Below are 66,135 nucleotides of genomic sequence, written 5' to 3' on the forward strand. Positions count from 1 at the left end.
TGTTAATGGCATAAGATGCTAAAAAATAAAACTGGGTAGAGGTCATGGAGTGGTTGTAGATGAAATAAGGCATCAAAAAAAGAGGTGGATAAGGACAAACTTATTTTTAGAGACCTGCAAATGTGCCAATATCCACTTTATATCTGCAGATGTGGATGTTGATATACGTGGACCATTTTTGCAGGTCACGGAAGGATGCGGATCCAAATTTTATATCTAAAGCCCTGCAAGTCTGCGAATATTCATGGATCATTTTTGCTGACCGTGGATCAGATGTGGATACAAATTTTGGATCCATGTAGGGCTCTACTTATTTTATTAAGATGACCAGAAGCTTAAAGAAGTTCCCAGTTTCATCCAGTGGGATTTCAATAAACTTTAGTTTATTTTAACGTCTCATGATACGTATAGGTGCAAATCTCCACATACACATGCATACTGCATTTATTTCAATGTGTGATTGTTTAAATACATATAGATGTGACACTGCATGCATGCAGAGGCACCAACTTTCTAATGTGCTGGGGGTGCTCAACGACGGCTCTGCCACAGGCCCCATTCCCATTCCACCCCTTCACCCAAGCCCTCTCCCACCCCACCTCTTCCTGTCCCCACTACTCCATGCCCTGCCTCTTCCCACCCCACCTCTTCCCACCCCATTCTGTCCCCTCCCTCCCAAGAACACCCTGCCCCACTCCTTCCCCAGCACCTCCTGCACACTGCGGAACAGCTGATCATGGTGTGCAGGAGGTGTGGGGAGGGAGCGGGAGGTGCTGATCAGTGGGGCTGCCGGAAGTGCTGGGGGCGGGGGAGCCACTAAGCAGGGATGGGGAGGCTGCTAGTGAGTGGTCAGCACCCACCATTTTTTCCCCATGGGTGCTCCAGTCCTGGAGCACCCATAGAGTCGGCGCTTACGCACGCGTGAATATATAGCACCCGGAGTTCTGCCATCTGCATTTATTGCATAAGTCACACAGTGAACTAGGTGTAGTCAATGGGGTTCTCTTCCCCACCTCCCACCCATACTTTCAAAGTAATTCCAAGGGAAAGTCAGTGCAACAGAACATTGAGGTAGAAAATTTAAATACACAAGGATGAGTCAGTTTAGCACAGGAATCCTAATTTGACTGTTTTGTACACATATATAGCATTAGGGTGAAATTCACCAATATAGAGAAGGCCAAGCAGGGCTATGTATGACTTAAACCTTCAAAATGGGGCAAAAGTGGGACTTAAGTGACAGAGAATTGTGTTGGCTTCTGCATGGGGCAAATTTCACTCTTAGCAGGAACATAAATGTTCCAGTATCTATAATATTGTTGAATACCACATTCATGTATGGGGACAAATAATAGTTGCTGCAGATATAACTTTTGAATTTGCTGACTTTTGTGCACGTAAAAATCTCAATCACAGCATTGCAGTCATGCTGCTGGTTGCATAAAATATTAAACTGATAGTAAGACATTTAAATCCATGGCTTCCCATGTCCTTTTTCCAATGTCAAAAATGTAAAACAATTACAGGGTATAAACTGGGGACCAAATTTTGCATGTAATAGCTGTCTGCACAGAGACATGGTTGTGAAGGTTTCCTGCTCATAGAAGGCTTATAGCAGCAGCCCTTACTTGCCAGAGACAGAATACATAGTCCATTCTGATTCCTCTATCTGTTGCCTTTGATACTACTGATTGTGAAGGCTTTTATAGTCACAGCCCTAGTAGGAGTAGATGGGAGTTGTTTTAAAATGGCTCTGCTGCGTTCTTTGTCAAAGATTCCTGAGGGTACTTTGAGCAATTGCGCTTCTACCTCAAGGCGTCACAGGGGTTGTCGTTGCCTGTCTGCCTCATACAAGGCTCTGCAGTGGTCTGTTTGGTCTCACTTTCTGTTCAATGTACAGATAAAGCCATTGGGAGGGTTGGTGAGGGAAAATGGGCTATGGTGTGTTCAGTATGGCATTTACATGCAGTTTACAACTATGACGCATCTGACTCAGTGGGTGAAGAGGAATGTGTTTACATGAGACTCGGCCATGGATGAGAGTTAGCTGGCTGAGAAGCTGTTCAGGGAAGACTTGAGGTAATGTTGTTAGGAGGAGTTGGAAGAACAGATGAGAATGAGCTGGCTGGAAAACCAGCACCTGTGGCTGAGACACTGCATCTGCTATCTGTGACAGATTCACAAACTGTTGGTATTATTAGACTCAGGCCTGTTCCTAGGTGCCCAGGGAGCAGCTGTGCCCAAGAGCTTTTTGTTTCATCTGCACCTGTTGAGAAACATGTGACAGTTTTTGGGATGTGACTTTGCTATCATTATCTATACTTTTTCCACCTTGACACTAGACTATTGCAATCCCTTCTGCTTGGGGCTTCACCACCCAGAGGCAATCTGGAAGCTGAAATTAGTGCAGAATGTGGTGGTCCATTTATTGAGAAGCACAGCATGCTGAGAGCACATTGCTCTGAATTCTTTTAGCATTCAGGGGGAGTTCACAGTGACTGTTTTGGTATATATAGACCAGGCTACTTAAAAGACTGCTTCTTTCCATATTTGATACTGCCACAGCTGAAATCAGATGGAGGCCTTCTGCTTTTCATAGGAAAGGCTTTTTGACAACTTTTTCCCTGTCTCAGAGCTGAATCTTGCTAACCTTATGCGCCCACTGCAAAATCTGTGAGTGAAATTCTGGTGTGACTACTTGCCATTAACTTCAGTGGGGCCAGGACTTTGGCCCAGGCTGGTAATGGTTTGGGCTGAGGATTAGTAGTGGTGGTAGAACAGAGTTATTGTTATAATCAGAGGGGTGGGAGTTAATTTTTTTAGGTTGCATGGTCTTGGTTGGTCAGTTAAGTTATACTGGTGTATTTGGTATTTTGTATTTTAATTGTCTAGCATCTAGAGCTCTGCAGTGGTAGAAATGAAAAAGTTAAAATGTGGCACACATCTATGTCCTAGCTAAGGACAGACAAAAATATAGCATGACTTGCTGAAAAGTATGAGAGTTTTACTGAAAATAGGCCAGTTAGTCAAGATTATCCATTTTACACACAAGTGGCTCTGGGGCTTTCCTATTTCTATTTCATGGAATTTTTCAACATGAATTTCATTACTGAGAAGTAAATAGTCTGTGACTTCCAGCACTTTAGTATTATGTTTCCAGGATCTGCGAGGGTCAGACGAAACATGCTAATATCACATTTTTGTCTCATTTTTTTAGTTTAGATATGGCAGAATGTATTTTTGTTTTTTTAGCAATTAGAAGACTTGAATGTGTAGTTATACTGTGCAAAGTAACTTGGTAAAACTGGCATTGTAGACAGCTCCAAGTTTGTTGTCTCTCAGTGACTCCAGATTGAATGTACGCAGTGTTCGGAGTAAAAAGATGACTTTCTTAACTGCTAGCCCTGCAGGCAGAACCTCGGATCTGAAAGAAAAGCTGGGTTCCTGTACCTTCACCAGCGACAGATACTGTGTAGTCCAGTATAAACCTTCAGTGATGTCTGTGCACGCTCATTGCCTTCAGATTATGTCCTCCGTGACAACCACATTGTCTTCAGAAGGGCAAAATGGCTATCAATGAAGGTAGAATTTAGCCCTATAATTGGAAATTAGGCCATATTGTACCCTCCTTGGGAAAAGGCTGGGTAGAGAACAGGAAACTCAGTAAGGTTCCTCTATGGAGTTTCCGCCACATTGTTCCCTCAGGGCTTGCACACCTGCAGAAGAATCAGAGGATTCAGTCCACAACCACCATCTGGGTTGAAGTCCATTGCCTCTGCATTCCTTCCCAGCCCCATTGCCCCATTTCAGCTCACTGACATGTAGCTCCGCCCTCTTTTCAGATGCAGATCCCCAAACCATCCCCATGGAAGGGCTTCTAGGATGGTGGGGGAAAGGAAAGAATGATGGTGCAGAGGAAGCATTCGCTGGATTTCTGTCCCAGTCTTAATTAATCCTTCTTTTGATGATGCATGAGCCAGAAAAGAATCCAACTTGTTCTCACTTACCTGTGCAGGTTCTGCAGGGCTAATAGGACTAAACAGCAGTGAAAGCTTATTTTTGCCACCAAAAGGGGTAGATCTGGCTCTGAATACACACACACAGCAGGTTTGTTCAGCAAGAAAGTGCCATTTTTAGATAATTACTGTCCAATTTATTATTTTTAAAAATTGTTTATCTACAGAGTAAAACTGCGCTAGATATTTAAGACATAGACAAGGTGGCTAAATGTGTGTGAAAATTCATTCTCAGATGCCAAGAAGGGGTTTATTAATAACATCTATCTATCTATCTATCTATCTATCTATCTATCTATCTATCTATCTATCTATCTATAATTTAACCTTTTATATATTTTAAAAAAGTGTATCTCTTACCAGGCTAATGAAATAGAAATAGAAACATTCTGCCAAGAGATAAACTTAAATAAATAGAGATTAAAGTTGGCATTTTCTACCTACAGCAAACAACGTGATTCTCCTACATCAGTATCTTCCCAAAGCCCCTTTCCCTCTTGTACAGTATAGGCCTTATTCAGCTTTGTATTCTCCTAATGTGGGCAAATCTTCCATTGTTCTGAGGTTGATTTTCCAGAGTAAGGAATGCTGACCAAATTCCATATAGATTAGCATAATTAACATCCAGCTATGTCTGAGGATACACACTGCCCTGGCCAGTACCATATCTGGTTATTGATTTCTGTGTAATAGACTGAGAACTGAAGGGCCTATTTAACACAATAGCCAGCAGATGGCGCCGTTTATCATTTATTGACACTTCAACAGCTGTGTAAAAGGATTATGAAATAGCTTTCCCCTCTCTTTAATTTAGAAAGTATTATAACGAAAGTGTTTTCAACTTATTATTATGCATGAGTAAAAAATCCATGAATGTGTAACATTTTCTCCCGTATTTCCCTTTTTTATAACATCATTTAAATTCCTTATTAATAATTTAAAAATGTTCTGGATTTTAATCACTTTTCTCATCACTAAAATATCTGATGGAGAGATCTTCTTTTTTCCTGAAGGTGAGATAGAGGGAAACCATCAGGGAAGAAAAAAATAATAATGGAAAGTCACTTGTAACTCCAAAGTAGGTGTAGCCAACCCCATCTTGTTAGTCATTTGGTAATGGTATTTATTTAGTTAATAAAATCATTTCAAGTTCATGAAACCCAAGATTTGAATAATTTGCCGTTAATAAAAAAAAATTTTTTTCATCCAAGTTTAATTATGGTGGTGTTTGTTTGATAGCTTGTTACTGTAAATAAAAGAGATAAAAGCAGCCCTTCACTTGAGTAGCTCTAGAGCTGTGAAATATGTACCTAATTAAAACTATTGGTGTAAGAGGCTAATAAAGTACATGTGCCTACTAGATGTCTTATTCTAATGAATCTCGGCTAATTTGCTTTGAGTGATGAATTTTGGTGTTAGTAATAGGGGCTGAATAATTATGAAATTTATCACAAGATACAAGGACTCATTAAGGATTACTCAGGTTCAGTTAGAGGAATGTTTTCTTTGCCAAGAACACAGGCCTTGGCCACTGTAATTATGGCAGTGCCGAAGAGTAGCCAGCTTACCATCCAAACATGACTGAATTCTCAAAAACAGGGGACGGGAAGGAAGAAATCAGAGCGGGAGGAAGACACCTGTGTTTCATTATGAGACACCTGAATCTGCAGCCACATGCATTCAATGTGGAGGGCACTCAGGTTTTCCAGAATGGAATATTTATTACAATTGTTCTCTTCTAATCCACCCATCAGGGGAGTTTTTGATGTGTTAGGATGGTGAGATGCAACAAGGAGAACAAGACTCAACAAATGTTTCAATTTTAGCATTCTGCATCCCCAGCCAAAATTGTTTTTCTTTTCACAGTTTTTATAGGTCTCTGTTTTCTAATGTTTTAATCAATGTAAATTCCTTTGCCTCTGTACAGCATGCTTGGGGGGTAAATATAATTCTCTGCATGTATGCAAAATGCTTAGCATCAGCAAATAAAATTAAGGCCATTATTTTCATAAGCAAAACCAATATCGTCCACGTTGGCTTCATGCAGTATTAATAAAACACTATCAAAATTTGTTTCCCTGAATATTGTCCTATTTAATATCTCAAGTGTTTCAAATGCTATGGACAAAAATAGGGGACTGGCGATGACATACCAGAACAGAGCACTGAGTCCAGCCCAGGTTGATCATGACTGAAAGTTACTACCCTCCGATGGCTGCTGTTCTGGAGCCTTGACACTTCAGCTGTCGTGTAGGAGATGAATTGACCCTGCAGGACAGGATGAATAACATTGAGTTACTGTAAAAAAAAATAAAAATTGCCCTTCCAGGGGTGCTGGAACTACGGGTGCTGCAGGTGCAGGTGCAGCATCACCCCTGGCTTGACATGGATTCCATCATACACAGGGTTTACAATTTTGGTTCAATGACTTTCAGTGCTGTGCCCTCCTGCAGGGCTGGTGAAATGAAGGCTCCAGGGATGTATGTGAAATGAGTAAGGTGATCTCCATCCAGCTCAGAAAACCCCACCATGGTTGGTGCTGCTGTCAGCAGAGGACAAGCTCTGAATGGGCCATAGAACTAAACTACCCCTCTGACCCTTAGGATGCAGTCCAGCTGGAAGCGAGTCTGCCAGCCCAAGTATACAGACTATTGCCAGCAGTCAAGTTAGCATGCTAAAAATAGCAATGTGAGACATTCTGGTCTGGGTGGAAGCTTGGGCTCTCAAGCCCACCCAACCCCTAGGATTGAAAGTCTGGGCTCCAGTCTGAGCCAGAACGTCCCACATTGCAATTTTTAGAGTGCTAGTTTGAGCCCCTCTAGCACTAGCTCATGTGCTAGTGTGACTCTGTTGACCCAGGCTGGAAGGCTTGCTCCTAGCTGCAGCGTAGACCTATCTTTAGAAGCTGAGGGTGACGCAGAGTGTGGAAGCTAACACTGCAGCTGTCCATACTGTAGTAACTGTCTCCAGGGCTGTCAATTAGCTGTTGTTCTCAAACACTCCATTCACTAATCTATATTTACGCAACCCAACAGGTAGAGACATCTTAGGCCTGGTCTACACTACGCGTTTAAATCGATTTAAACAGCGTTAAATCGATTTAACACTGTACCCATCCACACTACAACGCTCTTTATATGATATAAAGAGCACTTTATATCGATTTCTGTACTCCTCCCAGACGAGAGGAGTGCTAAAATCGATATAAACATATCGGATTAGGGTTAGTGTGGACGGAAATCGACGTTATTGGCCTCCGGGCGGTATCCCACAGTGCACCACTGACCGCTCTGGACAGCAATCTGAACTCGGATGCAGCGGGCAGGTAAACAGGAAAAGCCCCGCGAACTTTTGAATTACATTTCCTGTTTGCCCAGCGTGGAGCTCTGATCTGCAGGGGTGGCGATGCAGTCCCAAATCCAAAAAGAGCTCCAGCATGGACCGTACGGGAGATACTGGATCGATCGCTGTATGGGAGACAAATCTGTTCTATCAAAGCTTGTTACAGAACATGAAATGCCAAAGCAGTTGAAAAAATCTCCAGGCTACACAGTGCTGCGTGGCAGTGACGGAAGCCCAGGAGACTCAAAATGCTCATGCAGGGGGAGAGGGTACTGTGAGGATCCAGGCGAGTCACAGGACCATAGCAGAGTTCGTCTGAATAGATGCGCTTGACTTGAGGCTCACTGTCTGAGTTCAAACCACAGGTGTCTGGTGTGAGTTCAGGAAATTAAAAGGGGCTCCTCAGTTTCTTTCCCTCCCCCACACGTGGAAGAAAAGGAAAAATCATTTTCTTGACTTCTTTCAATGTCACCCTATGTGGTTACTGAATGCGGCTGGTAGACGCATGCCTGCGCAGTAAGAGCAGTATTTCGCTTTTCTCCCCTCTCTGGTGGGCAGACGGGTCGAGTAGGACTGGGTAAACTGTCCTCATGACCCTGAGTCGCATCCCAATGACTTTTAACTGATATGGGGGCGCCCTGGGTTAAAACAGGAATGATTCCTGGTCACTCCCAGTAGATAGGAACGACATCTAGTAACCGTCTTCCATCATAGCAACTGGGGCTGAGCTTCAATTCAGCCCCCTCCCCTTTCCTGTGGAAGAAAAAATCTGTCTGCCTGGACTGTCATAGTAGCAGCATGCTGGGCTCCTCTCCCCCGCACCCGCTTATTGTCCTGCCTGGACTGTTCAATAGCCCGGCGAGCTGCCTCCCCCCTTCATTTTATCTCACTAACAAAGTTCTTGTTTCTTATCCTGCATTCTTATATAACTTCATGACACAAATGGGTGGTGGGGACATTGCCGACGGCTTACCCAGGAGGTGTTGGGGAGAGGGAGCACGTGGGCTTGTTGCGGGGCACCCGCCTGTTAATACTGACACGATGAGCAGCTTGCCTCTATACACTGGGCCTCTAGTACACTTGCCCCCTATTTAGGCAGGACTGACGTCATATTTTTAGACCTAAGGAAGGATTGACCGGGGAATCATCCAGTTTGTTTGCGCCCCGGGCAATCTCACCAGGGGCACTCATGGATAGCAGCGACAGACAGAAGGAGAGATAACCGTCATCTCATTGGCCAGTTGTATTCCCGCAGTAGACAGTACAGACAACTTGGTAACCATCTCTGCATCATGCAAAAGCAACATGAATGCTGCTGTGTGCGCTGGACGTATCTGCTCTTCTCGTGGCATCCAGTAAGCATACGGTGCCGGGAAAAAAAAAAAACGCTGAATGGGCTCATGTTGCCGTCTATGGCGTCTGCCGGGCATCAGGGGAAAAAGCAGCGCCGAAAGGAATTGTTCAGCTTGTTGTGTCCCGAGGAAGGACATGACGGCTGACATTTACCCGAACCACCCACGTACATGTTTCAACCAGAATTCCAGGGCGGGGGAGATGGCGGAACTATGGGATAGCTATGGAATAGCTACCCACAATGCAACGCTTCAGAAATCGACGCTAGCCTTGGACCATGGACGCACAACGCCGAATTACTGTGCCTAGTGTGGCCGCGTGAAATCGACTTTATAATATCAGTTTTAGGAAACCGATTTTAGCTAATTCGATGATATCACGTAGTGTAGACGTGGCCTTAGACAAGGCACGTATTCAAATGCACTTTTTCCCCCAAATTGGTTTTGGTGTGTTTTATGTAGAGATTGTCTCTTTTGAGCCGGAGGAAAGGTGATAAAGGGTTCTTCCTTGCTGAACTCCCTTATCCTTTTTTCACTTGGTAGTGATGAGAAGTGGGACCAGGACATGCTCTCCTAATACTCTCCTACCCTGAGCACAGAAGAGTTATTTAAAAGGGTGTCTGATGGAGTTTTGGTTTTGAGCCACCATCTACTCTAAATCCAGAGTTTGAAAAGCAAAAGAGGAGGTAGAGAACCTATCGCTCCCACTGACTTCAGCTGGAGTTGTGGATGCTTAGCACCTCTGAAAATCAAGCCTGGCATTTTGCAAATGCTTATACTATAGAAAGCCAGATTCTGATCCAATATTAGGTTTCATATAGGAGTGAAACTGCTAAAAAGTACTAGCTGTCCCAGAACACAGCACCTATCTACCAAGCAACATAGGCTACTGAGAGTGCATCACCCCGGTGTGCTGTGCACTTCGCAGGCTTTCTGCTGCGTACCGGTGTGATGCTGTACGTAAAGATGACCATTTATATCATTGATATTACCATCGTTATACAATTGCAACAAATCTTCCACAAAGTGTATCATGTAAGGTGTCAATGGAAAAGTTACAAGTGATTGAGTATAACATCCTGATTAAATCCATGTATCATCTTTGTATCTAAAGTTATGAATACTGGCCATGTATTTGTATCTATAACATGTGTTTTGTTCTTGAGTGACACTCTCCAGGTAGATTTATATCAGGGCTAGAAAGCTATGTGTCGATGGCCCATTAAGAACACTCAGGGACCATTGAAGAAATCCATCCCACCCAGGAAGCCTTGCCTGTGGACACCTCAGAAAGAATATGGGCAATGGCTGGCCCTGTGAGTCAGCAAAGCATGTAAGAACATGTTATAAGGACGTGACCCTGGACACTATCTTGAGCCAATAACTTTCCATGCAGCTGGGCTGTGGGCTTTGTTTAGGACAATAAATTTCCATGCATGTGGCAGAGGATATAAAAGATACTTGAGGTATCCCTGCTTTGCCTCTTTTCTGCTCTAATTCTATGGACTGTGGATTTACAACTAAAAGGAACATCTTGAACCATGGGCTGACGACCTTCCAATCTTTTGCCAGAGGCTGGGAATGGGCAACAGAATGGATCACTTGATGATAACTTGTTCTGTTCATTCCCTCTGGGCATGTGGCATTGGCCACTGTCGGGAGACAGGATACTAGGCTTGATGGACCTTTGGTCTGACCCAGTTACCAAGTTATTGAGAGAACTTTACAAGCCAGCAATCTATCCCATCACTCCTACAAACCTGATATAAGGATTTTGCCATCATTGTATGTATATGATCTATTAACCATTTATAACTCTCTTCTTTTCTTTTATTAATAAATCTTTAGTTAGTTTACTAAGGACTGGCTGACAGTGTGATATTTGCGTAAGATCAGAGATACATATTACTGGGAGTAAGTGTCAGATCCTTTGAGATCAGCAAGAACCTCACATATGTTAAAATGGGTTTTCAATAACCTCTCACTATATTTGATTTGGTTGTCTGGATGGGAGCCAGGGACTATGTTTTTGGATTCTGGTTAACTAGGGTGGAACTGCAGAAGCTCTTTTGTTACTAGATTGGTGAATCTAATTATAAAACAAACCACCAGTTTGGGGGAATTATCTACTCCATTCCTTGCAGTCTGCCCTGAGTGTGGGACTCTGTGTGGCCCATCCAGGCACCTGCTCACTATTGGGTCTAACTAAGTTTCAAGCTTCATCTTCAATGCCCTCCTCGGGGCTGGTCCAAGCTACTTCAGAGACCACTTCAGCCTGCATGATCATGATTTCCCAGGACTTCTATATTTAACTGGCACCATGGGACCGTCAACCTCAGAAGTGAAACTGTCTTCGGGGATCAGAGCTTTCTGAGCAACGGCCCCCTGCTGTGAACTCACTCCAGGAAGAGATCTGAATGAACTGATCACCTTTAGAATTAAATTTATACCTGGTTGCTTCAACCCAGCTCTCCCTAAATTACACCTACAAACATAACACTCCCTATGCAGTGGGGTAGTAAGAGGGGAAGAGCGATCTACATAGATCTTTTTGTCTTTAATAAACTGGCAAGGCACTCAGATACGATGATGGGAATGTATAACAGGGTGGCTTCCCCTCAAGGGCTAGAGGGCTTCGGGCTAGCCACCCCTGACTACAGAAGACCCGCTCCTGGATCAGGCAGTTCCATAATAAGAGCATCAGAAAGATGCAATGAGAGAGAATCCCAATACAGAAAAAGAAATAACAAAGCAACAAAATAATGGAAAGGATGTTTTCAGTGCTACTGGGGATAACATAGAAGACAAACTGTTTGTAGAGAAAAAGACAGGTTCAGAGCATTTATGGAGAAGAGAAGACTGAGGGGGGATATAACAGTTTGCAAGTACATAAAAGGTTGCTACAAAGAGGAGGGTGAAAAATTGTTCTCCTTAACCTCTGAGGATAGGATGGGCTTAAATTGCAATAAGGGAGGTTTAGGTTGGACATTAGGAAAAACTTCCTAACTATCAGGGTGGTTAAGCACTGGAATAAATTGCCTAGGGAGGTTGTGGAATCTCCATTATTAGAGTTATTATTTAGTCTTGACTTTAGTGCAAGTGACTGGAATAGATGATCTACTGAGGTCCCTTTCAGTCCTACGCTTCTGTGAAGTAGTCAACTGCACATCTCAAATAGGAAAGAAAACAGAGAAAATGAGAATTATAGTTAAAGCAGCTGAAAAGTAGTTACAAATTAGCAACCTATCAGTCGAATGACTCCAGCTTTCCTAAGTGAAAGAAGCGTCGATGATTAAAATTGAGTTGTGGTGACAATTTTTAGTTGGAATCCGCACAGCCTGGTAGCATGTGCAAGAATTAAAGAAAAACACTGACACGAAAACTAAATCTGATGTTACATGCATTCAAGAGACATGGCGAAGAGGGAGTCTAGACTAGAGAATCTCTGGCTATGGAGTATATAGGCAGGATAGAGAAGTAGGAAGGGGTGGAGGCATCTGTACTTTTGTTAAGAAGAAGCTAAACTATTTTGAAGTAGAGGTGAAACGGCTTAATATTGAGTATAATGCTATTTAGATTCCATTGCAAAATAATTCCATGTCATCTAACATATACAACGTGTACAATGCATGCAGAAACTAGTGGCCAAGGAACTGGGGATAATTGCAGGTGCTACAAGCCCATATATTATATGTGGAGATCTAAAAGCTAGAACAAAGAAGTTGTGGAGAAGTAGGAAAAATGATAACGGCAAATGTCTAGACCAATTCATTGATTAAAATAATTTAGTAATTTTGAATGATGGAGCACCTGGCAGATGGAAGTTGCTCCTGTCTAGATCTGGGAATTGCAACAAGCAACATAGAAAGCAAGTGTAACTATAAAGGGGAGGGAATGGGAAGTGACCATTTCCTGACATTCATTATATGTCAAGGAAAAGGTAATATTGAAGATGATTATATGATTAGTTGAAATCTAAAAAGAGCTAATTGAGAACTCATCAGAAACAGAAGTGTTGACTACATAAATGAGCAGTGTATAAGTGAGGTTTAGTAATGTCACAAAGGGAATTATTAAGACAGCAAGCCTAGCTATACATAAGACATTGACTTAACCTAAAGATAAAAATATGTACCATGATGGAATAAGGAGTGTAAAATAGGCAGTAAGGAAAGGAATAAGGAATATAAAAAAGCAAAAAGTACAATAAATAATGAGAACTCAATGAACTACACAAGAAGTAAGGAAGTTGCACAAATGACTATACAAAGGGCAAAAAAAGAAAGCTGGAGAAAATACTGTGGAAAGATTCATAAAGATATCAATATATTGGCATAGTATGGAAAAATTAGGAAAATAGATGGTATATGAAGTAAGAGCAACACACTACAAGGCCTCGTTGTGGAAGGCTGTGGAGTAAGATACTCCAATGTGTAATAAATAAATAAACAAAATGGAAACCCTGACAGAAATGTTCCAAAGCAATAGTCATGATGAGAATCAGAGAGTAGAGATTTGTGAGAGGACAAGAAAAGTCACTGAAGAAAACTATGAGATATTGAAGAGGTGGGAGGAAGATGAGGAAACTATTTTAAATTAAAACTTCAGTATGAGGGAACTTCACAAAGCTATGATACAGAGCAAGAATTGTGTTCCAGGCAAGGATTGCATAAGCTTTCAAATGCTTAAACACCTACTTGAAGGGAGATTGAGATTGGTACTAAAGTTGTACAGTAGCAGGGGGGAAAAGGTGAGCTGCCAATAGACTGGAGGCATGAGGTTATTGTTCCAATAAGGAAATCAGGCAAGATGTGACCAAGGCTTAAGGCGTACAGACCAACTGTGCTTACAGCATGTTTGAGTAAAACTATGAAAAAAATGGTAACTGAGAGATTGGTTTCATACAAAGAGAGAACTAAACTCATAGATAGCATGCAAAGTTGCCCTATGAGGAGAGGAGTGCGATCATCCATACTGTAAGGATAGAAATGGAAGCACAAAAATTAGAATTCAAGAATTTGATAGTAACTTTTCTGGATATTCACACACCTTAAACATGATACGGAGAGAGGGTTTACTTCATAAAATGGCTACCATGGATATAAAAGGAAGAATGTATAGGTGGATAACAGATTTCTTAAATAAAAGAACAATGCAGTTTGGAGTGTGGGAAAAAGCCTACTCCAGTATATATACACTTTCAAACAGCACTCCACAGAGGAGTGTCATCAGTCCTACTTTATTCAACATCATACTAAATGTTCTTCCAAAAGTGACTTCAGGAATAGGCATCACTTTCTTTGCTGTTGACTTTGCAGTACGGGCCAAAAACAGAAACCCTGAAGTAGCTGCTAAAAGAGAAAATGAAGTACTAAAGAAAATAATGGGAAAACACATGGGGCTTTAAAATTTCACTTGACAGAACTAAGACAATGATATTCACAAAAAGGAAAATTAAAAAAAGATAAATTGTGTCTGTATGGACGGCAATACAGTAACATTAAAAGCTTCACATTTTTAGGTATGGTGTTTGATAGCTAGCTAGCTCAGTTGGAAGGATCGTATTGAAAATATTAGCGATAAGTGGAAAGGTAGAATCACTTAAAAGTGTTTCTGGAATTTTGTGGGATCTGGATAAAAGAGCAATAGTAATGCGAGAGAGAATGCTAATAAGACCAATTATTGAGTATGAGTGCCAGGATTTCAGTTTGGCATCAAAAATTAATTTGAGAAAGCTTGACACAGTCGAAGCTCAGGTGTTGTGAATTGCATATGGTGCCTTCATTACAATACCTCTGTGTGTACTGTAGATCACTGCTGGTGAAATGCCTCTTACTTTAAGAATGAGGCTTTTTGACTTAATCTTTTGGGCTAAAGTCACTGGAAACAAAGAAGATGGAATGACTAAGCTAATATATTATGAATGCTGGAAATGACATGGCTGATGTGTAGGTAAAAACTCAAAATGCCTCATGTAAGTAGGGATAAAGTGTGGAGAAAGGATATCAGTGAAAAAGATCTAAAAGAGGATAAAAGCTATAGCTTGGGAAAATGTATTATCATTGGAAAATTATACTTCCTGAGGTAGATACAGAATTGTATAATGAAATTTAAAAAGGAAAAGGAGTGTAAAATGTGCAAGATGCAGCAAATCAGTACGTTTGTGATTAGTGGGGATGCTATTGCCAAATGTATACTGATGGTTCCAAAGATGTAAGAACAGTAAGAGTAGGAACCGCATTCTGCATTCCTTCACTTGGAATCAAGAAAGCCATCAAGCTATCAAATTTTGTAGCCATTTTGATGACTGAATTGGCAGGGATATAATGCTGGCATTAAATTGAGTCATAGATGTGTGCCCAACTGCTGTGGCCATCCTGTTTGATTCTTTATCAGGATTAATGACTAACAGAAATGACACTTCAGATAGCAGAAATGATATGCTTAATGAATTGACACAGTTGGGTATAATCACAGCAGTAGCAGAGATGCTAGCTCATGCAGGGATAGTGGGCAAAGAGGTGGTAGACAAAATGGCAAAAAATGCTGTCAAACACAAGTAACTTGATTTAGAGAGCTCTTAAAAATGAGTTAAGAAAGAAATGGCAAGAAATATGGGCAAAAGAAATGCAGGGGAAAAGATTCCAAGAAATACGTCCAAGAGTCAAAAATACATACTCCAAGGTCCCGAAAGAAAGAGTGAATTGGCTCGATTTGGAATTTTAACTGGCCACTCTGTGTTAAATAAGAATTTTTTTCTAATAAATAAACACAAAGATGGATTATGTGAGACGTGCAAGGTCCAGGAAACAGTTCACCTCAGAGGATCTAAAGTATCAACATTTTCACTGCAACACCTAGTAAGAGCATCAGGAATATGGGGCCCTATTTAAAAAAAACAACAATATTTTAATTCTTTAAGAATACTGGGAAGGTGAAAAACTTTAATCCTTGAATTTTCTAGGGTGTCCAGTGCTTGGCAGTAGTAGGCACAGCAGGTGAGTCTGCCTCGTTATATAACACAAGAAAAAGAGGAAGAAGCTGCAGAGGGGGAGTGGCATTATTTTGTGATGTTGCTGAGACTGCCAGAAAAAGGAGGCCTAGTAGTAAGCTGGGGAAGAGATACCCCTGAGGACAGAACTCAAGATCGGCAGGGTAATTGTTATGTTGTTTTCAATTTTGGTTTACGGTGTTGGGAAAAAGAAGAGGGAATAACAGCCTTGCCAGAATGGCCTGCATACAGTCTGGTGTGAGTGTAAGGAGAGAGCCCTGAAAAGGGGACAAAATATTAGCTGGGCACTGTGGACGCATTCCTGGCTACAAGGGGGTGCATTGGAGGCAGCTGACCCTCCTACACCATGATATATGAGCCTAGACAGAACAGGCAAAGTTCACAATGGATGTAGACAAAGGCTGCCATTTCCACGTCAAAAAACACTTTCCACTGGGGAAAAAACTTACTTTCAGTTTTGCAGTATTATGAAGCAAGGAGTGTAGCTGGAGCATTGTCTGGTAGTTCGAGCGTGGGTCTGGGAGTCAGGAGAGCTAGGTTCTATTATTTGCTCTGGCTTTGCCACTGACTCACTGTTTGACATTGGGCAAATCATTCAATCTCTCTAGCCACTGGTTTTCCGAATCTGTACCTACCTTAGAAGAGACTGGAAATGCTTTGAGATTTCAGATGGAAGCATGAGAGAACTGTGAAGTGTTATTGTTATAAGACTGGAATCTGTTTTGCTTTCTCATGGACCTGCCAAAATCTGATTTATTTTTTCTCCAGTGATAATTTTTTCCATACTGCTCGATGAGTGATCATATTATATTTTTCTATGGCTTGGTTACATCTTGAAAACTTGTGTCTGTAATTAAAATTTTAATGGTCTTGTATCTTGGCTCTTTCCATATAAAACTTATGTTGGCAGCCTGAAGGAACATTTTTCTTTTCAGGCTTTTTTTTTTTAATTACCAAAAATATTTAAAACCCGTTAAAATATTTTTGGGTGTCGACACCATACAGTAGTAAAGTCTCATTACTCCACAGCAAACCTTCCCATGTGCAGTATTTACCTTCTGATAACATTTTTAATAAATAGCCAAATGCCACTGAAATGAATGGGATATTTGCACTATTGATTTTAATGTGACTTTGCATGATAAAAATATGCAAAGGTATTGCACAATCATGTGTAGCTTTGCTTTAGAGAGAGACCGTGGTGCAACATAATCTAGTTGTTTCTGTTGCCTTTTCATATCAGCCGAAGATCTTGCTGTGTGAAGTTTCTGGAGAACAGTTTTATCTTTTATTACATACAGTATGGCCCTGCTCATGTGCTGAGATGTGCTAGCGTGGATTGCTGAGCCCACACAAAGACCTATGGAAGTCAGTGTGACTCCACATGGATGTTTGTTAACGATCCAAATATAGGGTCAGGGTCTATTAGTTTTACTGTATAGTATGCCAAGGCCCTCTGCAAAGATTAGGCTCAAGGTACTCGAAAGCTAGAGCTAGAGATAAAATAAAGCTACTGCAGAGTTAAGCCTGCAGGAAAACTTTCTGTCTCCATTGAGAAATGTAGGTGAGATGTTGCTATGGATGTGCTGAGCTCTCTGTTCCACCATGCCGCTTGTTCTCTCACATTGGGGCACTCCATCCTGCAGTGTGCTCTGATGCCCAGAGGCCCCAACTTTCTGTGTTCCTGGGGGTGCTCGGCCTCCGCTCCTCTCCGCCCCAGGGCCCATTCCCACTCCAGTTCTGCTCCCAACCCCCCCACCTCAATCCCACCTCTTCTCACCCTGCCATCGCCTCACTTCTTCCTGCCACCATTCCGCTCCTCCCCCGCCTCTTCCTGCCCGCTCTTACCCCTACCCCCTAATCCCTCCTGCACACTGCGAACAGCTGATTGTGGCGGGGAGGAGCTGAGCACTGGGCCTGCTGGTGGGTGCTGAGCACCCACTATTTTTTTCCCTGGGTGCTCCAACCCCAGAGCACCCATGGAGTCTGCATCTAAGCTACTGGCTCAGTTACACTGGAACACAAATTATTATTTGTATTGTGAGAATGGCAATCATGGATCCAGGGCTGCATGGTTCTAGGTGCTGTACAAACCTAGGATTCCTGCCCCCAAAGAGCTAAGTCTAGATAGGAGACAAATGATGGGAGCAACAGACAGATGTGGGGAGTACAAAATGTCTGCAGGAGAGTGGCCTTTGCTATGTGATTTTTAACATCCCTGCTGAATTTTCCCTGTGCCTTTTTTAATGAGCTTGGCCTGCTGAGCCCAGCTAAAAGCCCCTTTTAAAATAATATTTACTGTAGGTTTTAAATTTAACAGTAACTGTTGTTCAGATCTCCAGAGACCGTTAATCTCATTTCCTCTCTCCTCTGCTGCCTGAGCATTCTGTCCTGGATTTCATTTTATGATGGCGAAGGGGGTTGTTGGTTTCCCATGCCCAGTACCACAATTTGAAGTAGATGCTCTTCCTTTCAATGACTTATGGGTTGATGCTTCTGTCGGGATTTCTTCTATCTGTGTCACTCCTCTGGATTTTTTATCATCTTCTCATTTCTTTCCCATCTTCCCCACCTATTATATCCTGTCTCCTCTTTCCATGTTGCTTTCTTCTTACGCCTTCCTCCCCTTGTCTATTTCTCACTGCTTTCTTCCTCTACCCTCCTTTACGATGAGCCCAGAAACTCATGGCAATGGTAAATAAACAGAGACCACCTTTTTTAAAGCATCTGTTCCAAGGAGGAGTCTGCTTGCTTTCACTGCTTCCTACAGTTGAAAATATAATCCAGAGTCCATTGTGTGTATAGAATGGCTATTGTCTGGCCAGCCTGCATGGACAAAGCACTAAAGTGTGGTGTCAGCTGAAGTGGGCTGTGTTGGGAATGGATTCAGACAGCAGTCATGTGTGACCTGGAAAACTAATAAAACAGGAGCCTTCTTCCCACCTCAATGGCTATGGTGTGCGGAAGATGATATCAGACAATGGCGTCATTGTGACTCATTTAAAGACACCCTTAGCTTTTGCTGTGTATTTCTGGTACACAGGGGTGAATTGCAAAGACACAGAGACAGCCTTAGCATTTTTGACTGGGTTTTCCTACCATTGTCTTCCCCAAAACATACCTAATTCCTATCCCCTAGGAGAAAACTATTTTACAAAAGGCCGGCCTAAGGATTTTAATAGGATGGTCCTTTGATGTACATCCAAGGTTGGTTAGGGAAAAGATCTTTGGGTGTTCCCTATGCACAGCCACATCCTCGGGGGGTGCAAATTGGCACAATTCCATTAACTCCAATGTAGCCATGTCGATTGACACCAGCTTACGGGCTCTTGCCAAAGTGGAAGCCAGCTACTTCTTTGGTTTAAGACTATTTTGCAAGGCAAAAGGGGCTAGAAAATCACTTTTAAAAATGAAAGCTGAGATTCTCCTTTCCTTTTCAATGTCTCCAAATCCCATGGTTCTCATCTTCATGAATCTGAAAGTCTGATGCCTAGCCCATTGATTTCACAGGAGCTCTGCGTAGCAGAAGTAGTATGCATTGTATACTGTCTAGTATGGAGTAAGGCTAATTTAACTGTTGGCAAGTTATGCTGCACGTAAGAGCATTCTGTGAGCAACCTGGATTGCAATTTCACTCCTTAATATTTGCACATTGGGAAGTACCATTGACATGACACAGGCCACTACTGAACTTTGTCGAATATGAATCATATACACCAAAAATATGAAGACACCTATCAGAGAGTAGGAATAACATAGCTGCTGCTGTGTCAGATGTTAAACATCCTTCCGTATAATAAAATACAAGAGAAGTAGTGTTACAAAGATTTTAAAACTGCAACCCAAAAAAAACAAAGACATGCAAAGTTATGGTTGGCTTTGTCTTGAATTAAATCTGTTGCTGGTTACTGTAGCTTTTAGAACCTTCTGCTAAAGGCCTCAGCACAGCAAGCTGGGATGTAGAGGTGGCTAGATGTGTATTCTCAATGCATTTTAAGTGAGTTTTTAATGCCTCTAAGGTGTCAGATGGAGCAAAAATCCTGTGTCTTCTTCCCCTCTCCTCAAAAAGATCCAGCAATGGCTGTAGCAGAGCAAACTTCCCTATAGCATCCCTCAACTCTGATCTGGAGTGGTGTCCATTAAAAGTGATAGACTCTGACCCTGCTGATTCAGACTCTGGCATCCTTGCTGGCCATCTCAGATTACCACTTCATTTCTCATAAGTTACCATAAGGAGGTTGCTTTTAATTACTACTGACCTGGCCGGATACTAACCTGTTACCTAGAGGTGAAAGGCTCCATATTATCTTCCCAGTGATCCCTCAGAACCATCTTATCTTCCGCACTTACATACTTTACATTTTAAAGGCAAGCATTTGTCTAATTTCTTGGCATCTGCAACTGCTGAGTATAAAAGGCTTAAATGGCAAAGATTCCGGACTTCCAGTTCTGCAAATAGTGAAAAAAAGTTAGTCTGATTATATTGTGCAGTGGTTCCTGACCGACTCGCTGTCCACTAGTGTGGTGCATCTTTGCCTAGCCAGTGGTCCCCAAACTGTGGGGTGTGCCCCCCCAAGGGGGGGCATGGAGGAATGTTCAGGGAGTGATAGAGGGGCCTGGGCCAGTCCCCAAAGGAGGGGTTAGGGAGGGAGCGCCACCCAGCCACAGCCGCAGCTCCCAGACCCAGAACCTTGCCCAGCCTCGCCTCCAGTCCCAACTCCTGTCCCCATCCCTGGCCCCAGCCTCGGCCCCCAGCTGCAGCTTCACTCCCGACCCCAACTCCCAGACCCAGCTGCAGCCCCTGTCTTGATACACTTACCCATGACTATGCCCCTCCCCCAGCCACAGCGACCCTTCCAACCCTAGCTCCCAGGGGATCATGGCCAAGGGCAAGGGGGGGGGGAGCAACTGTGAAAAGTTTGGGGACCACTGGCCTAGCAGATACTCTTCTAAAACTATCCCTGTGCCATTGACAATAGGTATAAATACCACCCAAGCTGCAAACCCTAGTCATAGTCAGATATGAAAAGAATCTTTAAAGCAACTTCTTCCTTGAGACTCTTTTTGTTGATGGTAGCTCTTCCTTGCCTTTTGTTCAACCTTCAGAACTCTGTACCATTCCATACTTATAGATTGGTTCCACTCTCATATGTTCACCTGTTCTCTGTCCTTGTTGGCACCTTCAGCTCTGTGCCAAAATTTCTGTTCTATGGCATCCCCACAAGGTTTATGTTCTTTTCTATATCCCTTAATTTCACTTTTATCTTAGTTACCACTTTTATGCTGATACACAACTAGAGACAGTTTTGGACAACTTAAATAAATCTTCCCTGTTCACTTTCTCTCTCTGCCTGTCTTGATAAGTTAAACTTGTGTTTTCATCTCAGCTTCCTTAAGATCAATCTCTACTTTCTTGTTCTCTATACTCCACTTTCCATTTGCCTTCCTTGTACCTTGGCAACATCATTGAATTGATCTGAACCTCCCAGCTTTGTAAATATTCCTACTGAGATAGTCAGGTTGGTCACTTTTCTCCACCCCTTCTCACAGTTTTGCCACTGTTCATGCAAGAACCTTCTTCACTACAGATCTAACAGTTTGGAACAAACTTCTCTTTTGTCTGTGCTTCATCACTGCTAGCTCTCATTCCAAATCTCAGCTGAAAAAGAAATACATTCTCCTCCATGCATGTGGTTCTAATTTTCTCTTTTTCTGTGCTGCTGTGCATTATTTAACCCTCCAATTGTTTTATTTACAGTGACTCTGCAAAGCCTTTTAATATACACATTTGTGCATTATCTTTCATAAAAACCATACTTGCATTAACTTAGAATATCATTGGATTTTGAGTTTGCCAGTTGGATCACAGCTTAAATTTTAACATTAAAAAAATTGCTAAAGCGGGTATAGTATTGACCTCTAATGAAAAAGCCACATCAGTGAGATACCTCCTTTTGTATATGTCACTGTGCTGGGTGGCCAGGGCTGAGTGAAAAGTGACACTTTTGAAAATTTAGTGGTAAGGTACAAACAGGCAGGACACTTGTGAACAAGTAAATGTTATGGTTTCCTAAATCATGGAATATATACTTTAACTCTCTTCATCCCCTCAGGTTTTGTCAAAGCGCTGCCTACTTCCAGACAGTCCCAATGGAAGTGAACTCCAGGCAATTACTCAGGTCTATGGTAAGCAACTGAAACTTTACACCAGCCAGAGCAGTGTAAATGGTCCTTAGTCCAAATGCAATTCAGGCCCTGTAGCTTCTGCTTCCTGATTGCTATTGGCCATGACTCTTTCAGTGAATTTCAGTTGTGCTTGCCACTGCCCACTGTCAGCAACCATCAGGGAATGTATATTTGGTTTGCAAGCTCTGGGTCAAGCTTTCTTCGGTACCAATCTGAAACTCCTGTTGAAGTCTATCATTGTATTGCAGTAAGACCTGGGAGCCCATGGACAAGGACCCCATTGTGCTAGGCACTGTACAAAAACTAAACAAAAAAAATGGTCTCTGCCTCAAATGGATTCCAGTGTAAATAATGGGTGAGAAAAATAAAGTAAGTCAATGGGTGTTGCCACGTGTATATGAGGTAGAAATGGTTTCCTCTCGGCTCTGGGTTAATATGTAGAAAATAGAATGTAGAAGAGACTTGAGGATGACAGAAGGAAAGAGAAATAAAGTCCCATTCACATTTCATATACACAGTCATAACTAGAGAAGATAACTTACAATTAAAGATGTTACAGTTAAAGAGAAACAGCCTCAGGAAAGAAGGGGTGGAGTGGGGGCAGGGCCTGGAGGGACGCAAGGTCGAATATCCCCCAGGGTCTGAGTAAGTCGGTGTCTATGGTGTTGTAGAGCCTCTGAAATGAACTCTATGCTACCTGAAGACTTCCTGTTAATGGGAATCCTCAACTGTCCATTGAGGACAGCAGCTTTGCCTTGCTGAGGAAGTGCGAGAAAGCTGTGGATGGGCCCCAATATTTCTGTATCAGTATTGGCCACCCAGTCACGGTATTACTAAATGCCTTCCAGATGGTGAGTAGTAAGATTTTTCTGGGAGAGAGGGCAGGTTGTAACACACACAATATATATTTTAAAAATAGCATTACAATTGTAATTATAGTCAGTGTTGATGTGTAGCACATACATTGTAAACCCTTATTTTCAGTGCTATTTATTTTATTTTAAAAAAAAACCCATAATCATTTTTTGAGTTGAAAATTCTTGTGCATGTTCCTAGCCCAGAGGGAATTGTCATGGGGGAAGTTTGAAGAAAATTCTTTCCACAGTTTTTGAGTTATTCAAATATAACCATGGAGGTTTGGATTCAGATTTTTGTTGCACTTGTATAACTCAAAAATAGCTTTGCTTTAAAACTTCTAAATTAACCCTGCTTAACTTTTCAACTTGTCACCTATGCTACTATATGGCTTATAAAATTTTAAAGCTAATAATATAACAAATTCAAATAATGATACTTCAGATATTCAAATGCATCTTGGGAGGAATAAATTATAGGAGTCACAGTAAGTAGTTACTGAAGGAAGAATGGCTGCATGCTTTAAGGAATGTGTTCTTACTGGTCTGAAATTGGCCTGATGGTTTCCAGTTTTAAAAGCTAAGCAGGTCTGGATCTGGTTAATACGTAGATTTGTAGGTTGCACCATCTGGAATTAGCTGATGTTCAAGGCTCGTTCCTTTTTTATTGTAGTAATAGGCCATTTTAGCCCTGGTCTACATTACGAGTTTAGGTTGAATTTAGCAGCATTACATTGATTTAACCCTGCACCCGTCCACATGATGACGCCGGTTTTCGACTTAAAGGGCTCGTAAAATCGATTTCTGTATTCCTCCCCCGATGAGGAGATTAGCACTGAAATCTACCTTGCCGGGTTGAATTTGGGGTGGTGTGGTCACAATTCGACAGTACTGGCCTCCGGGAGCTATCCCAGAGTGCTCCATTGTGACCGCTCTGGACAGAGCTCTCAACTCAGATGCACTGGCCGAGTAGACAGGAAAATCTCCGCAAACTTTTGAATTTCATTTCCTGTTTGGCCAGCGTTGCAATCTGCAGGTGAGTGCAGATCTCATCAGCAAAGGTGACCATGATGGAGTCCCAGAATTGCAAAAGAGCCCCAGCTTGGACTGAACAGGAGGTATGGGATCTGATCGCTGTATGGGGAGATGAATCCATGCTATCAGAACTCCGTTCCAAAAGACGAAATGCCCAAATATTTGAAAAAATCTCCAAGGGCATGAAGGACAGAGGCTATAACAGGGACCCGCAGCAGTGCTGTGTGAAACATAAGGAACTGAGGAAAGCCTACCAAAAAAACAGAGAGGCAAACGGCCCCTCTGGGTCAGAGCTCCAGACATGCTGCTTCTATGATGAGCTGCACGCCATTCTAGGGGGTGCCCCTACACTACCCCTGTGCTTTGACTCCGTGGACTAGCACGCAACAGGGATGCAGGTTTTGGGGATGAGGAAGATGAGGAGGAGGAGGTTGAAGATAGCTCACAGCAAACAAATGGAGAAACCGTTTTCCCTGATAGCCAGGAACTGTTTTGACCCTGGACCTGGAATCAGTACCCCCCATACCCACCTAAGGCTGCCTCCCGGACTCACCAGTTGGAGAAGGGACCTCTGATGAGTGTTCCTTTGTAAATATTATACATGGTTTAAAAGCAAGCGTGTTTGATGATTAATTTGCCCTGGCATTCGCGGCCAGTCCAGCTACTGGAAAAGTCTGTCTGGGGATGGAGTGGAAATACTCCGGGACATCGCCATAAAGCTCTCCTGGATGTACTCCCAAAGCCTTTTCAAAAGATTTCTGGAGAGGGCAGCCTTATTCTATCCTCCATGGTAGGACACTTTACCACACCAGGCCAGTAGCACGTAGTCGGGAATCATTGCATAACACAGCGTATGGTCCTGGTGTTTGCTGGCATTCAAACAACATCTGTTCTTTATCTCTTAGTGTTATCCTCAGGAGAGTGATATCGTTCATGGTCACCTGGTTGAAATAGGGTGGTTTTATTAAGGGGACATTCAGAGATGCCCGTTCCTGCTGGGCTGTTTGCCTGTGGCTGAACAGAAATGTCCCCCACTGTTAGCCACGCAGTGCGGTGAGGGGTGAAGCGATCATCCCAGGGAACTGGGTATGTGTGTAGGGGAGGTTAGTTGGGTTTGTGCTGCACGTTAACCCGAAATCCTCAGCCCCTCCTTTTAAATTGTCAACCCATTTTAAATGGCAACCCAATGGCTGCTTGGTATGGGAAATGAGGGCGCTGCTGTTTGAAACCATTCCCACATGTTATGAAGGTTAAAGAAGCCAAAAGACTTTAGTCTCGTCATGGCTGCCTGCAAGCTGAATTCTGTTGCCCGGCCCTGCGTGAGTGATCTCTCACACCAAACCCGCTTACCCTCAGTAAGAGGCAAAATACGATCTTGTACTGAAAGGACATGTGCTATGTAATGTTAACAGCAAAAGAGTTACCATGAAAGAGTCTACCTTTTGTTCTCTAAAATGTGTCTTTCTAACTACCACTCTCCCTTTTTTGTCTCCACCAACTGCAAATGTTTCAATGCACGCACTATCTTCTCCTTCCCTGAGGCTAGTGAAGATTAGAAGGTGAAAAAAATGCACTCACGATGAAATGTTCTCTGAGCTCATGCAGTCCTCCCACACTGAAAGAGCCCAGCAGAATGCGTGCAGGCATACAATGTCGGAGTCCAGGAAAGCACAATATGAACGCGAGGACAGGTGGTGGGCTGAAGATGATAGATGGCATCAGCTTGGTGACAGAAGGCAAGAGGAAATGCTGAGGCTACTGGAGGAACAAACTGATATGCTCCAGCATATGGCTGAGGTTCAGGAAAGGCAGCATGAGTACAGACCACCGCTACAGCTCCTCTGTAACCAACCGCCCTCCTCCCCAAGTTCGTTAGCTTCCTGACCCAGACACCCAAGAACGTGGTTGAGGGCCTCCAAGCTAATATATCCCAGAATGATGTTTGCTTTTTTTGCAACAGTGCTACACTGTTGACTCATATGTAGCTTGTGATCCACTATGACCCCCAGATCCTTTTCTGTAGTACTCTTTCCTAGGCAGTCATTTCCTGTTTTGTATGTGTGCAACTGATCATTCCTTCCTAAGTGAAGTACTTTGCATTTGTCTTTATTGAATTTCATCCTATATACTTCAGACCTTTCTCTAGTTTGTCCAGATCATTTTGAAATTTAATCCTCTCCTCCAAAGCACTTGCAAACCCTCCCAGCTTTGTATCATCCTCAAACTTTATATGTGTACTCTCTCTATGCCATTATCTAAATCAGGGGTGGGCAAACTTTTTGGCCTGAGGGCCACATCAGGGTTGCGCAACTATATGGAGGGCTGGGTAGGGAAGGCTGTGCCTCCCAAAACAGCCTGGCCCCTGCCCCCTATCTGCCCCCTCCCACTTTCCACTCCCTCACTGCCCCCTTCAGAACTTCCCAGGACCATACCAACCCCACTTGCTTCTTGTTCTCCTGACCCGCCCTGCCTGGGGGGACCCTGCCCCCTATCCAACCCCCTGCTCCCTTGTCCCCTGACTGCCCCAACCCCTATTCCACACCCCCACCCCTGGACAGCCCCCACGGCCTCCCACCCCCTATCCACCATCCCTCTTGCCCTTCTCCTGACCATCCCCCTCTCGGGACCCCCCACCCCTAACTGCCCCCCAGGATCCTATCCCCTATTCCACCCCCCTGCTCCCTGTCCCCTGACTACCCTCCTGACTCCTATCCATATCCCTGCCCCCTGACAGGCCCCCCGGGACTCCCACTCCCAACCATCCCTGTTTTCCATCCCCTGACCGCCCTGAAGAACCTCCACCCCACCCAACCGCCCCCTTCTCCCTGACTGCCCCCCAGAGCCCTCCACTTTCTTACCCAACTCCCCTGCTCCCTGCCCACTTACCAGCAGCAGGAGCTCACAACCACCACACCCAGCCAGAGCTAGCTGTGCTTCCCACGCTGCCCAGTGGGAGCGGTGGGCCAGAGCATGGCCTGCATAGCAGCATGGCTGTGGGGCAGGGGAGATAGCGGGGGAGGGGCTGGAGATTAGGCTCCCTGGCCAGGAGCTCAGGGGCCAAGCAGGACAGTCCCGTGGGCTGGATGTGGCCCACGGGCCGAAGTTTGCCCACATCTGATCTAAATCATTGATGAAGATATTGAACAGAACTGGACCCCGAACTGATCCCTGTGGGACCCCACTTGATGTGTCATTCCAGTTTGACTGTGGACCACTGATAAGTACTCTCTGGAACAGTTTTCCAACCAGTTATGCAACTGCCTTATAGTAGCTCCATCTAGGTTGTATTTCCCTAGTTTGTTTATGAGAAAGTCATGCAAGACAGTATCAAAAGCCTTACTAAAATCAAGATATACCACATCTACCACTTCCCCACTATCCACAAGGCTTGTTACCCTCTCAAGGAAATCTATTGGGTTGGTTTGACATGATTTGTTCTTGTCCGCATGAATTTGTCTGTTACTTGTTGCCATTAGTGGAAGCTTCAAGAGGAGAAGGCATCAGCAATGAAGTGATGTTAGTGCTCCCTCCTGTACTAGACTGCCCCCTCAACATGGCTTCATGCTGCTGTCACCTGTGGCTGAGGTTCTGGGCCAGCTAGGGGATAGTGACTCAGCTGCCCTAACCCATATAGCAGAGCAGCAGGAGGTGGCCATCTTCTAAGACAGTAGCAGCTGTCCTGGCACCACCAATGAGCAGAGGGGTCAAGTAGTGAAGGAAAGTGAAGACTGAGGAGGAAGAGTAAGAGTAGTGCCATCGAATGTGCTCCTTTGCCCTGAGGAAAATGAGCTCTAGACATTGCTGCCTTTGGCTCAATCTCTGTACTTGGTGGAAGTGACCATGAAAGTGAGGAGTAAAGTCCATTGCAGTCCATTTTATGCCTGGGGCAGCATAAAAGACAAAATCAATGCTGATGAGAAGGAAGCTAGGAAGACTCCGAGAGCCCAGCCACATGACCAAATGCAGCTATCCTCCAACATAAGCCAGACACTGTCAATGTGTGGGGAGACATTCAGGAATTTTCTCTCTTATTTAATGATAAAAAAAAAGAAGAAGAGGATGTTCTGTGTTTTAACTGTAATGGAAAAACTGGATCTCTAGTTCTCAGTTTGAAAGGAAAACACTGTTCAATGGAAGTGCTGTACTAAAGGTGGGTTGTGTGGGTATGTTTGGCTGTTCCCTTTTCTCCTAGGGATTCTATAGCTTCTTTCATTCTTCACTTCTCTCATATTGCAGAAAGAAGGTAATTTTTCCCAGCCATTTACTAAAACTCATTAAAGACCGAAAAGAACAAACAATGCTACTCCTCAGAGACTACCATTCAAAGTCACTCTACAATTCTCTGCTCTAATACTTGAGACAAATTAATTATTCCTTAGTGAAAAGTGTATAATTCCTATTCTTCATTTTTTGGGGTGAGGGTGAGGAATAATAATAGGAAGTTTATATCTGAGTGGAAAGCTGTCTGTGCTGAAGGGAAATGAGAAAAAATGTGTGCTCTGAGAGAAGTAAAAGCAATTATTCTAATAATTCTAGGGATATTAATGTTTTTTAAAATAGATTGCTTTCAAATAAACATTGAAATTGAAGCAATAGGAAAGGCTGGTTTATTTATTAATCACTCCAAAAGTGCATTCTTCTAAATGAACAACGGCATGATCAACTTCACTGGCACATATTAAATTTAGTTAAAAACAACTTTCAAGTGTCTAAAAACTTTTGTAACCAGAGATTAATTTGTTTAACACGTTGAAAATGTTCTGTGGATGTGAAGAACTGCATATTAAACTTCAAAGTAAAATGCTCCAGAGATTACACCATTTTAAAGACAGCACATTGGAAAGGCCTTCATACATTAAACAAAGGATTTTTAATTCTCCTATATTTTGAATAATTGTCAGTCTTTGAGCCATGTCCCTTCAAGCGCAGGACTGTAAACTGTCAGCTGAGGTGTGATGTCCAAGTCTGAGGCCTAGACCACAATTTGAAAGGGTCTAGCTTTTCTCTTTCATCTCTATTAATTAATCCTGTCTCTGTTTGCCCAGCCTACATTGCTGTTGACATCACCTTTTCCATAAGCTTTAAAGAGTCCCCAGAGAGATCTACTGCAGAACAAAAACTGGACAAAGATTACATTTGGAAACCATTTTATTTCTCAATTACCAACCAAAACGTATGGAAAAGATTTACACCCTGATTTTCACAATAATTTTACTTTGAAAGGTTGGAAATAAATGGCTTGATCCTTGGAATCATTAGTTACCATACCAGATGTAATTGGTGTAAACTAATGAGTATACTGGCTGACTGACCATTAATTACAGATTAAAGTAAAACCTCCAGCCAATCAGAAACCAGTTTACTTATAAAAGTACAGTATACTATTAAAAAACAATATGTTTCTAAGTAAGCAGCTTTATGATTAGCAGAAGCCCGTAATAAAAGTCTGTTTAAAGCTATCAAATGCACCTTTTAAATAATGGTACACTGTGCAACTGTCACTCTCCTACCCCAGTGTCCATCAGAGAAACTTAAAGAATCCACATCATTAATTATCCAGGGTAATAAAAATCAACGGCTTGGGGCCTGTTCCAGTAGGTATATCCCTAGCCCCTCCAAGTCAAACAAGCTCTGAAAGGCTGGAGATCCTAGCTGTAAAGCTGGATAATTGATACAGGGGAGAATTTGGCCTTCTGTGAGACCAATGTATGGACTGAAAGTTACTTATTATGGTTTGATCAGCTCTGGGTGTGAAGTGAGAAGGGACAATGGTGAGAGCCTAGCCTACGGACAAAAGCAGGTTTAATATTTCCTTGCATTGAGGACTGCTCTAATGTTTGGTAATGGAGGCAAGTGTTACCGTGTTGCCAATCCAAGTGCTCAAAAATCAGGATCCAGACCCAGAATATTATGAGATTGGCTTAAAAATCATAAGTTTTTTAAAAATCATAAATGTAGGAGTCTTTTAATTTGCCTTTTGGTTTTGAGCCTTTAGGGTTAACTTTTATAAGCTTTTTTTCCAGCAACCATCAGTGCTAGAAATGTCCATTAAAAAAAAAGCAAGCCAAGATTCTCATTCAATCTTGTCTTCAGGGCCCAGGGCTTTAAGAAAAGCATCAACTATTGCAAGACTTGCGATAAAATCATGATTGTTGACAATACTTAGCTTCTTTCCATCCCTATCATACCTGTGAATTTCAAGGGTCATGGAGGGTGCTCAGTGGAGTCAGATACTGTCCCTACGAAGAGTCTAGCAATGTAATGTGTAATCTGGCAGTCTGCCATTATTTACGTGGAGTAGTAAGTACCTTCTGCAGCTCAGCAGTCCAGGTAACCTCAAGGTTTCCATGGAGCTCATAGCTGCAGAGGCTCATTTTGCCTGGGTTACGGGGTTCCCCCTCTTTGAAATGTATATCCTGCATTCAGATCAGGGCTTACTTGTGATAAATGCTAGGGTTGTAGGTGGCCATTCTTCTTTGACAAAGTTCATTGTCATTAGAAATGTAAGATTGGTAAATTAAAGAGGAGGAGAGTGGTGGTATTAATTTTTTAATCCAGTAACTGAAGAGTTAATTAGTTCATACATTGCCTGCACATGTTTAAAGATGAGTTCATGCGTTTGCTGAGCTCCTATTTGTTGGAAGCGTCTGGGGTCAAGTAGAGGTGAAAGTTGTTTTCTGAGCTCTGCCCTTGGAAGTTAATTCAGAGCTGTGCTGAGTGCTGTTAGGGAGAGCAGGTCCTGGGAACAGTGAATTGCTGGTTTGATATCAAGGTCCTTGGAATCTACTTTGAGTTTAAAAGATTAGCAGTTTGTTAAGGAAATCCTAGCAAGCACTTCATAATAGGTATTGTGCCATGTAATATTGCTTTGAAAAAAAAAATGCATCGGCATATTCAGGTCATTAAGGTATCTGATTGGCGCTTAGGTGCTTTATAGTATTAAAATAAAGAAAAATTACATTTTAAGGCCTCAGTCATGCAATCAGATCTGCTAGTGAGGATCTTTATACCCATATACAGTTTCATTGACTTTAATGGGACTCCATCGGGGCATAAGGGGCCATTGATGCAGGTCACATTGCAGTAGGGTGACCAGATGTCCCAATTTTATAGGGACAGTCCCGATTTTGGGGTCTTTTTCTTATATAGGATCCTATTACCCCCCACCCGTCCTGATTTTTCATACTTGCTGTCTGGTCACCCAGACTCTCGGCCATTCAATCTAAAACTAGGGGCCAGGTTGGAACTTCCACAGCAGAAAAACAGAGAGCAAAGGAAGGGTAACCTTTCATAGTTTCCTAATAACTTTCCCTTTAGAAAAGGAGAGTTATTCAAGAATCATGAAAAAGACAGAAGTTGTGATCTCTAAACCCTGCAGATCCTATGAATTCAAAGGGAAAGTTATCACCAACCTCATCAAGGACTTCCCACTCCTCCAGCTCCACAATTGTTTTAGGAGCAAAATTGCAATTGTCTGATCTTCCCACACTTGTGTAATATCCCTCTCTTCAAAGAGAGCTAGGAGCAGAGTAAGTATTATTGCTGGAAGGAGAAACATTAATTCCTACAAGGATACCTGTAGGAAACATTCTATGGATAGTCACAGCTCCCCAGTCCTTGTGGAATGAGAGGAGAGAGGGAAAGAGGAGGAATGGGTTTATGGAAGGTCACAGAAAGGGGACATGCAGGCCCTATTTCTTCTCTTCCATATACACCACCTACTGGAAACATTGTGCTTCATCTTTTTCATAGAAATACAGTGTATTTTTAAGCTGTGCTTAATGAATAAACTTTTCTGAGTGGATGAGCCACAAAATAAATCTGTTCCTTAAGCTAAGCAGAATTCAGATATTCAGTAATGGTAAAATGAGCAACTGTCACTTTATTGCACCAACATACATCATGCAAAATGTTTCCATTTTTATCAGTCATTTAGTAAAATAGAAATAAAGTAATTGTACCAGAATGGTGTCACAGGATCCATGGCACCTGCTTTAAAAATAATCTTTTGGAGTTGTCTTCATGGTTACTTTCAAAAAATGCCTTACCATGGCTGTAGCATTTATCTAGCAGCAGGAAACCATTATCCAATGACAACATTCTATTCCATTAACGTTAGATCTTAATTGTAAGATTGTTTATAAGACTGTTAGAAGCTACAGAATTATAATAAAATGACAGCATTGTTGTTATGAAATGTTCAATCAAGTTCTCAAGAACAATTTAGGGAAAAGAGGGCGTTTTTTTTTTTAAATAAACAGTGCAATATTTTATATGCAGGAAAGATTCATATATACTAGACATGTAATAAATGCAATTGGAGAAATAACCATTAAGGAGTTAACTTTAAATAAGTTGAGTCTAATAAACCATCTCTGTGATGTATGATATCTCTAAAAATTGAATAGAGAGCTTAAGAACTTGTGCAATTTTTCCAGAAAGCAATGTTGCGATAAATAAAAGAGAAATCATAATGAAAACATTTTTGTCTAATACAGGGGTAGGGAACCCTATGGCACGCGTGCCAAAGGCGGCATGTGAGCTGATTTTCAGTGGCACTCTCACTGCCCGGGTCCTGGCCATCGGTCTGGGAGGGCTCTGCATTTTAATTTAATTTTAAATGAAGCTTCTTAAATATTTTAAAAATCTTATTTACTTTACATAAAACAATAGTTTAGTTATATATAATAGACTTTTATAGAAAGAGACCTTCTAAATATGTTAAAATGTATTACTGGCACGCAAAACCTTAAATCAGAGTGAATAAATGAAGACTCGGCACACCGCTTCTCAAAGGTTGCCGACCTCTGGTCTAATAGAATCCACCATAAGAAAAAAGTGAACAAGGTAAATATTGCAAACTTGAGATATGATGAATGTAGCCACAGAATGAAAGAATTGTTGGTCATTATTATTTTATATCCAGTTAAGGGAACTTAAAATAACAGTTGTGTTATAATTACTTGGATATGATGTACAATTTCTGTAAAAGTCAAGTAACCAGGCTGCTCAATTTCTTTATTTTTGTTACCCTCTCTCTCTTCCCCGGATGTGCTGCCCCTTATATTAAAACACAACTTTAAATTGAGCCGGAAATCATACTTCGTACATTTTAGCTTATATTGAGTTCCAAACTTTGTCTGACTTCTTAGGAATGAGACCTAGAGTCATAGTCTCATCATAAATGATCATCAGAAGGACATAGGAAGCATTCAAACATATTAGCTGAAAATGATTACTCACGGAAATATTATAACATACAACAAAATCCACTGGAACCTTGGGTCTTGGACTCCCTTTGAAGGTCTATTTTTTGAAGGGGTGGGGTGGGGATGGCTCTAGTCAAGTATTCCTCCATATGTTTAAGATAGCTCAAACAGGCCATCAATAAGTGTCCTATATACTGATAGGTAAGAAATCCATCATGGACCTCCTCCTTCTATAAATTGCAGTGATTCTAGAAGTTATCAAAACTTCACCACAGTGTCATTCCCTGACTGAGTTGCTAACTGGCAGATATTCTAATCATGGTCTAGGATTTATTATTGGACAGAACTGATAAGAAGGAATTTCAATGCTACCTCCATGTTATTTATTTAGATAGACACCATCAAAAAGTAACACGTATGAGTGAATTTTCCTTTGAGTACAACTTCTATTTATTTTTTAATATTTGAAACTTACTTGGAAGAAATATTCATAAAAGCAAGAGTTATTTTTATTTTTCCTATGTAACAAATTATTTCCAGGATGGTGTTGTTTAATAACTTCCCTCTGGGCATATTTTCTGAAATCATACCAAACTACATTGCGAAACAACAGAAATGAAAATCCAAAGTATCCTTAGGATGTATTCCAACATTTGGAGTGCGGGGGGGAGGGGTAACCTGGCTTTTGACTAATGAGATTTTTAAAATGGCTATAGAAAATATTGTTATCTTGGAATAGGGAACATTTAATATATTTTCAGTGATTTCTGATGGGGGAAGTGGAGAGAATTGACAGATTTGCTTCCTCTCTGGAATGTTTTGAAGCTGGAAAGAAGTGCTAGTGATTTATCAAAAACAATTGTATTATAAAACATGATTTATTTTCAGAAGTATAAATGATGGCATTATAAATGTACCCCTGCATTTAGCAAACAAATTTCAGTCAATTAAATTAGCCACTCTTATTTTTTTAAAAAAAATCTCTTATCTGGTTATTCTTTTTATTCTGTAAATATAAAGTACTTCATAGGCAAAGTCTGTCTATCTTTCAGATATTTAGACAGCCCTGAATTTTGCTGTTTTCTTTGAGAGTCTTTAGGTAAAACAACTATTTTTCTTCAAAAGTAAATTCAGTATACATTTCTTTTTAAAAATATTTTATAATTAAGTTTTTCTTTTTCAAGATGACATTTGAGTGACAGGAGTGTCCTCTAACCAGTTTTATATTTATGAATAAAAAATTGCTATCACAATGAATGATCACAAAAATTAACTGTAAACACATTTTATAATTATATAAATTACCTAACCTAACTTGCAAAGAACTGTCTTGTTTTATTACAATCCAGTAAAATGGCTCATATTCAATCCATTTTAAGTTTTCAGTTGTAAAGTAATATGGTGCAGTTAACTTATTATTAAATATGTGTATGCTGGTAGTTTCAAAGGGCCTATAATTTTAAATATAATAGAACTTCAAACTCTGATTATATCTACTTAGACTCTGTTAACAGAACTCTCCACTTTACTGGAGGTGATGATGGCATAGCAATTCTTTAACTAGTCTTATGTGCATTTCTATTTGATTAGGCCCAAATCCTTAAAGAATTTTAGGGGCTTAACTCACATTGATTTGTATTTCCTGATTCACGAGGAGTATTTACTTGTACATATTGTGCAGTAGCTTCAAAGGGTTTTTCCTCTGAATCAGGCACAGTAGTAAAGTTGTCAGTAGAATGAGGCACACAGTAGAAACAATCTATCATGTATTATTTGATTAGTAATGTTATAAAATTTATTAGCAAAACAAACACTGTAATACAGCAAAGAAGACAGAGACAATATAAAATGGCCAGCACTGGCATACTCACATCATCTCTTTTGGGGAACCCCCGGTATACATGAGACCATCCGTGTGTTCCACTGTCCTTAAGCTGTGTAACATCCTTTACAAGTGGTACACTAACACCCACCATACTTTATCCACATTCAGTGATGTTTTCAACGTTTTCTTTCCTTATACCACACCTTGATAATATTGGGGTCCCCATCTTTGACAGGTCAATTAATCACTTACACATTATATTCATTAACATTTACATCAGATAGTTGCCATAGTACATCTGCAGTTAGTACATGTAAGTTTCAGTTAAGCTCAACATCCTTTTAAACTTTCCCTAAGATTCCAAAGGAATACTTTTTCGGTACCTCACTTCACCTTTTCTCATTATGTACCACTTTTGTTTACTGTAATACTTACCTTGTGACATAAGGTCAAACTAATTGGTTAAAAATAACTAATTTAGTAACTTCCCACATCATTACAACCATTTTATATCCAGGCCTTATCTACGCTAAATGAATTGTCATACAGGCCTGTAGGCCCTTGAGTTACAACCTTATAAAGCCTATTAATTAATTTATAAATGGCTCTTACATATATGGCTGGCTACCATTTCAATATATTTGAGGATCTGGGCTTAGTGCAAGTAACTGCAAATAATTTTATTCCTGGCAATGTCATTTTAAAGGCAGATGCTTTATTAAATTAGCTGGCTTTACCTCTTCCTAAAGTGACTCCATTATATATACCGGTCATCAGATACCCTGCCGGTATAGTGAGCTGGCCAAAGGAGGACATGGAAGCTGCCGATGTGAAGACCCAGAAGCTCCTCACAATGCACGGAGGTTTCCACCCCAAGTCCAACACCCAGAGACTGTATACCAGCTGGAAAGAAGGCGGGCGGGGCTTGGTGAGCGTCAAAGCCACTGTCCTGGATGAACCCGGACAATCCAGGAGTACATCAGTAAGATGGCCCCAAGATGAGCTGCTGGAGAGAATGCCTGAGCAGCAGCAGACATGGAGGAAGACCAAGCAGAAGACAGTGCCATGGCAAAGACAAACCTGCAATGGGATGTACCATCGCCAGATAGCTGAGGTGGCTGACATGGGAATCTACCAGTGGCTAGAAAGGGCTGGACTAAAAGACAGCACTGGGCACTGATCATAGCAGCACAGGAACAGGCACTGAGCACCAGATCCATTGAGCAGGAGTCCTACCACATAGAGAGGACCCAAGTGCAGACTGTGCAGAGAGGATTCAGAGACAGTCCAACACATAGCGGCAGGGTAAGATCAGGCAGGCAGCATACACTGAAGGGCAACAACAAGTGGCTGCATTGTGTTCAGGACATCTGCACAGCGTATGGGCTAGACCCTCCCAAGACGCAGATGGAGATTCCACAGAAGGTTGTGGAGAATAGAGGCTAAGATTCTGTGGCGACTTCCAGATCCCGACGGACAGGCAGGTACTGGCCATCAAACCAGACATCGTGGAATAGACAAGGACCAGAAGTCACGGTGGTGATAGATATAGCATGCCAAGTGACAGCAACATCAGGAAGAAGGAACATGAGAAGCTGGAGAATACCAGGGCCTAAAGAGGAACTAGAGAGGATGTGGAAAGTGAAGGCCAAAGTGGTCCCAGTGGTGGTAGGGCACTCGGGGCTGTGACTCCTAAGCTGGTGAGTGGGCTCCAAACAGATCCAGGAACACATCAGAAGCTCTCTGTCCAGAAGAGTGCAGTGCTAGGAACAGTTAAGATACTGCGCAGAACCCTCAAACTCCCAGGCCTCTGGTAGAGGACCCGAGGTTGAGGAAGACACGTACCACCCACAGGGGTGAGAGGGGAATTTTTATATATATATATATATATATATATTTGTGCAATTTGTATTATTTTACTTTTGTACTAAGCTGTGGATCCAATGATGGTGATATGAGAGCCATATCTTGTAAATTCTTATCTATATGAATAGTTCTCACTGATTGATTTCCATGGGATTCTCTACTCTTGTGGGTAATGTTACTCATGTGACTAAGGATTTGAAGAACAAAATGTCTATTCATTTTCTAAAAATAGTTAAACTTGCTATTTAGAGCAGATAGCATGGGCTAGTGGTTAGAGGAAGGTGCTGAAAGTTGTATGGACTTTCTCTTCAGCTCTGTTGGACTCTTTTCTGGTCTTTTGCTCTTTCTCCCATCAATAGAAACTGGACAGTAATACCAACTCTACTAGGCTTACTTCAGTAAGGTTTTAAAATTCTTTGAGATCCTAGAATGGAAGGGGCTATATTAATCCAAAGCAGTAGTATTTAAAAATAGCAAATGGCAGTTATTTTCACTGCAGCCTCCAGAGTGAGGGGATTGAAGGGTTTGCTTTAAGGTTTGGGTTGCTTGTCCAAGAGGTATAGATTGGAAGAGACAGAGAATAGCAGGGGTGCAACAAGGAGGATTTCTCCATGAAGTTGCCACTTCAGTAGTACAGGAACCTAAGGGAAAAGAAATAAGATAGCTGAATGGCCACAGGATTCTGCAAAGGTGAGAGACAGAAGAGAGGCTCATTTCGTGGAATGGAGAGGAACTCTACTCCCTGGATTCGGCACTCTCTGGACACTATCTCATCAGCATGGAAATAATTTCAACCTTAGTTAAGCCCTTCTCAGCCATTCAGGTAGCAGCTTTCTTCCAAGCCACTTTAGGAGTCTCTCCCTGACTCTTAAAATGCCATGTTATCAGCAGCCAGGTTTTTATTTTGTGTTGTGTGTATTATTTATTCAGTCACAGTTAAGAGTCTTCTAGGGAGAATCATGACAGGTGAATTGAAACCTTGTGGACTCAACACACCTGAAGTCAATGGTCATATTTATGCCTACTGTTGAAAAATACCAGTTACACAGAACTATATTAACTTACCATAGAAATACCTCAGCTAATAACAGAGTATGTTGAACTAATTACATTGTGACACACAATGAAAAATATAGGAGCGAAGGTGACAGTTCAGCAACAGCAGATGCTGGACTAAAGAAAAATTAGAATATTATTATTCTGCAAAATGCTCTTAGTTAAGGTGATTTTTAATTAATCATGACTAGTGAAAATATTATAGAAAATACAGAGCTGAATATATTGTAACAGGTGTTTAGGAAGCATCTTTAAAACCCTAAATGGTCTAGAACTTGGCAGCTTGGGAGAGTTTTTCTCACTTTATAAAATACCATTACGTTTAAGACTGGTAAACTCATCAGGGTAAATAACAGAGCTTTCTTGGTTCAAACAAACAAACAAAAATAACCTTTCCCTATGAGAAACCCTTCTTATGGGTCCACCTGAGTCTGAATTTGGTGTAACCCTCAGGACCTACAGATTTAGATAATTAAGATTTTGATTTTATTTTAGCTTTGGTTCTGTTTGTACTGCTGTTAGCCAGTCAGAGCATAGGCAAATGGCAGTTGTTGATATCTGTAATGTACCCTGTCACTTTAAGTTTTAAATTGTACCAGAACCAAAATGACAAATATATAGTTGGAGAGAATGTATGTGTATGTATGTGGAGATATCTAGGTGATAAATTGCACAGATATGATAAAGAAATGTATCCTTCATTTTTAACCACATCCCTTGTCCACTTCCGACTAAGGTTCCTATCCTTCAATGAGCTCCCAGTCAAGTGTTGTATGTCTGCTTTGGAAATGCATAGTGAAAGATTCCCTACATTTAAATTGTACCTCTGATTTTTAAGTATAATATTTAATAGCTATGTCATCAAAAATATAACTTTATATCTGTCATCCACAACTGTTTTCCTATAGATTTTTTTTTAATCTAAACATTTTTCTATCTAAATTCTAACTTTTTAGTCCAATTAAGGCCAAGATGCAGAAATAAAGGACACCTATAGGTGGCGCTGTGGTTAAAGTACACCTGGATTTTGATTACAGTGAGGTTTACTTTTTGCTCATTCAAAGTAGGGTGACCAGATGTCCCGATTATATAGAGACAGTCCCGATTTTGGGGTCTTTTTCTTATATAGGCTCCTATTACCCTTTACCGCCATCCCGATTTTTCACACATGCTGTCTGGTCACTCTAACTCAAAGAGATAACACAGTTTTCAAATTAGTACAAATATACCATCTGCAAATAAATACCCCCAACTAAAATCTTCTCACAAACATATGTGAATGTATCACTTCTAAATTAATTTTACAGAAACAGCTCTAAGATTCTGTATTGCCCTGGGCACTGTTAGTCACACACTGTGGCATCACTAAACATTTTACTGCCCAAAGCAACCAACTGCTCCACCTGATGAGGTAGGCCTTGGACACTTATGACTAAATGTTCATTTCATTCTAATGTTGGGATATTTTTAAAAGGTACCTTACATATTGCCACTAATTGTGCCTTATTAAAAACCTGGATTTAACTCTGACCAGCATAAATCTGGTGTTCTGACTTTAATTATTGTTGTTTATGTCAAATCCTAAAAGAGGAATTTGAGGTTATAAACTTTGTATGCTAAATAAATGAATCCTATATATCTGATTATTTATCTCACTCTTTTAGCTGTGTTTAGCTCTGTAAAGCATATTGTCATGTACTGTGTGAGACTATACTAGATAAGAGACTAAACCTGAAAGAAGTTACCCCTAGACTCCCATTACTTGCAGGGATTACTGTTTGCAGGAATAGAACCCCCAAAACTGTTTTGTATTATATGTCAGTGGTTTTCAACCTTTTTCATTTGTGGACCCCTAAAAAAACAAAAAATTGAATGGAGGTGTGGACCCTATTGGAAATCTTAGACATAGTTTGCAGACCCTTAGGGGTCTGCAGATCACTGCTTGAAAACCACTGTTATATTTAAAGCTTCTTTCATTACTAATTTTTAGTTGTAGTCCCCCACCCCATATTTGCCTGTGTTGTGTGCTATGCTGGGGACTTGGGAACTGTGCAATTAATATTTAATTTTTCCACTCTGTATAGCCACTGAAATATTAGTTCCTCTAATTGGCTTTCATACTGTTTGGGTTTCTTTTTTAGAGCAGCAGTACCACCTTTCAAGTGGCACACTGTGCAGTTAACTGCCAGCCAAGTGTAGAACATATTCCCCCCTTTAAACCTTTATGAACTATTAATAATACTGTTTTATATAGTGGCATTCATTTTTAAGTAGACGTTCCCATTGATTTCAGTAAGGAGTACTTAAAATCAATGGCTTGATATGGTCCATCCTACTGGCAGAATTAGAGAGCCACTTTACTCACAACTCCCCTCCCCGTCTTATCCTTATCAAAGGGTCAAATTCTGGCCTCCGATACACACCTTTCATGGGGAGCTGTGTGTGGATACAATATGGTCCCAAGTGCCTGCTCTCATTTCTGAACAAAAGTATCCGGATAAACTAGGACTTGATCCTGCAGCCTTTAATGCCAAAGTAAGAGAATTGTCTAGTGATTAAGTGTACCCTAGCCCCCTCCGCTTCATTTAAAGGAGAAGAGTAATATTACCCACCCCATGTAAAGTGCTTAGGCAGAAGAGCTCTAAATCTAACCCCATGCAAGAGGAAAGCCTAACAATTGGCGTGGGGGCATTTGTTTTACAGATGATAAAGGGCAGGTAGGAGTCACTTCCAGAGGACCTACTGCAACCTGTTCCCAGGGGGGTCGCTATGCGATCAAAAATGACTCTCTCAAGTTCCTGAAGGGCCGCGGGGGGGAAGGAAGGGGCAGTAGGAGCCTCCCCCTAGAGCCGGCAGCACATTCAGTGAGGGCAGGGGACGCTCAGTACCCCCCAGTGACGCTGATCAGCAGCACCAAGCACAGCCTCGCCTCGCTCCCTAGCCAAGCCAGGCTGCTGCTTCCCACCTGACTCCCTGCTTCCTCTCCCTGCCCCTTCCCCCCCTCTCGCCTTCGCTCATTCCTTTGTCTCGGCGGGGATTGGCAGGTTTTATTATTCCGCCTGAACAAGCTGGGGGCGGATTGGCTGCGCGCGGCTGACGGTAGGAGCCGAGCCGGGATGTAGTTGGGATTTTGCTCTGTCAGTAACACATGTGGATGGGCAGCGGAAAGAGACGCGCACGGAGAGGGGGCCTCCCTGCGAGTCCTGCCAGCGCTGCCGCCACGGAACCTCAGCGGTAGCAGCAGCAGCGGCTCCTCCTGGCCCCGGCCCCTCTCCTGCTGCCTGTGAGCGGGGCTCCGAGGCGCTTTCCCGGGCTGCGGGCGGTTGGTTCTCTGCCGCAGGAGGCTCCGGACCCGGCCAAGGAGGGTGGAGGGTGAGGGCGGGGGGAGTGATACAAAGTGAAGCCACATTGCCAAACTTACCCAGCGATTGCGGCGGCGCCCTGCGCCGACAGCCCAGCGGCCGGGACTGAGCGCCGCGGCTCTCCTCCAGGAAGCGGGGGCTGGAGGGAGGACTCTGCTGCACGTCCCTCGTCTGTATTTTGCCAGCCGGGCTGCTGCTGCTGGGGGGCTTTGCAGGCGGACGCGAGCCCCAGCCTGCGAGCATTGTGTTTGGTTCTTTGCAAGAAAACCTCCCCCCCTCACCGGACACACCAGCCTGTAAACCAGAGCGACGCTGCTCCCCGACCTCTTGCAATATAGAGGGGAAACAGGTAAGGAGATTCTTTTTTGCACGCCCCCCCCCCCATCGTCTCGCATTTCGAGTAAACTCAATCGGTCGTCTTAGATGAGGAGGGTGCCTGTAAACTCTGGGGGAGCCGATCAGCGGCCGGGGCGGACGCACTGTAGCTGTCTCTGCTCACAAAAGGCTCCTTGGCGGCTGCTTTTCCCTCTTCCTGGCTGCTAAAGGAAAAGAGCTTTGCCTGCCTCTGTGGTGAACTGAGGGGAAGAGGAGGGTGCGAGGACCCGCCACCCGCTCTCTTTGTAGTAAATACTATGTTGAAACAGTGGCAGGAAAGATCAAAGTGAGCTCCCTAATTCTCTCCTTTCCAATTCCCTGCCTGCCCCCCCCGCCCCCGCCGGTCTTTTGTTTCAGTCCAGGAGAAATCCGGTGAATCACCTAATTAAAACTAAGACGTGAATTAAGCAACCATTTTTTTTTTTTTTAAAACTACAAATTGCCAGCTCTGCGCTTGTCCCTCCCTTGGTCTGCATTAAAAAACACCAGAGACATTGTTAAAAGGGGGGTTATTTTGCCTCTAGCTGCCAGCTCTGCTTTCTATTTCACTGACTCTATCCCAGGACCTAAATTGCTTGCTATATAATTACTAGAGTAAGCCTATTTAAGTTAAAAGCTCTTCTCCCCCCCCCCCCAATGAAACTTGATGAGGGCCCGTCCTTAGTTATCAGGGGAGTCACTTTCTGGTCAGTTCTCTTGATTCATCTCTTTTAGATTTAATCAGCATTAATGTATTGCTTGTCCTTAAGAGCTTTAGCTTAATGGGGTTACTGGATGCCTTTCTCAGTGTAACGTTTCCTTTTTTAAATACAGTCTATATTTACTGTTCAACAAGACTGGGGAAAGGCAGCTTGAAGTCTTGGGTTTTTAAGAGATCTGAAGTGATTTAAAACATTAAAAAAAAGGTTTAAAGTCTCAAAGCAGGAAATGCAGCTTCGCTTAGGTTATGGATAGAAACTTAACAAAAGGCAATTCCTTGAGCAAATGCATCAGAAATCAATTTACATAAAGGTATATGATGCATTCAGATAAATGCAATGCTAATGGCTTTTAGAGTGGTTCTCTTTTCAAAGTCTCAGGGTTTTTGTTACAGCTTAATTGGTGCAGTTCTTCTGGTTTATTGTGCGGTCACTGGACTGAAGTTCAGGAACTTTTTCTGGGGAAATGTGTGCTTAAAATCGGCCTATTTAAGGAATGTAAGTTCTGGCTCCCCTGTAGCCAAGTTGGGCCGGTGGGCAGGAAAAGTTCGCCCTCCCTCCTTTGGAGGTATCAGTCTGAATGGCTTTAGCAGATAGCCAGATGCCTCGATATGAGCACATACGGTTTACAAAGGACAAAGACAAAACATGCTGCTTAATTGGCAGTAAATAATTTGATCTGTTTATACTATAAATGACTAGTGGAACGCTAGGAGCTTATTGGACTCTGGATTGGAGGCAACAAATTAATCGGTTTAAAATAAGCTTTATGAATTGATTCCTATATTATCTCCCAGTTGTCCCGCTTGTAAAAAGCATTTATTCGAAAGTGAAAAAAACACTTCAGCAGTTTTGGAGGCAGCCATGCTCCCGCCTGAGTGTGGTGCACTTGAATGTTCTGGTCTATTGTATTAGTAGTAAACTTTTTTTTTCTTTTTGGCGTAAAAAACGTTTAGCATTTAAATCGCTGATCAAGGGCAGATTAGCGAGACAAAAGTGGAGAGTGTTTGTATAGGAGTTCTAAAGTTCAGTTATCCTTTATTCAGGCCAGTGTCTTAAAAAACCCAGAGAAAACACTTCAGTGGTCTTCTAAATAAAAACGAGATCTGGGACAATCATGGAGCCGGCATTACAATGGCTTGGAGATTTGAAAAACCAGTTTCACAACTTTTCATGCTGCCCATATCTCTCCTTTAGCACAAAACCCTGAACTATTCCCAACTTGTGAACTGCAGCTGCATTTCCCAGAGCTCTGCCTGCTCGGGGAACATGGCTTCAGCGGGGCTGCGGGCCAATTTGCTTTTCGCGTCCACTCTCCCTTTTTCATGTCAGTCGTGCTGGACCCTGGGACTCCAGGTGGGGTACGAAGTTCAGTGCATATTGCCCAATGTGCACGTGCATTTGGGGTGCACCAGAGCCTCGTTTTAAGAGGGTGACAGCAGTAAAGCTCAGGCCACCAGTGACAAGTTGGGAGGGAGGCAGGCTCGTGGATCCAGAACAAAGCCCCAGACGAGTAACGGAGTGTGGTTTTGCATCATCCCCCCCTCTGTTGCCCCCAGCACCGGGAAGGGCATGGACACGATTCATGACTTGGAGTTAACCACCTTCCACCTCCTTTCCCCCACCTCCTTCCTCTGCTTCTTACACAGACCATGGTGAACCCGGGCAGCAGCTCGCAACCTCCCCCGGTCACTGCTGGCTCCCTCTCGTGGAAAAGATGCGCAGGCTGCGGGGGGAAGATCGCGGATCGCTTCTTGCTCTACGCCATGGACAGCTACTGGCACAGCCGATGCCTGAAGTGCTCCTGCTGCCAGGCTCAGCTTGGGGACATCGGCACCTCCTGTTACACCAAGAGCGGTATGATCCTGTGCAGAAACGACTACATCAGGTGAGAGAGAGAGGAGGCTGCACAGCAAGGGGCGGGCAGGAGCAACTCTGTACCTGCATTCAGGATAGCCGAGGAGAAGTCAGGCTATTTCTTGGAATCAGAGACACAGATTGGTCAGTCCTTGACTTCGGGGGGGAAGGAAGGTAAAATCTCGAATAGTTCTGGCTCTTTCTCTAGCCATGATTTTGGCTGGCCAGGAAGGAGAAGAGATTAGAGGCCCTGTAATTTTAAAGTGCTTGTCAGCACAAAACAAGTCCTAACTAAAAATAAACAGCAATGAGAGAGGCTAAATTAATCTGCTTTGTTGTGGTGGTGAAGTGTGACTCTCTAAACTGTAAATGTTAAAATCCTGGGCTTGAATAAGGCTGCGGTAGAGGTGCTAAATAATGAAATGCCTTCCTTTTAGAATCTGATTAATTATGATATTTACATAAGCACCTTTAAACTCCTTTGAGTGGAAACAGAATGACTCATTCTCTGTTCTCTTTGTAAAAGAGCTGATTAACCATCAGTTGGAGGGCCAGAGATTCTACTTCTAGCCAAAAAAAACAGTGGTAATGTTTGTCTTCACATTGTTATAGAGAGGCTTTGAACTCACATTTCTCTAACTTTCAATATAGAAAAAGCTGGGAGAATCTAAGGGAAGTGATTTCCCTCATTTTAAATAGTTCATATGCCTCAGATTTGGGGGATGGCTGGGCAACTAAACCCCATTAATCTTATATCAGTTGAAGTACAGTACAGTACAGTATCCTGTCCAACAGGATTCAATGCAATGAATGGAAACAATTCAGGAGGTCAGGTGCCTATAGGATCTTTTCAGGTGAACTCAAGCTCCTTAAACTCATTAATTTAAAAGGAGGCATTTTGAAGGATTACACATTTAATTTGAGTAAATGCTTTGATAGACTGATGCACATGAATGCTTTAAGGACAGGTTCTGTTTCAATATCCAGTAATTAAAAAACAAGAAGCCAAGCCCCTACATTCTGGCAGTAAGAGAAATTTCTAGTTAAGACAGTTGTTTTTGTTTAAATGCTTTTGACTTTTCATTTACTGTAAATGTCAAGAGTTACTCCAGGTTTATCTTTCAGTAAAGGTTGAAAAGTTTTCCTCCCCCATGTGTAAGTCATTTGGCAATAAATATTCCAAGTTTGTTTTTAATGAAACACTTACCTTGTACTCCAAATTGTGAGAGAGCTGGATGTAGCACTGTGCTGAATTTGTGGGAATACTTTCTGGGAGACCTCATTAACTTAAAATAATGGATTAAAAGGATGCTTATTTATTCTGATAATGAAACCTCTGTCCTGTTATAGGCCTGCATCCTCATTCTGTTAAATAGAAGAAATACAGCTATAGATTTTTGAGGGATTAATTTCATTTTTTTGTAACTAAATGTTAGGAAATTAGCACATGCAGGTTTATAATGGTGCTTTCTGGTCCTCTTCTGAAGCAACTGCATAAGCCTGGCATAATTGTAATTAAATAGAGCAGAACAGTGTTAAGAAAAGAGGTTTGTTTGAAGTGGAAAAATTGACACTACCATTCAGATGCGCTGAATGGTACAGATTCATCTCTCAACTAAGGCCATCAAACAAACCTTCACTTCTGATTACTACTAATTAAAAAGAGAAGATGCACCCCCTGTATCCCCAAGGCAAGTTCAGGCATGCTTATTGGAATCTCCTCCAGTTTTGTGTGGCTGTAATTTAATACCCACTATTTTAATGTAGGCTATTATTAATAATATGTTTTTATCAGGTGAGGGTTTTGAATTGATCTCCTTGTTCCATCACTTGGGTCCTCTCTGGATCTGTGTAATTTGACTTACCAAACGAACACCTCTCAATTGAAAGGGGCTCCCTGAAACTTGAACTGGATAGTATGTGCAAGGATGGTTCAGAAAGTCTTGCATTAGGCTAGAGGACTTGGTTGCTAAAAATCAAGATCCTTGTTTACCTGGGCTTCACAGCCGTCTTCCACGTGGGACCACAACTGCTTGCTGGTGTAACTGACTCCTCTTCCTCTCCCTACCTTTCAGTGTTGAATGGGTGCCGCTAGATTGGCAGCGTTCTGCAAGTATCTGCTTCTGTGGGGCCCTCTCCAATTGCTGTAGAGGGAGCTTGCAACCACTCCCTTATCTGAGGCCAAATCCATAGGCACAACTCTTAATTGGAGCCACAGGAGAAAATTAGACATGAATCACAATGAAAAGAGGATTGATCAGCCCAGCAGCTGCCACGTGAAAGGGGCTGGCTGCTCCCAACCCGGGGCAGGGACCACAGACCGATTTATTAAGGGGCTTCTAAACTGTCTGACGTGAGGGGCTGTGATTTTCGAAAACAGCTTTCTACGGATCTAAGCTGCAGCAGCGGCAGCTTTCACTGAAGACCGGCTGGCCTGCCTGGGAAGGGGCTGGGGAGGTGGGAATGCAGCCCCCGCCCGCCTGTGCAGGGAGGGGAGTGCGCAGCCCTCCCCACTTTAAGGTTCCAGATAAAGCAGCAGCGTGGCAGTGAATCCACACAATTAAAAGCTTTAATTAGTGTCTCCTCCATTTTCTCTTCGTTGTGATAGGTTTTATCTAATGAGATCTGGTCCCTGGCTTAGATCTCCTCGGAATGACGTGTCCGAACTGAATGAGAGCCGCGTCGCAAACAAAACATTTAATTAACAAAATTGGCCTCTAACGTGGGGGAAAGGGGGGGAGGATTAACCAGGCTCTTCTTAAAGGGACAGCGCCTGCAAATCCTCCCCTGTCCAAATGGCTCATGCATTGCCCCCGCCTTTCGCCCTCGCTCGAGGGCTGTGGGGAATGGGTGACTTGTCTCTCTCCCAGGTAGGCGAGGAAGGGACACAAGGATCAAAGCAGAGAAAGGGGAACCTCTCCGCAAGGACTCTCACAACGTGTGGCACCCTCCCCCCCACCACAATTCCTTTCCCAGCATGAACCCCCGCAGCTCATCCGTTCAGACAAGTTAACCGGGCCGGGTTTGCAAGAAGAGTTGAAGGAAACCTGCCCGGCCGCCACGGGGCCAACCTCTTATATGTGGAGCTGCGCTGACATGCCGGGGGCAGGGGAGGGGCCGGGTGGGGGGGGGGAGAGCGCTCCTCATTGCCATTCACGTGGCTGGCCGCAGCCGCAGTCTGCCGTGCGGGTTAGGGAGGGGAGGGAGCCACCAGGCAACGAGTTCATTTCCCTGGTAATCAACAGCAAGCTGCTATATTCAGGGAATGCTGTCCCTTTAATTGAACAGGCTAGGTAATTAAATGGCACTTTTCCAATAGGACGTGCTAGGTAAATCTAATAGTTGGTTATTTAATATCACTTTGAAGTCTGCCCACTCAAGCACAATGACAGCACAGGAGCATGTGAACTATTAGCTAGGAGGAAAAAAAAAAAGATCTCAAAAATTAATTAAATCGCATGCAATTTAGGGGGAACGTTTATCTTGATTTGTCATAACAGAATTAATTCAAGGCCTCCAATTCACTTGGGGGCAGATCTGTTACTCTGAATTAACCAAGCGTAATTTGGCTGATTTCTTCTCTCCTCTCCCTCCCCCCCTTCTCTAATGCAGCACTTGCCATTATGCACAGCCCCCCTTTAAGTATCAATAGCTTCTGGTGCTTTTAAGGTGCTCAGCCTCCAGTTATTCTGAAGTACCTTTAATGGACTTGGCTCTGGGCACAATTTCTGTGTTGCTTTTCTTTGTTACATTTAAAATAGCTGGTGCAGAACATAGGGAATCTGCTAGAAAACCAGTCGCTTATGAATCAGTAGTTTTGGAGGTGCCTTTGTCTGTCAGATAAGGCTTGGATATTGTGGGTTCTAATGTGTGCCTTGCTGTGTAGGAAAAAGGAATGTTAGCACTCAGGTCTGCCTGTCTCTACAGTTTTGGAAACAACAACTGGAATCTATTAACATTTTTTTTAGTTTACTTGAGTAGCACTTCTATTGATAACATTGGATTTTGGGTAGTAAGATGTAGAACTGGACTGAACAGGTTTCCTGCTGTCCCCAGCCCCCCTCTTGTCAAAGTTCTGATAACCAGTTGAGAGCTATGAAGGAACTACACAGTAGTTAATTTAAGGTAGGTTGGTATAATGCTGTAAGTGGAAAAGGAAGGTTCTTCTACATATAAGGAACCTCTTGATGTTTGTGATTGATTGCCTTGCCCAAATGTCGAAATATTTAACAACCTCCTTGGACTGAGGACCCAAAGAGAAAACTGAAACCAATTCTGTCATTGCAATTAAAGAGTCCCCTGGCTTTAATTAGCTTGACCTGGGGTATCTCTCCCCATTGCAGGAGTTAAAGAGAAAAGAGCCCATTAAAGTCCAGTCTGAGACCGTTAGCTACTTAATTGAGTACCTAAAGCCTCGAGCCTTTTAAATCAAACACTGTTCTGGATGATCCCCCTGGTTAGATAATTAGCTTTCCAGCCTTGCAGAAACCATGTAAAAACAACTTTTCGATAAAAGGACAGTTACAATAGTGGACTTGGTTCTTGATAAAAAGGAATAAAACTTCTCTAAAGATATAAACCTTTTTTCTGTTAAAGCTGCACAAAATAAGAGAACTTACATCAACGGCAAAGACAACATAAGCTACATTCTCTTGTTAAATAATAGACCAAGCACTGGATAGATTTAGTAATAATGTTCTAACTTTGCAAGTAATTTTTATGAATCTCTGTAAATCTTATGATTTCAGCTGTGATTCTTTGAAGTGTTGAATTGTTCTAGAAATATGGCTGGGAAAGAGTAAGATGTGTGAAAAGCTGCTGGATTACAGTTTGACTACACTGATTATTAAAATTCATTTTGACAGACAGTCAAGATGTACAACTGATTTTATTCAGGGGGAATTGTATAATAAATGAATACTTAATGAAGAAAAGTGGCACACACAGCAGTATTTTAAAAACTGTACTTTTAATGGTATGGTACAATTGTATGGGGTTATGAAAGACATGCTTATGCATGTATACTCCCCAGGAGAAATGACATTTCTCCATTCAGCTGTAAGGTTCTGCCTTTCATTTCATTACCTTTGACAAACTTGGACCCAAAAATACAAATTAAAGTTTTATTTTAGTAATGTGATAAAACAGTCACATTTCTGCCTTTAAACTACTTCCCATACCCTCTACTTCTTTCTAATTTCTTTAATAGTAACAATAAAAGATGGAAAGCTCTGGGAGCAATCTCAGTAGTTTGCTGCAAAGTGGCTCTGGTTTAGATGATGCTATAATACAGACCCCATAGGTTCGAGGCAGTGCAGTCCTTTGGCAGGAGGTCTTGACAGTTTATTAGTTCAGCTTTCCCTTTGTAACCATTCTGATTCTGGAAGAACGTGTCAATGTGTCATGGATCTCAGACTAATTAGTTTTGAAATGGAGTTTTGATTGAACTCTTCAAATCGATGCTGCTGCAAAATTTGTTTCTCGGGCTTCCTATTAAAAGCCATCTTAAGGGGCAGTTTTACTACTCTCCCTGTCGTTCAGTCGATACATTTAATAACAACTTACAGGCTATTTTCAATAAAGTGGCGACAGCAAATTAGTAGTTTGAACATGACAAGCCTCCTCTGCAATCCCAGATTGTGAAAATTCAAAGCAATTATTTTTATACAGAGGCATGCTGCAATCATTCAGATTATGGGTATTCTGTAGTAACATGTCTCCTCAGTTGACACACACAGAATTTTATGACTTTATTTGGACAGGAAGGAAATGCAAATATTAATATTTATTATGACACAATACGTTAATTTGTAAATCCTATTATTCTGTTTTTACATCTTGTAGGAAAGTGGGTCTGTGACCCTGCCAACTAGTTCAGATTCCCTTTTTACTGTGAAACTATTTGGATCCTTTTCTTTTATAAATATTTGTGGATATTAAAAGGAGAATGCCAAAAAGAAATAAAGCTTTTCTAATTCTAGCTAACCTGTCCTATGAAAGTGGAAGCTCAATATTCATTTATGTATTATATCTTGACTCAGTGTGTTGTGCCTTTAAATGGATTTGAAGAACTATGTATATATTTTTCTTCACTACTCTTCTGCCTAACACACACACACTTCCCCCTCCCTTCCCCCCAACCCCATGGCAGATGTTGTGGTCTCATTTGATTGCATAGGAAAACTGCAGTGATACAGCAAACACCCAGAGAGATATGATGACAAATGGGTCCAGATCCCGGTAAATTACTTTCTGCTCAAATCGAAATTTCATTCAGTTTGTTGCTAGCAGAGATGAAGTAATCTAAATTGTGGACTCAGGAGCAGATAGAGGGAAGTTGGAGCAAGCATTTCATTATCCAGAGAGAGAGAAGGTTAGGATGAAAGAGATGAGCAGAGGCAAATCTAAAGTGTTGACACCATGATTGAAAAGGTTAACCCATACACATTATATATCAACCTGGATAGCAGAGAGTTTCTAATGGAAACTCTGCACTGATGGAGGTTTACTGGAGTTTCAATACACTGAGCATGATGTCTTCTTAGATATACAATCAAATCCTCTTAACCCTTTTGATGACTCATATCTCAAGATATGATTAAAGTACAAAAGAGTTCTTCATATAATTTCAAGGACACAATGCATTTTAAACTCCAGTCATGAATTGTATCTTTTTTTATGATGAACCCAGGAATCTGATAAAATGTGTGTAGTACAGAATTGTTTTGTATTTGCTAGAGGTGCTAGTCAATATTTTTGATTAAATTCTGTGCATCCCTGTCTGTGAGGTAAGGTGAAGCTTCCAGTTATACAGAAATGTATGTTGCACATTACAGTATGTAAACAAGTTGAAAAACTGGGATCAGAAGTCTAAAATAATTATATAATATCTTGTCATGTTGATGCACAAAAACAATATTAAGAGCCTCCTGTGTATTAAATCATTCATGATCATCACCCTTATTTCAGGTTATTTGGAAATAGTGGTGCTTGCAGCGCTTGTGGACAGTCAATTCCTGCTAGTGAGCTGGTCATGAGGGCACAAGGCAATGTCTATCATCTTAAGGTAGGTCTCTTCTCCTGTCTGTTGACTTTGTTAGTAGCACTGCTTCACTCTGTGGTTCTTACATGGCATAATTTCTACATCTTTCATATATTCATAAATGTGCAGGGCAATAATTACTAATAAGAGTGTGTGTTATAAATCTTCCCATGGTCCATAGCATTGTCCTCTAATAATCAGTAAAACTACACTTAAGTTGTATAACAGCAGGAAAGACAAATGCTATATTTGGCAATACTAGAAACTAAGCAGCTTCAGACCTCATGCTTTACTGATAGTCTCTCATTTAAACCTGCAGCCATTTTAATTTGTGCCAGTTTCATTTGCCGTGTCTTTCCTTTTCAGTGTTTTACATGCTCTACCTGCCGGAATCGCCTGGTCCCTGGAGATCGGTTTCACTACATCAATGGCAGTTTATTTTGTGAACATGATAGACCTACAGCTCTCATCAATGGCCATTTGAATTCACTTCAGAGCAATCCACTACTGCCAGACCAGAAGGTGAATACTCAGCATTTACTAATAAGCTTTATTAGAGTTAAATTAAGATCAATTTCTTTTCAACCTAATAGTGGACACTGTTCCTCCACTCCCACCCACCCCAAAGGAGCCTTTAAATAACTGAATTTAGTTATAGGACTTTGGAGGAAATATAAGCCCTTAAAATGAAATCTGTATTAACTGAGTTCACTTTATTCAGATTTGTATAGCTATTGAGCTAGTAATGTATAATGGAATGTGGGGAGCAAACCCTAATATAAAATCTCTTGAAGAGAAGTATTTCATTTTAAAATGTTGAGATTAAGGATTGCAAGGGAGCAGGTTACTGTGGGAGGAAAATTAGATCCTTTTAATTATGGTAATAAAAAGTCTTATGAAGAAAAGGTTCCTGAATTAATAGAAACTAGGGCACATACTATCTCAGACTAACATATTACACTTCGTATGTTTCCTAAACTAATATTCTAAAACTGTGGTATCCTGAGAAAAGTAGTCTGAATGTTTTACATGTCATAAAATCAAAGTTTTTTATTCTCTCATCACTCCATAACACTAACATCTCCAGTAGAGATTTGTGTATCCCTGTGCTTAACATCTCTTAGTCCATAGTTGCAAGTAAATTTATGAGTATACACATGTAGTAGCAGAGGGAGAAATTTGTATCAACAGTTGTCCTGTACCTCTCTAAAACTATCCAGTTCTATCTATTTTAATCTCCTTAATAAGTCCTATAGCTATGCAAGTGAGTGAATTTTGATAACTGCTGTGCCTAATTTGTAACAATTACTGTCAACCTTCAGTTAAGAGACTGTTCATTCCACACTGGTCCAAAAAAGAGTGAATGTATGACTCTTGCACATAATTTTATTCACCTCATATTTCATACTGATTATGTATTGATGACATTGATTCATTTACTCTTTACAGCACCACTTGCATGGATATTAAATCTTATTGACCACAGATGAATTTTAATTTCAGATTGGTGATAGATTTTTCCATCAGCTCTGATAGTATATTTGACTTTTTCATCATTAACCCAGGCAATCACACAGCACTGAGTTATTGCACTGAAACAAAAAGTGCACGCTTCAGTTGGTAATTCTTTATAGATTTACAATAGGAACTTCATTAATGTCTGTAAGGATCACAAAAAATAACATTTTTTTCTGCAAACAGGAATTCAGAAGATTAAAAAATAGCTAGGGAAAATGCTAGGCGGCTTATGTATTCTCTAACATACAAAAGAAGAATTTTAAATGACTTTCTTTAGTGGGTAAATTTGTACAGGAAAACATGAACTGGTTTCTAATTTTGACCAGTTTTGTGTTGCATCGCTACATTACTGTAGTCTTGTTTGTCTTTTACTCTGCACAAGTACTGAATAATTTTAAGTATATTTCCAGTCTCTTAGAAAGTGAACTGTAATTACATCAAAATATGAACACTTACTTAATTTGTCAGAGTAACTGGATTGAATACTGAGTTTTAATTACTTGTTCTGCATAACTATTTAGCAGTGATGAAGATATGAGGTCTGTTCAAGGAAGTATAAATGCATATAAAGATTTGTAGATCTATGCTACTGTTTATTTTAATGAAACAAATCTATAATACAGATTAGCTAGCAATGAATCTGTTAAATGAACAGCTGTAGAGAACCTATTTCAAAATATAGGTAAAACCATTCATCTTTATATATATATATATATATATATATAGTAGTAACAGGTTTGCCATTCTGAGAAAAGAAGTGCTTTACCCACTTGCCTTGTGTGGATGTAAAGTTTATTGCAACTTCAAATGGGTGTCTAAAGAGACACTTAATTTTATCAGAGTCTTGCTATGCTTTAGCAAAAGAAACATGATTTAGTTACAATAATACCAGTAGACACAATGAGGAAAAGAGAAGTAAAACTGGCTTGTGTAGCTTGCAAAATTGCAGCTATACTACTAGGAGCTAAATGCAGAGGAAGCATTTAATAAGAACAGGGCCTCATTATCACTATCACTGGCTATTAACTGCATTGCTACAGTATATGATGAGGCAGACAGAGGTGTTAAGGAGAAAACTGGAGAAAGAAATCTCACAATTAGTATATCTTATGAATAATTTCTTCATACCCACTTTCACAGGGGGAATTGGGGAGTAACATGAACTTTGAAAACTGAAATATATGTCAGGAAATGAGCTGGGGTCTGTCTGACTTCTAATCTTGGAAACTAAAGAGGAGGGTGCCAAAAAAGTAATGTTTTATGCATTTTAAAGAAACAATATAAGAATGTACATACTAGAAGTACTTTCCAGAAAGCGATGTTATGGGGCTACTAAATAAAAACATAATTCCAATTTGACAGCATTAGCTGAAATAGATAAGATACCCCGTATTAAATGTTACAGACAAATCAGTCTTCAGGTTTTTTGCTCTTTCCCTAAAGATTATGAGCAAAGCAGAATATGGCACAGCTATTCATAGCTAACTAGCTATTAGGAGGTTGAGAAGAGTTTAATTTGTGAGAAGTTCTTGGTACTGTGACATTTTTGTTTTGCACACCTCTGAAGCCACATTTGACAGCTATGGAATCAACTTATTACAGTCTGAGTCAATATAGTTCCCAAATGGAAGGCCAGAGTTTATACTAGTGATTGGCACAAGTCTGAGTTAAATAGCCTAATTCTACTTAAAAGGTTGCTTTTCACATAAAAAGTACATGCAGTGATATTGACTCTTCCTGCCTTTCACCTTCTTAAGCTATGTTCAAAGGCTTTTAGCTATAACTTCTCATTATTTGCTGTGTGTTTTGAAAAAAATTCAAGTATTTAAACTAGTGCTATTTAGAAGCACAATACAAAGCCCTAGAGTGCCAGGATGTAATGTCCTGGGTGCCACATTATTTAAAGGCGGAGGTGCTGTCCACTGCACAGAACATTTTAGAGTCTGCACCTAATTCACTATTTCTGGCAGTCATAGTGTGTTTTTTTTGTTTTGTTTTGTTTTGTATGTGTTGTTTTGTTTTTACTAGTTCTTGCTTGTTACAGCATTTCTATTTCCCCAAAAGCGGTGTAAGTTTTCCACCCAATGTTCAGAGTGTTCACTTACCTTCAGCTCCTAAACTTTTAAATAAAGTATGAGTTAGATTACATCTTGCTATTTTATTTCTTTGGAAAGGATTTTTTTTTTTTTTAAATCTTCATTTACATATTGATCAACAATTCCCTTGTTACATAATTGGTGTTGTCTGTGTCCATAGTAGAGGATATTTGATGCTCATTTATTAAATATGCTTGCTGGCTGCTCCCTAATCTTTGTTCTGGACAGACAAATTACCTTTCTCACACTGAGCTTCGGCTCTGGGGAATTAAACCTCCAAGCCTCCTCCACTTTAATTAGCTTGAAAGTGGGGGGTTGCAGTTACTACTAGACCTCAGGCTTTTAGTAACTTAAAGGGTGAAAAAAACTTCCTGGGAAGCTCGAAATGTCATTTAAAAACCATAAAAATCTAATATATATTATTTCATTTTGGTAATTGCCAACAGATTGTATTTGAAGACTGTGGATGATCATTTGTACTTTATCCATGAAAGTTAGATTTCTCTGGAGCTAGGCACTTTTAATTATCACAATTCATTAACACATCAGTGTGGAAGACCATGTTTGACTTCATATATTAAAATGTTTATGTAACATTAACTAACATAAGAGATGAGGAATTTTAAAAGGAGGAATAGGAAGGGGAAAATCCCCAAATATCTATATTTAGCTCTTGTGCTATGCAGCATATTAACCAAAGCTGCCTTGGGAGGATATTGGCTGTATTCCTTCTTGCTTCACACAGTATTTCTACCAATTATAAGATCATATTAGTAGCTTCTTCAAAGGACAGGCATACCACTTCATTTCTTTCAATGAGGCCCAGAAAAACACCTTTTTTTCACTGTACCGTTTCCTACCTGAACCTTTCTGAAAGTACACTTACGGTTACTGTCTCTTCGAGTTAAAAATTGCAGGAAATGTTTATTTTAGTTCTTCAGAGTTTGAACATTAGTGGCATGAACGAGTAGTGTAGAAAGCCTTAATCAAGTCACAGTTGGAAAGTGATCTAATAAAAAAGAGATTAGCGAATAAAGAGAAGACACAAGCAGTTATGTTGGAGTTTCATATCTCAAATTTAGCTTCTTAGCTAAGATGCCCCTTTTTTTGTATTTCTTACAGGTCTGCTAAAAGGTCAGAGTAATGCAGAATGCGTGCCTTCATCTCAAATTTTGTTCATCACAGATGGATCTCATGTCTCCAGTAGACAAGTCACCTTTGTAGCTAGCATCAGTGCCAGCTCCATGCCATTGCACCTTCTTTATTCTTGATTGCCCTTCCTACATTTATTGGTGTATTAAAATGACTGAATATGAACATTAAGGACTCCATGAACCTGGGCTAATGGGAGACTGTAGAGAAAATGAAAAAAGATCCACCGGAGGACATCTTGGTGGGGGAGGGGCGGGGGGGGGAATGTCTAAGGAAGCTAATTAAAAGCAGCATTGGAATCTACTTTCTACCCTCGTTAACAATTAGCAGGGCACTGGCCAGAGTTTGTACCCAGTGTTTTACCTTAACAACATTCTATTTGCTCTTTGTATATTTAAGTGTTGTAAGGAAATGTGTTTCAATCAAACTGAACATGAGATAAAGGAAAGATGTGGCTTTTGTGATATTCTATCACAAACACTTTTATTGTATCTCTGTAAAATACAATGTATGTATGCATGTAAGTGTTTTTGTCCTACTGTTGCTACTTCTCATGGCGCGAAAAAAAAGAGGAAAAAAAAGTCAGGCTCATAGAAGCTACTGTGTAGAAATTTTCACCTACTTCTAATTTGCTGAATGAAGAAAAATCTTTTTATTTGTGATATTTTCAGAGACATTTGCTCTAGTATGGTGTATTTAAATAATAAAAAACTTAAAACAAAAACATTTAATTGACTTTGGATTTTAAAAGCTTTGCTTTGTTATACCACATTCTAAACTTTATGTAGCAGTTGCTTTAATTGTAAATGACTTTTAAATCTAGTTTTCTTCTTACAGTTTTATGCCAATAAGGAATTTGTCAAACTACTTAACTATGTCACTTTTGGCAGAGGTACAGAGCAATGCTCCAAAACTTTTTTGTTCAGAATATTAATTCTGATAACAGCAAGCATATCATTACAGTTCAGCCATGTTGCAATGAATCTTAGTATGTACGAAAGTAACCACGGTCTGTCTTCATCCAGTCCTCCTTCAGAAGGGAACACTATATATTTATAAAAATGTTACAGGAAAAACTCACAACAAAGGGGTATGTGTTCTCTGACACATCTTCAATTGGCGTCCTGTAAGGAGGTATAGTAGTACCTCTCAATCTTGGCCATAGGAGAATAAATCGCACAGAACTGTGGTGGTCTTGAGGGAAGAAAATGCCTTTCCTGGCCTGTTTGGTCTTAAATGTGATTTGTTCTTGATTTTTTTTTTTTTTTTTTTTTGTTCAAGTTTGAAGGAGAAGTAGGATTTCACCTAGTTTTTTCTTGAAATGCTTATTGGATAACTATAGGGCATACTCTTGCTAGATGTGGAAAAAAATGTATTATCAACCTATGGACATATGCTATATGCCTTATACTGGGAACAATGTTAAGTAGGCCTGGGAGATGCCTCTGCTGCATTGCAACTTTGTTAAACATTAGCAAAAATCACTACTTTTATCATAGGCTAACAAGCTTGAAGTATATAATATTTCTATTCACATTTTTAATCGTGCTTTTTTGAAAGGTATTTATTCTCCTTTCCTGGTTACAGAGCAGCCGTGACACATTAAGTGTTTCTGGTGATGCTGATGTGAGAGGTAACCTAAAATCCAGCTCTTTGTATATCTAAACAACCAACAGCAAGCATCTCTTTGGATATAGAGACGTTCTAAGGAGTAAGATGCAAAGTCCACTGAATTTCTGCTTTTAACACTTCAGTGCTTAGAAAAATAATACATTTCTTTGGGGGAGGAGAGACTGGTTTACCATATGCTGTCAGGAACAAAAGACACGTGTGAGTGCATTTAGTGTGTGGTATTAAAAATTCTCTTATGGATAGTTTTCAGGGCTTTATTTTTTTAGAACATAATTACAGATTTTCAAAATGCTTCTAAGCTTTTTTGATCCAGCATTAAATCTTTAGAGTTCTGCAAATTGTGCTGCTTCAATTTCTTTGCAAAGATGCTTTGAGACATACAAATATAGAATTCAAGTATTAGTGAGACTGTAGACATCTTTTATATTCTATCAATATAAGCACTCATGGTAGAGTATTTAAACCTAACACGTACAGCTTTTTAATTGTCCAATAACCTAGAAGTGCTAAGAAGATGGTTAATAACTTTTAGTAAGTAATGTATGGCATTTAGTGATGTAGAGGTTGAAGTTCATTAAAGGCTTTAAATAAACTATTATATGTCTGGTTTGTAAAGCACAGTTACCTATTTAATAGCAAGCTTTAAAAAGCATTTCGTAAGTTTCAGACCTATAAGATTACAAATGTCACTCATGTTAGCATAATCCACATCCAAGTGATGAAGCCTTTGCTTTGATGTGCTAAATTGGAGGAGGACTAATGGAGCTATGAATATACAATGGGACATATTTAAGTAGTATCCTTGCTTTAGGTAAAACACTTTCTTGAAACCAGAGGCATTTCAAACAATAAAATGGGTTTTAATGGGGATGCTAGGCGTGGATAGAAGCGCTCCTGGAAACACTTAGATTTGTCCTTATGTGAGAAATAACTTTGTGCTATTTTTTTTCCTCTTAAGGAGGTTTACAAGGAAAAACATGTACTTGTTCACCTTTTATCACATGTGTTTACTACACTGGTTCTGTGAAATATATGCTGTTTGGTGTTTCTGAAAAGCCATACAAACAGTGTTATTTAGTAAGAGCTCCCACACTTTCAAAGATGAATGCTGTTTTAGAAAATGAAATATTACTAATCTGAAATCATACTGAACTGATAAAATGTTCTATTTATATTGCATAAATGTCTCAATCATATAAATTGTCACTCTTATTAATGAAACAATTTTGTAAAAAGATTGCTCCCTAAAAGGATTTAATGTTTTTACCTATCCAGCTGTCTAGTTATGAGATTTACTTATCCCAGCAGGCACTGGGACATTAAGCCTTTCCAAACCAAATTCTGTTTGCCACAAGATACTGTCTTTCCAGTCTTTCATGATTTATCTTTAAATATTTAAACAGGTTATGCAGTATCTTATGAAATATAAAATGAGGCTGTCGCACCAGCATGAAGCCTCTGAAATTAAGTCACATATTAAGAATATTAACCACATTGAGTTTCTCCCATTTGCCTTATTAGTTAACACTGATAAAATTTGCATCAACTAATTTTAGGTTAATAATAAAAAAAAATGCAAATGCCAATATAGTATGAGTTCATATCCCTCACTATTATGATTTAAAAAAATAGTTTCAAATTATATTAAACACTCTGCTGTCCAAGAGTTTATATATCAGAGTTTGGCAAACAGCCATATCCCAGTATTCCAAACAGCTCTATTAAGAAAGGGGGGGCAGAAAAGAGAGAGAAAAGTCAATGGATGTCACAATCTTTAAGTACTTACCTGCTTTAGTGTTGCATTATCTCTAAGTGGTTGTGTTCTTGGACTGACCTCGTTACCAGAAACTATAAAACATGGAGTACTAGATAGCCATTGCTACTGCTTGTTGCTTTGGTTCCAGATGTATGTCTATTGTCAGTCCAGCTAAGCCACAGAAAAGCTTATTGCAATTAAATAGCAATTTGTTTCCATGAAACTGCAAATAAAGTAATACTGAGCAGCCATTTTAGATTGGCAGTGCTTTGAATGCATGTTAAACAGTGAGCAGCTCTCATTTTATCTCTATAGAGTCTGAGCTCTGAATAACAGTGAAGTAGAACATGCTCACCTGTGTCCCTTGTCAAGTTAAAAGAATTGGAGTCCTCACTGAAGTATTCTGATCTCATTGTGAACATGCTGAGAGCAATGACAAGTCAGGGCTGATCTTTGTAAGTTGAACTTGCAACTTACAGTACCTAAAGTTTATTCCAATGTTCTGTTCTTGTATAAGCAAGGATGTGTACATTTCCTACAGGGAAGGTTTTCAACTTCAGATTAATTCTGTTGAGAATGGACTGCAAGTTGGGGGGAGCATCAAGCCAATAATGTACTACAGGTCCTGACTTGTTAGAGCTGTGTAAACAGGGCTATTGTATCTCCATAATTGCAACTAATAAAAGGCCACAACAAAATGCAAATTGATTGTGTTATAAGTTGTTTTAATGAACCCAGAAATGTATCTAGAATGGTCATTATTTGCACAGTTCTACAACAGGCAAGGCTGCTTTAAGTGACTAAGATACCATCTTTCTTGTCCACACCGTTTCTTCCCTTGGTAGTATAAAACTGTAGTGTTCCCAGGAAACCATGCAGTCAGATTATCAGAACCTATTAGCAAAGGTCCTAAATTCTGGGCTCTATCTACCTACCAATAGGTGGACTTTAAAAACAAGATGCAAAGTTTTGGTACAAATTAAAAACCTTTTTGTAAGACCTCCAAAGACGGGTGGACTTTATAGCTATTAATTACATTTCATAACCAAGTGCTAGTGGCAATGATGTCACAACTGCTGTGTGCATCAGATGAGAGCCATTTTATGCTAAGCCACTTTTTTTTTTTTGCTGTCTCAGAAATGTTCATCGTGGGGTTGAAATTTCGGCCTTGATCCTACATTGTGATCCACATGGGCAGATTAGTGCACCCAGGTAGGCCACCACTGAAACTAATATGACTCTGTATGAGCACAGCAATCCACCTGCATAGACCACAAAGCAGTTCTGCGGTCTTAGCCTCTGCCCGGCAGTGAATTCTTTGAAGATGTAAAAAAAAAAAAAAAAAAACTGGTTGAACTGAGTATTTTTTTTTCATGTGTGTATCTTAGATTAGTTTTATCATTAACTAAGTTTAGATGTGCCTTTGGACTACTAGAGGCAATGTGGGCTAGTGGACACAGGGTCCAAGACTGGCATTCAGCACACGTACCTTCTAGTTTCATCACAGCCACTGACCTGCTGTGGGTATATCTGCACTGCATCTAGGTGCAAGCTGCCAGCCCATGTTTGAGCTAGCACCCTAAAAAATCTCAGCCCAGCTGTTGAGGTTCTGGTGACAGCTTTGGGCTCTGAAGCCCAGCCTGGCTCTGAGCTCTGGTTTCTACCCTGAGTCTCTGCCAGAGCTGCAATGGCCGCACTGCTTTTTTCCGCATGCTAGCGTGAGCTGAGCTAGTGCAGGTCTGTCTATCCGGGCTGGGAGGCTCAGTCATAGCTGCAGTGTAGACATACCCTGTGTGAGCTTGGCCTAATTGTTACACCTTTTTGTGCCCTTGTTTCCACTTCTAACCTTTATATGTGTTTGTACAGCATCCTGCGCAACCAGGCCCTGAGCTCAGTTCGGGCCTCTAAGTGTTACTGTAATGCAAATAATAATCTGAAGAAATTTGGTGATTAGAAAGTGCTGTACAGGCCATGTCCAATACCTATTCATTTTTTCTGTTACTGAGACTCCACTAAGGACCCAATCTTTGCAATAATTTAAAAGATGTGAGTTGTCCTGTCAATGGGTTGACTCATGTGAGGCAAGTTACTCCTGTGGTTAAATCTCTGTGCAATGTTTCAAATGAGCTCAGCTAGCATTTAAGCAGCAGAATTAGTGACAAGATTTTCTAAAGTGCTCAGTACAAGGGGTGCTGAGTTGTTCTGTGTGGAACTATGACATTTAAGTTCTTTTGATATCCACCCGTTCAAAGACTGGTCTGTCTGGCCCTGATGCCATTGTCAAGTATTTATAACTTTATTTATCTGAGAACCAAATTGCTTACCACATGTCAGGCACTTGTCCTCATTGAGGAATGAGTTCAGGGTGAGTTTGAAAAGTCACAACCACCTTTTCTGAGTTACCTAAAAGTGCAAAAAAAGGATCTTACTTTTACTTTTTGTATGAGACACTTTTTCCCACCACCCACTTTACTCAAAAAAATGGTTCAACTCGTTTTCTGGAAACATTCCTTCACAATGTAACATGAGGCTTGATACTAAATGTGAGAAATTTTCAACCCTGAAGGAACAGTTTTGAGACAGTTATCAAGGAGTGAAAATAGAGCGATGAATGGAATAGCTCTGTCAAGCGTGGGGCCCCAAGCCTGCAAATCTGTCCACAAGTAATGTTCAGTAATGCCAGTGAGTTAACGGGCCACTACTCACCTAAGTAAAAAGTTACTTGTGTGTGTAGGAATGCAGGATAAGGCCCGATGTGTACAGAAGATATAATGCCTTGCATCCTAGCAGTGTAATAATGAAGGCCCAATCCTATCTGTGCTGTGCCTGCCCTCTGCTGTGAAGGAAGAGGAGGATGGTCAGCAACTCACAGCGGGCACTCAGGACTGTGCAGGATTGGGTTCAAAGCATGCAGCCCAGATGCCTCAGGCGCAGAGGTAGCTAATGATTGTTCCTAATCTGGTTTAAATATCTTTTAAATTAGATTTTGAAATATATTTTTGCCTCTTTGGGAATCTTATAAGAAAGTTTTTACTAAAAACTTCTGCAGTTTACCTTTATATCTCATGATGATGATCAGCTACACTGAAATCATGCCAGTTGAGACTAAATTGAGACAACAAGTCTAATACTCAGTCTTGAAAGACAAGAGATTGCCCTGTGTTTTAAGGAAAACTTGATTGCTTAAGGAAAAATAAATGAACAAGACTTATATTAACTTTACACCCATCTTCAGTTTCTTTGAGAAACAGTGGATAAATGTCCATTAGATAAATGCATTAAAATAAAAAAACTCACCAACCAGCAACTAATAGTAAATGGAGTGTTACGCTGTCTTAATGTGCTATAAAACACTCCACTGTTATTGAAAACAAAGGGACACTGAGGTTAAAATTAAAAAAAAAAAAATCTTTAAAAAATAAATAATAGACACACTGAAGTCCAACTACCCCAAAGGAAAGAACTGAGCCATCACGCATGTATAACGAACTGGCCACTGTAATACAAACTACCAAAAGACTTCAGGTTCTTACAATAAAGAATATCCTCCAAGTTACTCAACTTAATATATCAAAGCAGTTTTTGACCCTACAGCAATCATTCTGAAAGTGAAGCTGGTATATTTGTGCTTATGTCGTATTTTAAAATGATTATTCTCGCTTAATCAGTCAGTCTTCTAAGATGGCTTGAAAAAAAATATTACAAATGAGCTACTATTCTTATTTGTTGTTTTAAGAAGGATAGGCACTGAAGTATTCAAATGGAACAGATTATACCTTTAATTACATCCAAACAGGATGCTGAGCTGATTTTTCTATTTTCCATTTAATTGCTATAGTTCAAAAAGATATTGAAAAATGTTAGATGAATTAGCTAACTGTAACCTTATGGTGTTGTGTTTACTAAAGATACCAGTACAACAACAAAAATCTCCAGCAAACCAAAAATGAATTTAAAGGGAAAAATTCTGCTCTCTTTTGAAAAACATGCTTCACTAAAACATCAGTTTTGACCAGAATATTGTTAGAAAAGGGAAGTTATAAGTGGGCTTTAGTCCCTGCATGAAGCCTTAGCAACTACTGTATTCATTGTTTGTACTACACCCAGCATGTTAGGGCTCAGAGCCTGATTGGGGCCTCTATGAGCTACTGTAACGGGCCATGTTAGCTCTCAAAGCCATGTTAGCTCTCAAAGCTGATACTCAATGTGTATGTTTTTTAATGGACACTTTTGCAGCCCTACAGCCTCTTTTTAGGATGTGCTTGAACTCATATGCTCCTACATACAGAATAATGAAAGCAAACACAATTTATCACTTCTTAAACTAAATATACTGCCATTTCGTTTGCATGTGTATGTAAATAGATCACTCACCATAGATATTTAGAATATGTGCTACGCCATTACAGCCAGCGATAAATCCTACACGCTTACTGTATACGTGTTATTTGCTGCAACATTAAGCTCAGTAAGAATTTTATATGTACTGTGTACCAAAACGAAATATAGTGCAGAATTGATGCACAGCTGTAAACAAAAGCATAACTTCCCTCGTAACACAGTGACGTTGGCAGCTTGTGTGGCAATGCATTTGTAAACAGCTGACGATAAACCACAATTACATTTTTTGTAATGATGTTTTTAAAAAGCGTTCTTTAATGGCTATAAGTATGATGCACTACTATGGGAAAGAGGTAGAATGGGGTATGTTGTGCATTGGTGTTTTGATCAGAAATTGCCCTTGTACAGCAGTTTTCCAGCAGTGCCATGGATTCAGACGGCGATGACAAAGGCTCACCCTATTTAAATGGTATTTTGTGGATATCTTATTTCATTACTTTCAGTAGGGCTAAGTCTGTGCTACCCATTCGTCGTGCAGCTACTGTGAAAAGTAAAGCTCAAGCTGTGGCCTTAAATACTCAAAGCTTATGCAAGACCATGACACAAGTAGGTTTTAGCCATTGAGATGTTGGCAGGTCTGAAAAGGGGATATGTTACAGCCTTGCCAATGCTTCACAGGTAATGTGGGGAGATCCAGTGTGTAATTAAAATAGCAGGAGCATGAGTAGGATACAACTTTTATTGAAGTGCAGGGAAAAGACACATTGGGCCAGATGTATTAATCCTGTAATAACCTGAAATATAATCAGTACATTGCTGCAGGGATGGGGTGGTAGGAAGGGAGGCATCAGGTTTAAGTTTACAGGCTTTCCCAGTTCATTAAAAAGTGAATCAATCAGGCAGACAAACAGGCTTGATTTCCAAAGGGCCAGGAATTCTAAATGGGCTTTTGGATATTCTAAACCTTGCAGATGGTCCTGTCTTCACCTAGAGGGTGGTGTAACTCAGCAGCCATCTATTTGTGTAGGTGATTGTTTTACCCTGCTGGAGCTACTAAAATACAAAGCGAGAGAAAGTGATTCTGGTTGATTTTGAACACTAAAAATGTTGGCAGAGGCACTGCCGAGGGCCATATATAGGTAATACAAATACACGTTTTTTTAAAAAGTTTTGTTTTATGTTTTCTAGAGTGGTGATTTTGCCAGGAGGCAGATGGGCAGAATGACTCTGCCTACAGGACCACTGACATGGTCATTAGCTCATTACTGTTAATTTCTGCTAGTCTGGCCAGATGAGCAACATATTTTCAAAATGGAAAAAAACTAAAAAATTGGAAATAATATATCTGGAGCTGGCAGTTCCTGAGTCCCTTTGATGAATATGGTGCTTGTCTACAGAACAAGGAACATCCTCAGTTAGTTTACTCACACCTGCAGGTATTCAGAGGTTTAGGACAGCATGCCCTAATATTTAAATAGGATTCATTACTTTTTAATTACTGCTGAGTACAGTCCATAAAGTGTACACTAAGACTCAGTCAGAACCCATATTTATTCAAAATGTTGTGCTATGATTGCTCTACAGTAGATGGAGGGTTGTTTAATCAATGGGTTGAAGTGCCCATGAGAAATAATATTACAGAGGTGCAATCACACAGTCAACTAGGAGCACTGATATAAAATTATTTGCTCCTGTCTACATTGATATGACTATTATAACCCTGCATAAAGTCTGATGTTCATATTTAAAGTGGATGAAAGCCGGGCAATTTCAGCCTAAAACTTAGAAGCTGGTGATTTCAATCTGATCTGACAGTTCTCTAGCTGGGCATTACATCCCTTCCCATAATGAGAGTCTAGATATTCCTGAGCCCTCTTTAACTACTGATAAGATATTGCACAGCATATTATTGTGTTCATTGGGGACCAGATTCTGCCACCATTATACATGTTGAGGAGTGGAAGTAGTACCTTATGCTGTGAGTTGTCCCACTGAGTTCAGCACGTTTACTCATGGGGTAAGGTACTATTAAACAGCAGAGTTGGGTCCTAGCTTTTCTGGTGTGCTTGCTCTTTAAAAAAGTGTTTAAATCTACCAAAATATTTATAACAACTTCGGCCATAAAGACAAAAATATAGTATTATTTATTAGCATTTCTTTTCCATTTTCTTCAAGACAAAACTTTGACTAGAAAATGTGTTAATCCCACTCACCCATATTACTTTAGACTAGCAAAAGCCATTTTGGAATCTACTTATCCAGCTCCATGAACTCCTTTGGTAGAAGATCTGCTTTATATACTCATCTATACACAAAAAGTACATTAAACTGCTATTAGAGAGCCTGTTTAAACTCTAATAAACAAACAAAATCCCCACAGAAATTAAGGCTGAAATTTAATCTGGTTGACGCCAATTCTTTTTCCTGTTTTCTGTAGGGTTTTCCAGCCAATATCCTATCGGCTGCAATTCGTGGCCACAAGCTAGTAGACAGGATGTTTTGCTTTTAATTTTGAATTTCTTGGCTTGTGTTGATTTCAACTAAAGCATTACA

At 40.8% G+C, this 66,135-nt stretch overlaps 1 protein-coding gene across 1 annotated transcript; it reads left to right on the forward strand.

Moving 5' to 3' along the window:
* The first annotated feature begins 40,901 nt into the window (after positions 1 to 40,901).
* Positions 40,902 to 56,577, forward strand: LMO4 (LIM domain only 4). Its single transcript, XM_032804628.2, has 5 exons — positions 40,902 to 41,464; positions 43,838 to 44,076; positions 51,015 to 51,111; positions 51,454 to 51,609; positions 55,824 to 56,577. Exons 2-5 carry the CDS (start codon positions 43,841 to 43,843, stop codon positions 55,830 to 55,832), a joined length of 498 nt encoding a protein of 165 aa, XP_032660519.1. The 5' UTR covers positions 40,902 to 41,464; positions 43,838 to 43,840; the 3' UTR covers positions 55,833 to 56,577.
* The last annotated feature ends 9,558 nt before the right edge of the window (positions 56,578 to 66,135 follow it).

This window comes from Chelonoidis abingdonii, chromosome 7 (genome assembly GCF_003597395.2).
Source record: "Chelonoidis abingdonii isolate Lonesome George chromosome 7, CheloAbing_2.0, whole genome shotgun sequence".
Lineage (NCBI taxonomy): Eukaryota > Metazoa > Chordata > Testudines > Testudinidae > Chelonoidis > Chelonoidis abingdonii.

What these genes read in the sequence shown, in the direction of transcription:
- LMO4 (XM_032804628.2), top strand. Translation starts at nt 43,841, where the DNA reads ATGGTGAACCCGGGCAGCAGCTCGCAACCTCCCCCGGTCACTGCTGGC. An exon ending in TGCAGAAACGACTACATCAG is followed by an intron (nt 44,077 to 51,014) that starts GTGAGAGAGAGA and finishes CCCTTATTTCAG; the next exon opens with GTTATTTGGAAATAGTGGTG. An exon ending in GCAATGTCTATCATCTTAAG is followed by an intron (nt 51,112 to 51,453) that starts GTAGGTCTCTTC and finishes TTTCCTTTTCAG; the next exon opens with TGTTTTACATGCTCTACCTG.